The sequence below is a fragment of the Glycine max genome, chromosome 1 (genome assembly GCF_000004515.6).
Source record: "Glycine max cultivar Williams 82 chromosome 1, Glycine_max_v4.0, whole genome shotgun sequence".
Taxonomy (NCBI): domain Eukaryota; kingdom Viridiplantae; phylum Streptophyta; class Magnoliopsida; order Fabales; family Fabaceae; genus Glycine; species Glycine max.
The window spans coordinates 33,224,785-33,296,873 of record NC_016088.4 but is presented as its reverse complement, the minus strand read 5'-3'; the positions used below and the strand labels follow the sequence as shown (position 1 = coordinate 33,296,873).

The following is a 72,089-nucleotide window of genomic DNA, read 5'->3' as shown; positions in this document are numbered from 1 at the left end:
AAAGTCAAAAGGGTATATGTTTTATTGTCCTAATCATAGTATGAGAATTGTTGAAACTAGAAATGCAATGTTCATTGAAAATGGTGAAATAAGTGAGAGTACAATTTCACGAGATGTGAAAATTAAAAAAGTTAGAGTGCAAGTTCCTTTAACTTGTGTCTTTAGCAGTAAGGTGATTGCTCCTTCAGTTGTTGTTTCAAACAAAAATGAAGAAGAGCAACACAACAATGAGACCTTGATACATAATGAATTTATTGTGGAAGAACCATGAGAAGTAGCATTATGGAGGTCTTAAAGAGAAAGGAGACCAACTATTTCAAATGATTATGTGGTATACCTACATGAAACAGAAATAGACTTAAGCATTAATAATAATGATCCAGTTTCATTTTCACAGACTGTAAGCTATGATAATTCCAAGAAGTAGTTAGATGCCATGAAAGAAGAGCTAAATTCTATGGAACAAAGAGTGTCAATAGAACATACTAGCATAAACCTTATGATAGTTGGCCCTTTGACAAAGGAATTACCGTCCAAGACATTTATAGAATATGTTGAAAATATGTTCATTATTGTTATTGATGATCATCAAGTGTAATTTACCTTATGCATTTTTACTAACACTCTGAGCTCATTTATGATATGTTTCTGATTACTTATTCTCTGTGTTTGTATGCATGCTTGTATTAGAGTAATGTTAATAGGTTGTCTTGAATAAAAATATTATGTTAGACCAATTATGTATTCCTAACTAATGGTCATATTAAGGAGAAGGCTAATTTGTAGTACATGGAAGAGACTATGTTGATTAACTGATGTACAACTGTCATGACTAGAATTGATTCTTATTCTTAATCATGAAATTATGATGTAGCCAATGTATAAAATGATTTAGTCATTTTAATGCGCATTATGTTAGTTTAATCTATTTATTTATTTAGTCAATAATGTTTGGTAATGCCACATGAACCAAGTGGGAGAATGTAACAATTAATGTCTCATGTGAGAGACATGCGATTTATGTAGGGATTAATATATAAATAAATAATAATTAAGAACTAAATTGTAATTAGGTTAAATTGAAGAAGTTTCTAGAAATAATTATTATTTGATGAAAGTAGTGGTTTAAAAGAGTGTTAATCCTATTAACATGAAACAATACCTCCTTTCCAGAAAAATATTCTCTCTAACTCCTAACCATCATGTAGAGAGATATAAAGAATAGCAAATGGAACGAAATCTTATTTCTCCCATTTTTCAAAGAATCAAAATGTATTAGAAAAAAGTCTCGTTATGAAAAAGAATATACATTATTTATCTATTATTTGTAAGAATTATATATTTCAAGATGTTACTAGTTTCTTATCATTATTAATCTGAGAAAAGATTTATATACATAAGAAGCACAAGGAAACAAGCATAGATGACAACTTTGTTCTTTGTTCATTTGGATTAGATCCAAAGCGCAAGGACAGAATAGACGACCCAAACATTAACTACAACTAAATCTTTTTTCCGGTTAAAACCAAATATAGTTTTACTAGTGCTAATGTGACCAACGATATATCAATTCAACATTATAATACCAACACTGATAAAAGCAAGGCCACTAAGGAAATTTATCAAACACTTGAGTGTTCAGTAATAAAACAATAGCAGAGGAGTATAGCAAATTAAACTAAGGTGACAAACCATAGGGCGCTTACAAACAAGGTCAGGGACGGAACCACGTACACGGAGCGGGATACACAAAGTGCACTTAACATAACCATTAATATTATGTTTTCGACCCCCACACTACCGTTTCTAATTTCCTTATCCGTTTCTCAGTTTTCTTCCCCAACAAAAGTTATAATTCCCCCCTTCCACGATAATTATCATATAAAAAAATTTATCTCAAAATAATTATTATTTTACATTTTAAATCTAACATTATTTATTTTTTTATTTATATTCCTCATAATATTAATAATATGAACTAAAAACAAAAAAAATCATAATGATAAGATTAATTTTATAAAATTGTTATTCTTTTTCATCTATTTATTATTATTTTTCTTAATCTATGTAAAACAATCTAAGACATCAATCATAATGGGACAAAAAGTAATTTATTCTTTTATAATAAAATAATAAATTTTTCTATTAAAAATATTTAGGTCTATGTTGATAGTTGTTATCTTAAGTACTAAATGCGTTGTTCTCAAAATATTAAACTCTTTTTCTTTACATCTTAGGATTTAATTTTGTTTTTAATTGATTTAATAAATAATTTTTTTTATAACTATATATAGAAAGAATATGCTTTTTATTTAATTTTGGATTGATTTTAATTAGTTTTATAATTTTTTTTATTTCCGTTAAGATTATTCTATTTACATTAAGATTTTTAATTAGGCGATGTCAAGATTTCTGTGTTACATTATTTACGTTAAAGATAAGATATAGTACATTATATTTTAGATTTAAATTTGTTTTCCATCCTTATAAGAGGAATGAGTTTTGATTTTATCTTTGTAAAAAAAGTTTCTTTGATTTTCTTTCGAAACATATTTTAAGAAAAAAGAAAAATCATTGATATTTTACAAGATGACCTAAAATTTTTTATCTCAGCTTACTCCTATGTCACACACTTAAAAAGTTTCACTGCAAGCTTGCATTAAGAGTATACATTTACTTTCATATAATAATTTATTTTATTATCCTAAGTTTTAAATAATCATTAATACTATAAGTTAATTATTATTAATTTTATTTATCATGTATTAAAATTCGGTCCCCTGAATATTTTTTCAGGTTCCGTTCCTGAACAAGGTGATGACAAACCTGCTACGAAAACCATGCGAACCCAACTAAAGCAAGGTGATCACAATGCGATTTAGAAAAGATTGAATAGAATAGGAAAATCATGACATGGTTTCAGATTAAAAGAAGAGAAATAAAGAGAGAATCAGAATCGCGTGCTTGCTGTGATATACGAGCATAGAAATTGGGAAGAAGAGAGTAATTAAATTAGAGACGTGATCAAGATTTGGAATAAAATGAGTGTATTAAAAACGATTTGAACGAGAGAGACAGAGACTAAGTGAAGAGAGACAAGGAGGTTTTCTATAAAATGAGATGGATTAGGCTTTCGTATAATTTAAAGAGGGGTGTGTGGTGTTGCAATTTGCAATGAGGAAGCGCTTCACGCATCACTCTCTTGCAGGTCTGTATGGAAGTTTTTAGTGTTTTTTTTGTATTCTACCTACACTAATATGTGAGTGTCACTACAAGTGTCCGTAGGTGCATAATTAAATGTTATGTTTTATGTTCAAAAAAATACTCTTTTGGAGGTTAAACACATTTTTTTTAGAGTAAACTTAATTTTGGGATATGTTTAGTTATTGTTAAAAGTATGTTAATGTATTCAAATTTTGCCTAGAACTAAGTTTTGGGGAAATAAGACTTAAGTTTTTTTTGTTTTTGAGATTCTTATAAAATAAAATAAAATTATTTTTAATTTTTTATATTTGATTTTAGTTCTTGATAAATAAGCGAATTTTATTTTTAGTTTCTATTAATTATTGTTCATTTTGTATTAATCTCTTTAAAAAATATTTGATAGATATTAATAACAAATGAACAAAATTTATCATGAGTCCAAAAATAATTCACTATTTTTTATCCATGGGAATAAAAAATTATGCACAACAATTCACACATCTTATTTAATCAATTAAACAAAATTCTTTGACGATTCACTAATTTATTAAATATTAAAATAAAATATCAAGAACAAAAATAAAAATTTACTAATTTAGCAAGGACCTTAAACATACTTTAACCTCAATAATAATAATAATAATAATAATAATAATAATAATAATAATAATAATAATAATAATAATAATAATAATAATAATAATAATAATAATAATAATAATAATAATAATAATAATAATAATAATAATAATCAACTTACAATTAACCACTATTGAATCTTAAACTACTACCTTTATAGGTTTAATCATCAAATTGATATTAAAAAAATTAGTTATATCCTTTATTATTCATAGTGAAGTGAAAAAAAATAAAAAAAAAGAAATGAGAGAAAAATATAATTAATATGAAAAATAAGAGACATAAAGAAATTATATAAATAATTTTTAAAGATTAAAAATATTAATTATATTTATTAATTTATGTATCAAAATCTTAGATGTACAAAAGTATTATAGGGAGTTATGTTTAGTAAAAGAAAATTATTTTTTCTTAAAATAGGAAATCACAGTTTGAAGAACTTCCATAATGAAAAGTGTCAACCATTTTGAATAAGACGAAAGATATATGTGATGTGAAAAAGTAAAGCATTCTTCCTGCCATTGCATGGAAAGGGGAGAAAGGACAGACCTCGCAATTTAATTCTGACTATTTCTTGAGGATAATTGAAAATTATTTGAACCTTTCTTCTTGTTGTTTTGTGCGTTGAAATGGAAGGTTTCAATTTCTCGTTTGACATGGTTTGGCGCGTTTTGAAATGAACATCAACACATTTCAACCTTCCGAAATATATAATTAATGATAAGTGATAACTAATCAAAATATAATGAAAATTGTGACTGTTGTAATGATTATTTAAAGGTTACGCCTACTATTGATTTTTAGTTAATTAATAGTTAAAAAATCTTCACTAACTCATTTCCTAAAACCATTTTCTTTTAAATCTACATAGTACTCTTTATTTTTTGTTACTATCAGTTATGCTTTCATTATAACATTTTTTAAGGAATTCCATAATAACATGTGTTTTTGACATAAATTCCATAATAGCATTTGAAAATTGCTCTTATTAATTGTAACATTTGATGAAGTAACTTCGGAATTGAATAGAATACTATGTTACAAAAGGTAATTTCCTCTAATACCCTTTCAATTCACCTTAATTTTGCATCATCCATATGACTATTTGCTTCGTCGTACGATCCGTTATGACCAGCTGTAGTCAACTACATTAATATCTAATTACAGAAATATTTGCCCAGATTCAGAGTCATCTATGTGACTATGTCCCAATTTTCAATTTTTCTATTTAAAGTTAACTTTATATGCAGCTTTGAGTTGTCTTAAGAACCAATTTAACCATCTAAGTGTGTATTTATTTTACAATTATCACACATTTCAATGTATGTTCACTTCAAACCATTTCTCTAGTGTCATTAATTCAACCTCCCTATGTTAAAACAAACACACTCTAAGAAGTATACTTACATGATGAGCGACTAAGAATTCGGTACAAACTATGCATCAAGTTCTAAATTTCTTGAAATTGTTTGTGATATGAGACGGTGCATGCAGTAATCTATAGATGAGTATCTGCTGTTAGTTTTAATACACCATTGGCGCCCTTGCAATAGTATTGAGGTATCTCTCAGTTTTACCATTTTAATAAGAAAGAAATATTACGTACCCACATGACTGAAAAGTTGTACTAAACATTAGGCCGCATGGTCAAATTGATGAACCCTACCAAATGAATCCTATGCGTGACAAGTTGGTAACATGAAAAACCATGATCGTAGAACATAGCATGCATGATATCAATCAAACGATTAAGAAGAAATGGATTATCACTGGGGTTGGCTTCAATAATGAAAGTTCAAACATGTCAGTGAACCTGTCACTGATTAATAAAATCAGAAGAGAAGTTTGATATCCGCATTTAATTTTTACCTACCCCGTCATTTTTCTTTGTGAGAGGAATAAATTAGCTAATAAATTCTCATGTTCGTTTGCTTTAGGGTGTTAGAACAACAAGACAAAGTAGATGGAAAAAGAAAAGTCAACCAACTAATCGTCTGAATAGTCAAGTGGCTCCATTAACAAAGTGAACGAAGTTCCACTTTTTTTCCTTGTACTTTTTACTTTATGATTCGTCTATTCCTAACCATAATCATTTTAAGTTGAAAAGTTTCTTAAATCTCAGCTACTCAGTGTTCATTCACTAGCATCAGCCAAAAAGCCTAGTGCGATGTTATCTTTCTCCTGTTTGGATATTTGCTTTTGCTTTTGCATTTGGGGTTGCAAACTTTGGCTTATTCTTTACATTTTTTGAGTTTGTTTGTTTGCTTGCTTGTTCGGTTGCATCTGAAAGATATAACCCGAAAAGTATTGAGCAGATTTTTGTTGATGGGTGCTTGTTGGAGCAGTAGGATTAAGGCCGTGAGTCCTTCCAATACAGGTAAGTCACTTCTTGATTTGCATGTTACATAATTTTGTTTACTCCTAATATCTGAATGAGCTAAATTACTTGTCATGATTTAATTTTTGGAGTTGGAGTGAATATTGGGTTCGTTATCACAAAACTTAAATTTGATAACTATATGAAGATTTGTGCTGCCTAGACATGTATGCTAGTCCCTGACATCTTTGAGATCCATGCTATTTAAGGATGGTAAGCCTTATCTTATGGTGTGATCTGTGTTTCTTCATAGTTGAGTTTGGTCTTGGAGGTTCATTAAATGCCTAAATTCTAGATTTTGGGCCTTAGTGTATATTTTCAATTTTTTTAATCCCCTTTGAGAAGCCCCTTCTGATGTTGGATTTTCACTGAGGTGATTCCTGGTGGAAAAAAGTGAAATTTGAATTTGAGAGAAAATATAGTTAGCACAATAGGGATAATTTGTGGCTTTAGTTGGATTCCTTGTAAATTTGATAATGAGTGATGATGACCTTGATTATTTTGTTTGTTGTAAGGCACTACGGTGATTAAATTTTTGTGAACTTGTCTTGGTATGTATGCAGGGTTCACTTCTAGAAGTGTTAGCAGAGATGGCCATGACATCCAGTCAAGTAGCAGGAACTCATCAGCTTCCATACCCATGACCCCTCGGAGCGAGGGAGAGATCTTACAATTTTCCAATTTAAAAAGCTACAGCTACAATGAGCTAAAAATGGCCACAAAAAATTTCTGCCCAGATAGTGTCCTAGGAGAGGGTGGATTTGGTTCAGTTTTCAAGGGCTGGATTGATGAACATTCGCTTGCTGTTACCAGACCCGGAACAGGCATGGTTATTGCCGTGAAGAAACTTAACCAAGACAGTTTCCAGGGTCACAAGGAATGGTTGGTAAGTATCAATTATTTTCTGTACACTCATTCAGTTTCCTCATTTGATGTATATTAACAAGATTGTAGGCAGCTCCATGCTTTTTTGGTTACTTATTCAATTAGTATGCCTGATCCTGTTTCAGGGATTTCTGTTAAACTCTTTATTTGTTAACTTTGATTTAATTGGCATTACTGTCTTAATGATGCAAGTTAAAAAGATTACCTTTTGGATGACTAGATTAGGATGCTAAAGTTCAGCAGATGTCCATAACTTATAGCTTAGTGGTTAATATTCTTCTTGTTTTATATTGTAATTTGCAGGCTGAAATCAACTATCTTGGCCAACTGCAAAATCCTAATCTTGTGAAGTTGATAGGCTACTGCTTAGAGGATCAGCACCGGCTTCTAGTTTATGAGTATATGCCCAAAGGCAGTGTGGAGAATCATCTGTTCAGAAGTCAGTACCATCTAATTTATACGAATACTATATTTCCGCTTATTGTTCCTTCCTGATAGAGAACATTTAGGGTATCTTAGAATATAGAATATCTCAATATATTGTTGAGTCAATTAATTGTGTAATTGTGAAACTATCTTAGGAGTTGTTTGCTAATTTCATTATATTTCCTGATTTCTTTCCTTAGGCTTAGGCTTTGTACAAGTAGTGCTAGTCCTCCTTCAAAGATTGTAATATTCTCTTGTTCCTCCGAAGTTCCTATACTAATGTTGAATGAACTCATCATTGATGCAGGAGGATCTCATTTTCAGCAGCTTTCTTGGACTTTGAGATTGAAAATATCCCTTGGGGCTGCAAGGGGTCTTGCTTTTCTCCATAGCACAGAAACTAAAGTCATATACCGTGACTTTAAGACTTCCAATATCCTTCTTGATACTGTAAGTATTGGAAACTTGGCCATATCTTCATATGGTTGAATATACGATTTAGCATGCACTCACTAAGCTGCTTGATTGACTTATGTTTTGCAGAACTATAATGCCAAACTTTCTGATTTTGGGCTGGCCAGAGATGGACCAACTGGTGATAAAAGCCATGTTTCTACTAGGGTCATGGGAACCCATGGATATGCAGCACCAGAGTATCTAGCAACAGGTACAATATCTGGTGTTTGTCAAATCAGGTTCCTGACTTGCCTTTTGGCTTTCCATGCAACAGTTTTCCATATCAAAATATACTGTTTTTGTTGATGGACTATATATAAATCAATTCCAGGTCATTTTCTTTGTCTAGGACTCTTTAGACATCATTGCATAGGAATGGTTTCAAATACTCTTACATGTACAATAATAGTACCATTAAGCTGCATTACTTTCTCCAAGCTTTTGCAGAATACCAGTTAGTTTTGCTGGCACCACTTTTCATAGGATGTAATATATAATATCCTATACACTTTCTGCAAAACACTATTCTGTTTCAATCTTTATTTATAGATTTGTGAAACAACTAAATCTAAGTCACACTAAATTTTTAGCATAATATACAAACAAGGGGTTGATCCATAGAAAATTTTATGACTAACCAATTCTTTCTCCATTTTTACCAGGTCACCTCACTGCCAAGAGTGATGTCTATAGTTTTGGAGTAGTTCTTTTGGAAATGTTATCAGGAAGACGAGCCATAGACAAGAACCGACCATCTGGAGAGCAATGCCTAGTTGAATGGGCAAAGCCTTACCTTTCTAACAAACGCAGAGTTTTTCGTGTGATGGATAGTCGTCTTGAAGGACAGTATTCCCTTACCCAAGCTCAAAGGGCAGCCACCCTTGCTTTTCAATGTCTTTCTGTAGAGCCCAAATACAGGCCAAATATGGATGAGGTGGTGAAAGCATTGGAGCAGCTACGCGAATCAAATGATAAGGTGAAAAATGGTGATCATAAAAAGTGTAGAGTTAGTGGCTCTGGCCTTGGCCACCCCAATGGACTCCCTGCGTCTACCAGCAAAGGAAGTATAGATGCTGCTAAAAAGTTTAATTATCCTAGGCCCTCTGCTTCTCTCCTTTATTCTTAAGTGAAGGAGTTTTGTGATGAGGTGAGAAGAGTTATGGAACTGCTAGCAGTTCTTAGGTTTGGTATGAACCATACTTATTAAGCAATGTATAGTTTCATTTTTTTTTCTTATATTTTGGCCTAAATTTTGTCATTGTAATCCTGATTGTTAACATAGTGCCATCTAATCTGGATCCTTAAGGTTTTTGTTACTCTTGAATCCTGTATAAAAGTGCAACGAGGGACCAACAAAGTTCATCGCAATGGTTTTTTAAACATGTTGTTAGAGTGAAATTTCTAACTGCAACGGGGAAGACTTTGTTGGGATAGGCAAAATTCATTTTGGAATCTCAATCTCTTGAAAGGGGTGAATTTCTAGTCATCGGCTAGGTTATGCAAAATTGCCGATGGTCTACATGGTTTTCTGTTACGTTGAAAGATCAGTATGACAAGTTGAACTGTCCTTGAAATTAGAAAAATATTAATTCTCATACTTTTTTAATGAAAAATACATGTTTCATTGTTTCAATAATGCAAATATATAGTTCAGATTAATTTAGATACATATCCCAATCATATTCAACAATTCAAAGATCAATTCCATCAAACTTTTAACGGGCACTATGTCTCAACCAATTGAACTTCTGGCTTGTATTGTATCTTTTATCTAAAACTTGTAACCCAGTTGACAGAACCCATGGTAGCGTTAGAATTCGGAGTTACATCGTTCTTAATTTGGAGTTCAAACATTATTCTTATTATGGTTATAAACCAAAATTTGATTTTCTGAGGTGAAGATTCAAAGCAGTTGGCATTTGTCACAGCTAATATGTATTGAGGATATTTTTTCTTTTCTGAAATAAGGGAAACAATGCAAATTTCTTTTGCCTTGCCAATGACCATGGAAGGTTTTTATTTTTTCTTAGCATCAATACAAGCACTTCTTTTTGGTTACAAAATATCAATACAAGCACTTTGGCTAAGTCTTGAATACATTCTTCAGTTTAGTATACAATGGCTTCACTTCAGTTCTATGAAAGAACGAATGTGTTAAGTTTGTTTGTTACGCCTTCTCCTGGAAAATAGAAATAGGAAACACATAAAACAGATTAATTATGTATTTTAGAGACCACCAATTAATCTAAACTTGTTTGTCAGATCTTTATGATATTGAAATCTTTATGTTCTACATGTGCATATTGCTTATGCATTTTTGTCTTTATAGGTAAATAAGTATAAAATGAAATTAAGAATTACGCAGAATGCTGAGCAATTCTTTTAATTTGGTTCTTTCCAGTTTCTTCTTTAATGCAAAGAGAGAAATTTGGAATAAGATGAATGATGTGATGAAGAGTTATAGAGAGAAAAAAAGAGTTTTGTACAAGTTTTATAATTTTATTGTATGAATATGATATTTCAAAAATATGTTACAACATACAGAGTTTCTTGTTGGTAGACAGAAAATTCTTCTCCCATTTTATATTCATTAAACCATAAAGAAATGAAGATACACTGACCTCTCTTGTGATAAAGGCTTCTCCAAATAGATATCATGAAAGCGAATGAAATCATATTCCAAGTTGCTACATTTGAGGACCCTGTATTCTCTTCTTTTCATCTGAAGCATAAAAAGAGATGCATCCTTTTGGCAATTTGCCTCTTTATAGTCCTTGTGAAAGGGCTTCAATTCTTCATATATGAGATCTATTTCTCTATCAACATGTTTGATTTTGGTCTCAAGTGCATGCCTTTTCTTCCCCATCTCGATTAACTCATCATTCATAATCTAAAAAAAACAAAGATATCAGTGAGATTAATTAGTCCTTAAAAGATTAACAAGAAATGTTTTTCAACCAACATATGTATTTAATATTTTACCTTCTCTTGATTTCTGATGCTTTGTTTTAATTGTGCCGACTTTTTCCTTGTCACTTCAAAATGTTTGATTTCTTTAAGGAGTTTATGACAATTGTTCTGTTTATAGAGACGATTGTAGTAACTATATTTCATCTGTACCTGGAGTCATCATGTATATAATTCATAATATCCCAAAAAAACAGTAAATGAACAAGTAATGGTTAATGATTTAACAATAATACTATTGTATAAGATATATAATAGAAGCTTAAAATAATAGCACAAAATAAAACAAGCGGATCAAAATTCTTAATTTACATTTTTCATGATCTCTTGAAGAGATGAACTTGAAGCATCATCTGTCTTGTGGCACATATTTTTATTTCTAAATAGCTGCTTTTCCTCAGCCAAGTTTCTTCTTCCATGTAGCATCATATAATTCAACTTCTGAAGTGTCCGGACACAGCAATACAAGGAAAAAAAAAATGGTAAAAAAATTCAGAAAAATTCTCAAAGGAACTGACCAAATAGACTATTATTAATTTGGGTTCTGCTCTTACCTTGCAATCAAGCTCTTCTTCTGTTGTACATGACCTGATAGCTCTCCCCTTATGTGGTTTATTTGCAAAAGAGATATTGTCTAGTGCCTGACGCAAATGATTCAGTATATCCTTTTGCCTCACAGTACTATCATTGTGTCTATAAAGATAATAGTGCTGCAAACGAGACAACCTTCGAAGCATATTTATCCATGCTAACTGTTAAAAGGAGCTTCAATAAAATAAGATTTTTGACACCTCCCGAACTCAAACATTGTGGCTTAATTTCATAGAAACTATTAATCTTTATAGTTTATCAACATATGAAACAATTAAAATCTTGCTCGGTTTTACCAGTTGTAAGATGCCTTAATGTAAAATTCAACACACAGAAAATTATTGATCATATTAATCTTGGAACATTTACCGCTTCTTCTCTTATCATCTTCTCAGATATCTGAAATTGATCGTTATCTTCAACATTGTCCTTTGATTCCATATTGCGTGTTACACTTCTTTGACTACTAGATTATTGTGTATTATGCATCAAATGGGCTTCTTCCCTTTACTGTACAGTTCCATTTTGGTAAGAAAGTATAAATAAGCTTCGAAGGTTGTCTCGTTTCTTATTGAAGTACAAATGGGCTCAAAGTTTCTTATTGTTAAATATAGACCACAGGTCAACTCTCTTGCTGTACCCAAAAAAGTCAACTCCCTTGCACCCCACGCCAAGTTGGTCAATTTTCAAGTACTGTGGATGAACAATGGCAATGCATGATGCGTATTATAATATTCATAATTTTTCCCTTCAAGTTCAAGTTTTCATATCTATAAGAATAGTTTTTATTTGGCTAACTTACTAATTTGTTTCCTCTACTTTTTTTAATGCAATTTGATTTCACTTTTAATGAAAAGTTCAATTTCATCTCTTATTTTTCATGAACTCTTCAATGTGGTCCTTTCTGTCGGTGTCGTGCCATTAGGATGGCTAACCAAACTTATCAATGTGGTGCTAAGTTGTTTGTGTCATGTATATACAACGTTAACGTCATTCTTGGCAATATGGCGGAAAGAGCCGCATTGAAAAGTTTTGCAAGATAAAGATCAAATTTAACTTTTTATTAAAAGAGGAATTTAATTGAATTAAATAAATTAATAGAGGGACCTTTTTTTTTTAATTACTGTTGGTAACCGAAAAAATAATTTTCCGTAACTATATCTGATAGTCTATCTAAGCTTGCCGAATGAAGAAGTCCATTGGGCTAAGTATATTCCAAAGCCCACTTGTTATATTGTGGGCGTTTAGTATAGAAGAAGAGAATTACTTTGTGCACCCAGGAATTTTTTGAAATTCTGAAAATACCCCTTGCTAACTTCTTCTTCTTTTCCTTCTTCACGGACCATTCATTCTGTTGTTTTATTCTTTGCATTTATTCTTGTGAGAGGTGATCGTTCGTTATTGTGTCTGTTTTGGTTGAGGCGCATTGGTTACGGTAGTTCGTTGGCAAGTGGTAGTTGTGGTGATGGTTGGTGTGGCTATTAACGATAGATGTTAGTTGATTTTCTTTTGCAACTTTGATCTAGTTTTATACGGATTTACAATCCGTATAAAACTTATGGATTAATAATCCGTGTGATTGTTATGGATTGACAATCCATATGTTTCTTATGGATTGACAAGAACCATACAGATTGCCAATATCCGTAAGAAACATATGGATTGTGAATCCATAAGAACCTTTCTTTTAAGATTTATTTTATTGTTTTTTTTAATATGATTAGTTTTATTATTTAAAATATTTTTAAATACACATAGTTTCATAATTTATACCTTTTAGTTTTTATAATTTGAAAGTGGTATTTATTTTAAAATAATTTAGACTTTTTTTATTTTAGTCGTTTTATTTTAAATTTTTTTAGTCCTTATAATTTTATGAGTTACAATTAACTACAAAAATATTAACAACACATTTGTATGTAATTTATCGCAAAGACTAAAAGGTAAGTCCCTAAAAGAGTTGATATTTATAACTAATTTGTAGGTGATTATTTATGTATATATCTTTTTTTGTAGCAAAGACTAAAAGGTAAGTCCCTAAAAGAGTTGATATTTTTTTTATAGCTAGTACTGGATGAGTATTTAAACATTTATAATATTTGTGTAAATATTATTAAGTTAACAACTTTATGGAAGTAAAAAAGTAATTATATTGTGACATATATTAGTTCATGCAAGTCTAAATTTTAATATATATGGTTATCAATTTTAATGTATTATATTATTAAATATAGTAAAAAAAAAAAATTAAAAAATTGTATGATAGTATATGTATGATGTCGTTAGGGGTCGTTTGTTTGTCATTGAATTTTTTTCAATGTTTTATTAAGATGGACGAAGATTAGTGAATGTATGACAACATAATGTCTAAAAAAGTTGATATGAATGAAGAGGAACCTAGTGTGAATGAAGAAAATGGAGAGGAACTTGATGTGCATCAACATGTTGATTGTTATTATGCTTTCAATATTTCTCAGGTATTAATATGATTTTTTTTGTTAAAGTAAATAAATGAATGTGCCTTGAAGACTAAACATGTATTATCCCTTTATAGGTGTTTGCTACACGTGATGATGTTTTACATTGGGCTTGATTTATTGCGTATGATATTGGTTTTTTGGCGGTGATTATGAGGTTAGACATAGATATTGGAATCAGAGGAAGGACCTCATTTGTTTTAATTGGTTGTGAAATGAGTGAAAAATATAGGGTCACGAAGAAAGATTTAGTATGAACAATTACTAGCAGTAGACAAAGTGGGCGTTCCTTTAAGCTTCGAGTGAAACCAATGGTGGGAGGTGAAGGATGAATGGTGAAGTTAATACGTGAGAGTCATAATCATGCATTGGCTAAGTCATTAGTTGGACATTCATATGCTGGTCGATTGACTAAGGATGAGAAGATTATTATTTGTGATATGACTAACTCAATGATCAAACCAAGAAATATTCTTCTAACATTGAAGGAGCACATGCCAACATTTATATAACAATGAAACAAGTATACAATGCAACATATGCATATCATTCTTCCATAAGAGGTAGTAATACTGACATGAAACAACTAATGAAACTTCTTGAACGAGATCAATATATTCATTAGCATAGATTAAAGGATGAAGATGTTATACGTGATATATTTTGGAGTCATCTTGATGCAATCAAATTATCCAATGCTTATAATTTGGTATTTCTCATATGTAACACCCCAATTTTTGTAAACTAATTTAAAAATGATTTTTATTTGTAAATAAATAGAGTTTTAGAAAAAAAAATGATGAGGTTTTATAATTAAAGAAATAAGGGAAATTAACTTTAGTAATTAAAATAATAGTTTGAGAGAAAATAAAAAGAGTATTTTATTATTCATTTGATGGAGAATAAAATAGAGTTTTTTTTATAAAATAATAAAAATAAATAAATAGAGTAAATAGTAGGTCGTGAATACCCCTAGCTATAAATAGAAAAATGTTAGGTCAATTTTCAGACTGACTCCTCAGCCACCTCCTTCGTCTCTCAATTTCGTTTTCCCTTCTCAACTTCTCTTTTCCCATAGACCACCAAACATGTCTCAGAAAAACGATGATCTTGGACTCATTCATCGTTGGATCATCGTGAAATTTAAGCACCAAGTTCGCAACCCAATTCCGAGTATTCTCACTGTTGGGAATTTCAAATCATGTCTGAGCTCAGAGGAAAACCCTTCGCATTTTAGCCTTTTATTTTCCCACAGAAACCTAAAACTGTCTTGGTAAAATATGATCCTGGATTTGTTAACCGTTGGATTGTTGTTAAATTTGGATATATTGTTCGAAATTCAATTCCGAACACTTTCACCGTTGGGATTTGTGAGATAATATTTTTGGAGGGAGAAAAAGGAATCGCATGAAGATAGTACAAATGAAGGCTTCAATCCCTTCTCATTCTCTCTAACGTTTGGGAACCCTATCAGAGCAACCAGAGGAATCTCAAGAACTTATTAGAGATGTCTCTATCGTTGTCAGAAGACATGTGAGTCCGCTTAAAGTTAAGGGATGAGTCATTCACAATTGGGGGTTAGTGAGAACATGTGTAGGGATCCGTAGAGGATTAAATTGGGGTTTTATTTTGGGATGCTTATTAAATTGAAATTTTTCCTTTATGATTATAAATAAAATATTTATGTCCTGATGAGAATTGCTTGATAAATTGTGCTCTTGATATTTGTATATTTTGACCTATGATTTTGATATAATTGTGTAATATTATTTGAGGGGTTTTAGTCCTCATGTTGTGATAGTCTTTTGTATAAATTGTTATATCGAGGATATGAAATGATGATTCAAATTGTGAGTATGTGGTGAATTGAACACGTGATGAATGACAAAATACATGTATATTGAGATGCGTATTGTGTTGTGAGCTATGAATTGTGCAATCACACAACTGTAAGACCCTTTAAGGGTGACGAGTTTTGCGCGACGAGTATTGTGATGGGATCCATTGTGGGAACCCGACGAGTTTAATCATAAGCGCAACGAGTTAAAATGATTTTGAAAATAATTGAATAATTGTTTGTATTGCATAGTTCATAGGTAAAGTACATGTGATTCATGAAGTGTGATGACGTGTTAAATTGAGATTATGTCACTGTGATTGAGATCGAGTGTATGTGATAAATTGAGTATACACGTGATTGTGATTTTGTTTGCATTGATTTATGAACTATGAATTGTACAATCACACGACTTTAAGACTTCTTAAGGGTGGTGAGTTAATTATAAGGCCCTTTAAGGGCGGTGAGTTAATGCTAAGACCCTTTAAGGGCGACGAGTTAAAAATATTTGAGAACAATTGAGGAGTCTTGTGTTTTGTACAGTTCATAGATAGAGTCTGTGTGCTAAAATGTTTTTTGAGTTGGACCTGAATCAGGAGGGAGAGGCCCTGATGGACTCTTCAGAGTGTAGGCCTTGGGGGTCACCCGGTTTGAGTGCTCCTTTAAGCTTATGTTGATCCCATATGGTTGGAGCATTCTCGCAAAACACTGTGACCCTGACTGGTCTCCCTCTGATATTACCTAGTGAGAGTGACTTGACTTGCGAGTGTGTGGTTTTTCTTGTCATGTACTCCTAGGCGCTCGACAAGGTTTTTCACTGACATGGTACTACATTGCATATAGGATTGAGTCTTAGTGTATCTGCTGCGTAACGCTTGTGTATTGTTCTATATTGATTGATTTGATGACATTGTGTTTTGATTATTGAGTATGTGAATGTTGTGAAAATGAATGAGACGTGTGGTGAAATAACGTGAGTTATGCTCAAGTAAATTGTATTTTGTTATATAATATTTATACCTATATGTTATTTTATTTTTCTTTATTAGTTAGGAATGTGATAACTCACTCTCTGTGTGTTGTTTGTGTTTGGATCCTGTGATGATCTTGAATCTTGTGTTCAGGGGAGCAGATGGCTAGGTGAAGTGCTTTAAGGAACCTTGTGCTGAAGGACGTCGGGACACAATGCTCTGATAGGATGTGACAGTGAGGCATAAGTTCTCTATTAATTGCATGATGTTAGTCTATTTTATTTTATCTCACTGATTTAACAAAATATTTTTGTAAATTTTAACGGCCTTATTTTGAGCCGAATATGTTTTAATAAGTTTTAATTGATAATAGAGAAGTGAATGTGAACCTTTTACCTGTGTGAATTTGGTTATCGATATTTTCATATATTTTATTTATTTTTATATATGTCGGGGTAGAGGGTGTCACATCATAGATAGTACTGACAAACAAACAGGTATAGGTTGCCGTTACTTGACATTGTTGGTGTGACACTAATAGGGATGATATTTTTATCCTCTTTTGCCTATTTGGAGGAACAACATGTAAACAATATTGTTTAGACTCTAGAACGATTTTGAGGTATTTTTTTGAGACGTGATGCACTCCCTGGAGTCATTATTACTAATAGAGATTTAGTATTGATGAATGCTGTGAAAATTGTTTTCCCTGAGTCTACCAATTTGTTGTGTTAGTTTCACATTGATAAGAATGTGAAGGCAAAACGTAAAACCCTTGTTGCTAAAAAAAAATGCTTGTGATTATGTCATGGAAGCCGGGGGAAGTCTAGTGGATTGTCTTTCTGAGCAAGAGTTTGATGAGTACCTTATGAAGTTTGAAATGGTTTGTTCGCCATGGCCAATGTTTGTTGACTATATGAAGCAAACATGGTTGATTCCCCATAAAGAAAGATTTGTTAATGCCTTGATGAATAAGGTGATGCATTTAGGAAACACTACAACTAACAAGTATAGAAATTGTAAATATATTTTGGTGTTAGGGTTTAGGGTCTAATGGATAAAAATAAATCTTTTTGTTTACTTGTTTGTGTATTTCAAATGTAGGATTGAGTCTGCTCATTAGGCCTTAAAGAGACTATTGCAGAATAGCCTTGGAAACCTATGTAGTGTTTGGGAAGCCATGAACAACATGATCACGCTGCAACACACTAAAATTAAGGCATCTTTTGAGACAAGTACACATGTGGTTGGACATGTTTTTAAAGTTACCTTATACAAGAAACTACTTGGCATGGTATCAAGGTATGCTTTAAACCAAATTACTGCCAAGTTTGAGCGTGTACATTATGCTGGCAAAAACCCTTCTCATTGTGGATGTATAATGAGAACCACTCACGGTCTTCCATGTGCATGTGAGCTAGCTAGATATGTTGTTGGTACCATATCACTTGACATAATCCATATGTTTTGGCGGAGGCTAAGTTTTACAGACCAAGGTTTATCTGAGCTCGAATTCAGCATAACTGAAGAGATAAAAATCATATCCAAGCGGTTTGAAGAGCTTGATGTATGTGAAAAAGTTACCCTGATGTAAATTCTATGTGTGCTCCTCTATAAAAGGTGTAAACAAAAGGTGCTCAAAGAGAAACCAATGACCAAACATCAAAGATCAACAAAGCGTGATCCATCTTACTGGGAGTATGTGGATGCATTACATTCTGTGAAGAACAACAATTCTTCAATAAAACGGGCGACATCATCATGTGAACAACCAAAACCAAGAAGGAACATGCCTATGTTGGATCAATTTCATCCATGCATGCATGATTTCATTGAAAATATTGTTGATGTAAAACCTAATGGTAATAGTGGATATCTTACAATTATTGTCTTATTAGGTATGGGTGAAGGTTCATGGTCTTTGGTTCATAACCATTTTCTTAAAGAACTTGCAAAATGATCTGATGAGTATATCAACTTGCTTGGTGGCATATATAGATTTGAGGAGTTAAAGCGGTTGCTACTTGTTGATGGATTATCCTTGGTATATAAGTTTTTTTGTTATGTGATTGCATCAAGGTATAATGTCATCCTTGTTTCTCTTTCTCTCCAACAAAACATGATATTTTTTCCTCTTAGAAGTCAACCACCAAGAGATTGTTTTGTACATCACGCTATATGTATTGGTCATTTGTATGACAATCATTTTATTCAGGTAAACTCATGATCATCCTGTTTGTGTAATTTTTGTAATAAATTGTGTTGTGATGATTTGAATGTGCATGTGCCTATGTAACAAGTATTTGTAAGAGACGCTTATCCCTTACCGCCAATAGCTTTGCTATGGTCAACACATTGTCATCATCATGCAAAGCAGTGGCCTATACCTTACATTAGTAGAATGCAATAGTATACAAATTTGATGAGGTTGACAACACACTTTGTTGATTTAGGAGAAGATTGAACATTTAGTTATTATTAAGGCAATGTTTGTAACTTACATACTTGTGAAATAATTATGGGATTGTCATGTAATGTGGTAATTAATGTGTGTTTCAATGGATGCTCATATAATTATTTATTCTACGTATTCATCAACTGTGCAAATATTTAGATTAGAAAAAAGGCAAAACATAAAAGGGTTTATGGTTTATGGGGATTAGGGTTAACGTGGTTTAGGGTTTACTTATTGCTTAAAGCTTATTGTTTATGGTTTATTTATTGTTTGCTTAGTTAAGAGGTAGTTGTTAGGGTTTAAGTCGTAGATAATTGAGGGTTTATGGTTTATGGATGGTGGTCTAGGTCTTAGGGTTTAGTTAGTTTACAGAATTGGGTTTATGTTGTAGTCTTTATTTTTAGGGTTTAGGGTCTATTGATTTAGGTTTGAGGGATTAATTAATTTTGTTTAAGGTTTAACATATTCTACTTAGGTTAATAAATTAATATTCATATACTACATAAACACAAATTAAAAGCGCTTGTCGTAACATACTTGTTTATCAAATAATAGATATTTAACAGTGTTCAACCATATTACATACATAATTCCTATAATACTTAATCAATCCTAAGTTTGTTGCCTTCGTCTTGACCGAACATAAATATTCTGTTGCTCAGTGACACCCCTAGCGATTCTCAGGCACTCCTTGATCACGATGTATGCTTCAGTTCCAGCAGTAACCATCCTTATGTTGATCAAGTGTTCCAACCTTTCTTCTATCCGTTGGAAAGCTTCTTATGACATTGGCAACAAGGTAAAAAGTAATTATTGAGTGCATGACACATAAAAGTAAAAATTTATTATACCACTGCATTGTGAGGCATGTCTACATCAACATGTCAGGTGGTTTTGGCATAACTGCTGCACTGACGGGCTACTGAGGAGGATTTGGTACAATAAATGTCTCATCATGCACCACGAGTGAATGTTTAGGAGGATCCCCAAGCTGTGTCAGACTCATGAAGGGGTGAGATATCATGTAGAACCACTCCATGTAGTTTGCTGCACATTGTCTAAAAGCAACACAAATTTGACCCACCGGTGCAAGGTATTCAGAAAACCGAATCCATCTATTGTCAATCTCCTCTATAGATAAAGATGGAGCATTAGGGTGTGGATGAAAGGTCTGCAAATAACCAAATTGTTGCACTACCCTCTCTGGTCGGTGTATCACAATAAATGGGCCCCATCTGATTTGTCCGGAAAATAAGGAGATGAACTCAAATTCTTTGAATGAACGGTGGTCACCATAAGGAATCTAGGAAACAACATCTGATATCAATCTATCCAATTGCTTACGATACGTCAACACCAGTAATGCCTTCTCAGACTTCCATCGGCAAACACGTAGTTTTCTCTCATGATAATCCTCATCAACAACACATGAAGCAAGAGTAAGAAAATGCTCATAGATCCCAACACTGCACCTATTTAAAAAACAAAAAAAATTCTAATCAATAGTAAATATAAACTATAAAAATAATAATTGAAGTTAAACGAAATTATAAATACCTGTAACAATGTGATATATCCTGCAAGTTGCCTAGTGGATTTCTTTGATGCATCATTCAAATTATCATACATATGGACCAATGCAGCAGCTCCCCATGAATAGCTTCCAAATTGGCTGAAGTCACGAAATGCGTCCAAGAATACCACATGCATGTGTGTCGCACCCTTGTTAGCAAACAGTGTGCAACCAACTAGATGCAAAAAATATTCTCGAGTTGCTACGGTCCACTGTCCTATGTCACATTTGCTACGATAAATGTCTCACAGTTAGGCTAGCTGAACATATGTCCATCTGGTTTGGAATGTCTCATCTCTTTCATTTTCTGTATTCACTTCGAGCAACTCAACTAGCAGCTCCACAACATGTTCTGCGTCAGGAGCATCAAAGTTATGGAAGACGCCTATAATGGGCAGATGTAGCAAGAAGGCCACATCATCGAGGGTGATAGTGACCTTTCCTACCGGAAGATGGAAACTACTAGTTTCTTTGTGCCATCTCTTTGCAAAACCAGATATAAGTTCCCTGTCACTAGTGTCCAAGGAACATGCAATAAAAAAACTTAATCCTGTGGCAGCTATTATACCTTCAATCTTTGGTGTAGGCCTTCAAAAATTTTGCACCTTTCTCCCATGAGAGGACAACTTCAACTTAGGACACTCCTAAGAAAAAATGTAATTACTTCAGGTTAAATGAAAAATAGTTATTCAAATATTATATAATTCAAGTAATAAGTACCTCTCTTACCCAAACTATGGCTGCCACATGATATACATAATATATCAAAACTGATGTATTATGGGGCCTGCCTGGAAAACCCTGGGCATTAGCAAGTACATCATCAGTAACTGGCTCCTGAGGTTGCTTATGAACCTCGTCAGCTAGATTATCCACATGCTCAACATCCTCAGGAATAGCTACAGTTGCTCTTTGCCTATGTGCAGATGCTATCAGCCTTCAACGCTGAGAGGCTTCTTCCACATCACCACTAACTTGTGTCCTTAAGGCTCTTCCTACAACTCCGCCTAAAGCACGACACAATCCTCTGGTTCAAGCCATAATCTACAAATTTAAACAGTCATAACAATTAATTAATGTCATCATTCAAATAATAGTTGAGTTTCATAAACTAACTAAGAAATTGACTAATAAATAAATTTGATTTAAAATATTTAATAAATTACTATTTAATAATTCATAAAGAAATATTTTATTATTATTTTTTAAATAACTTTTTAATACTTTTATATATTCATAAATCAATATAGAAATTCTTTTTTAAAATTTATAAACAACACATTACTAATTCTAGTAAACTAAAATATATGATGAAAATCTAAATACAAACTTATTTTTTATTTCTAATAAATAACTATTTATTTTTTTACAAATCAGTATTTGAGTACTTTTAAATATTTATAAACAAATGAAGAAATTTTAATTTTATAATCCCAAACATTATTAGTGTACTAATATTTATACAACTATATGAATAAAAAAAGTTTGTCATATAAAATATTAGATTTTCTTGTTAAACTAAATTGTACAATATATACTTATAAAAAATTGGAATTTTTTATATTTAACAAATTTATAAAAAAACTATTTTAAATATCAAATATAATTAAATTACTTATATTTTAAAAATAAATAAATAACAATAATATTTATACATTCATTTTTAAATAAAAAATTCATAAATTAATTATTTATCGAATTAATTAATCATTAAAAACCAACTTCAAAAAAGAAATATGACTAATTAAATAATACATATTAAAAATATACAACAATATGAATTTATTAACTAAATATTATAACAACAAAAATATTAATTTATTTTAAGTAATAATAGTTTATTCAATTATTTATTTATTAATTAATAAATAAAAAAGTAATTATGTGGATTGAGAATCCATGTAATGTATACGGATTGATAATTCGTATGGATTATACGGATTATGCGTATAATGGCTATGTAATCTCATTTTCAATCAAGGAGTGGAAAAGAGGGACTTACGGTGAAGGTGAACGCGACAACAGTGTAGGAATTGACAGGAATGCGCAAACAGAGGCACAAACTGCGGCGGCGAGGTGAGAAGAAGCAAAGAATGAAGAAGAGGGAAGCACAATATATAGCACAACATAGGGAGAGGGAGAAATTTTTAAAATTTTAAGTGAAGGATAATGTTGTCACTTCACTTAAAAGACTGGATGCACGAGAAATTGTACAAGATGCACCTAACAATTCCCATGGAAAAAAGTTATTTTATCCGTTATACTGGTAACTCAAAAAAATATGAGTTTAATTTTGATGGACAGTGATTAAAAAACATTTTATGAACATTTATATAATATATGTAGATACCAATGCATTATAATTAAATTCTAAAATAAAGAGTAAAGATTCTATGTTTTTATTGGCAAAGTATAAATGAAGGCGGAAGAAAAGCTAATAAATTTTCTAATAGACCATATGCAAACAGTCCACAGGACTACACCAATTGGCAAAAGTTACGCCACTGGTAAAAGGAGTCTTATATATAAACCAGGTCCACGAGATACCTTGTGTATGCAGCAGAACTGAAGAAATATTTGGAAACAAATTTTGGAATATAACCTTATTCTTGTGTATCTAGATAAACCAACAACTAGCATGTCATAATATATTGTAGACTTTTAAGTCAAAAGATAAGATGCATTTAATGCATATGGGGAATTAAACTTTTACCACTAAGGTTTAGGTGGTTTAAATATAAAGTGGAAGATTGCATTTTACTAGATGAACCTTATTTGAAGGATGCATTGAAAGTTATTTTTATTTCAACTTCCAAAAGAATTTATTTATTATAGTTGGTAACAATCTTCACTATAAATAAAGAAAAGAATTAGCATAGAGGAAACACACGAAGAGAGAGCATGTGAGAACAGAGATTACAAAATAAAATCACTTTGTTGAGAGAAAAATGTCTTGTGTGAGAGTGTTATCATTTCTTGCAACCATTGAGTGGGGTACTCAGGTTTGTAGAGTGATACACTATTTGAGGTTAAGTTACAATCTTGTAATCATTTTATAATAGGGAAATATTTTTGAGATGGTTCCGTGAATGAAGGCAAGAGGTGCCGAATCACGTTAAATTCTTATATTTGTTATTATTTTTCCTACGGTCTAATATTTATTGTGTTTTGATGATACTTTGTAGGTGTGGGTAATTTTGTTTGTAAAAGTATTAATTACCCAACACTATTACAAAAAATGATAATGTATTCTCACTACAATATACTCTCTCACCCAAGTGGCTTTCTATTCTTGCATTAGTTAGGATGGTTCATCTTTTTCAGAAGACCCTTTTATTTAGCAAAGGTGAATGACTTCATTCATGAATGAGATTTAGTAAACCTTAATCATCTCATTTCTTCACCTATCCTCTCATTATGGTACTAGAGTTCTCTATTAGTCAACATACATTCCACTTGGAGTGTATCTCTTGACCAAGGTTCTAAATTACGGCTTGCAACCACAACTGCAGCCGCAATATTATTGTTGAATTGGTGCCTGGAACCACATCAACCTATAATTGTAGTTTGAATTTCAATCACGCGAAATGCCGCAACATAGCTGCAATGAATCACATTGAAGTCTCAACAGAACCTTTACATTGTTCTATTCCACCTTTTTTGTCAAAAAAAATAATGATTCAAACTTTAATCTTCTATTTGAACTTCTAAGTATCAATGGTTGAATGGGTATGAACTATTGGGATGTGGGATACTAAATCTTAAAATTAATGAAAAGTTATGTTATCTTATAGATAAAAGATACACCAATAATTAGAATAATTATAAAATTCATTTTTCATATTCAATCCAAACATATAATAATTTTACGTCGCAACAATTGCAATCTACATCCACAACCGCAATCACAACCACGACCTCAATTCAGAACCATGCTCTTGAATTTCGCATATTGCATTTATTTAGAAAATTTAATTTTCTCACAATAAATTATGAGTTTAAACAATTATATGTGTACGTTTGGATTTTTGTTGAGAAAATTCTATTTTATGATTCCATCAAAGGGTCTGGTTAACTAGTATTAAAGAATATTAAACATATTTTAAAATTAATTAAAAGGTTTTAAATAATTTCTCTATTTTTATATGATATTTTTTTCATTTTTATTTTTCCATTAGAATTTGTCAAATGTTTATTTTTGTAATCAAAATGAAGGACAAATAAGAAAATTTTGTATTTGATTATAGATCCACGTACGTGACAGGTGATGCGGGTTTCCTATCGGCCTATTTGACAAGGAAAAAAGAGGGAAAAATTCGACAAATTTGTAGTCAATTCTCATAATTGTTACCATGCAGGTTGCTCAAATTAAAAGAAGTATAAATAAAATCATCTTCTGGTATAACTCATCTAACACATTAGATATTTAAGCCAAGAAAGATTTGTTTAACAATAAATCAAGTATAACATACCCTTGCTTGATTAACGGAAGCGTGCGTGATTCGAGTGAACTCTTCCAACCAAACTTCCCTACATGCACAAAAGAATATATTCATCATAAAGACATTTGTATAAATTAATATTACAAAATTTAATATTAATTAAAGTAATATATATTTCTAACCACGTACTCTTTATGTTTACCTAATCCTATATTTAATAGTCATAAATAGTGTACATATAGGACCAAGGCAACAAAATAAAAAAATAGTATATCTACAGTTTATAGAGAACATCATCACATAACATTTTCCTTCAATGCTAAAATATCATTAAATTTAACATATGAAATTTGGACATTGATATCACTACTAGAATAATGCTTTTTTACGACGTACTATCTAAGTCGGTTATCCAGAACCGCCTTAGATAGTGGCGCAGTGACAAATTTGTAATTATAAAAGCTGAGAATAATTTTTTACTACGTAAATTCTAAGGCGGTTATAAATAACCGTCTTAGGAAGTTGTTGGGTGGCATTTTTGTAAATATAAGAAAAAAAATTCAACGACGGGTTTGGACCAAAGCCGCCTTTGTTTTATTTCCCTCAAATTAGGGATTATTCCTTTACATCCATCCCTTTCCACTGTTGACCCAGCGTCTAATGTCGTGTTCAAAGACAACTCCAGCATCCCCTTTGGTCTTCACCAAGTGTTGAAGGAGAACTTTGTGACCCATCATCACTAAGCCTTGTCGAAGAAAACTCTGTGACCCATCACTAAGCCCTGTTCAAGGTGTGCCGTGCCGCGGTCGTATTGTACGAACTAGTAAGTACCCATGCCCTAGTGTTGCTTGCTTGAAAATGTGTAATGAATGGCATTGCGAAGACAAGGTTTTTGTTTTGCTGGTAGGTAGGGGCTTTTATTTTGCCTTTATCGATAGCAACACACGGACGAGGGGCAGCTTGCTTGCAGCTTCAACATCTGCCAACAAAACCCTTAGTCATCTGGGATGTAAAGGTGCCGCGTGTTCTTATTTTGAACCACATGTTTATGGTTTTATATTAACATATTAATACTATTAATTAATAATAATACAATGTTTTTGTTGTATGTCCCTTTTGTTTTGTCCTTCCTCTTCAACTTCTTCAACACCGTTTGAGGATTCATTTTTCTTCTATTTTATGTTGTTTATGAGAGGAAGGGCTTCTCTAAGAGGAGAGGAACGAGTAGGGGCTGCACAAGAGGAAGAAGAGGTATCCGATTGATTGGAAAAGGTGTTGGTGTTTTAATATGAAAGAGGGTAAGAACAGAGTAGGCTTGATCACCCAATAAAAGAATTAATGAGTTTTATCATCTGGTTACATTTTATTTTCAGGGACTAAAGTGACTGCTTAAAACTTAAATATTGCTTTAGTTGGTTCAGGTTCATGAGTTACGTGAACTGAGAACACCCTTACTCTTTTAAGTTTCAAAAGTTGTATTTTGTATATTATACCCTGTCTCGTCTGTGAGTAGACATCTTTTTGGCGTATTGTATTCCTCATTACATTCTAAAATAATTAAAGACTTGGAAAGGGAGATCATAAATTTGTTGTCATAATAAACTTCTATATTTTCTTAAAGGCTTATGTTTTTTCCTACCATTTTTTGTCCAAGATCCATACAGAATATATTAAATTCGATTTAAGAGGTGGAGATTGAAAGTTGTCTATGCTTTATATATTCGAGTCATTTATATAGCTTCTTATATATGACTACTCATTAAAGAAGAATGTCCTTTGAGCACTTCTGAATTGTTTGCTTAATTAGATGCTCATTTTGTAGGATATAATTGAAGGTTTTGGGAACTAAGGCTGCAATATTGTATACATTCTACTCAAGGAATGGTATGCTATATTTCATCCTAAAATACATTTTGTTTAGAATTATCCATTGTTAATAGTGTGATATACATTCAAAATTACCTACCATAGCTGAAATAGTATCGTTGATAACTTTTGGAAATGGTATAGTGTAATAGTTTATTTATTTTTCAAATGGAGAAAATAGGTGCCTTGGATTTATCTACATGATAAATTCTTAGTCAAACAAATATCTCCTAAAATTTTACAATAAAAGGGCTTTAATCTGGTTAAAGTTGTGAATTTTCCATTCAAATGAGTGGAAGTACTATCTGAAAATTGAAAATGGAAACATCAAGTTCTATGGCATGTACTCTTTGGTAATTGGAATTTATAAAACATAATCATGTGATAAACTGGTTACTCTACTCTTTGGCCTGATGTGTCTGACTTAACAGCATGAGTTAATGGTTTTCCATATTTCTTATAATATGTTATTTTTATATAATGCATGTCTATCTCAATCCTTGTTACAATTACCCTTATTAGTCTACTATCATCAATTCCCACACCCTTCATTGACTTGCATAGAATCTACAAAATATCAAGGGTAAACATTATTTTGTGGCAAAAACTAACATATATCATAAAGCAAAGTGAAGCCATATAAGTTGCATAAGCCAGTGAAATATAGGCTTTTTTATAAACACCTCTAATTGAAATGGCTAGCCAAGCACTTTCAATTAATATTAAATTATTCAGTCCTTTGTTCTAACTTTTCCCTAATCTCTATAATTTCTTCAGGTACACAAGCTTTAATTAGGGTGTTGAAGAATATATTCAAATGAGAAATCATAAAGTCCATTTAAATGAAGAAAAAGGTACATGTATAGTTTTTCACTCTCTAGAAGCTTTATAACAGAATATAGATTTTAGGAGATGACAACTTGGGAACAAGAAATACCTTGGCAAAGTACATAGAAGGTGAATGTAGCACAAGGGTGGAAATGAGCCAAGCCAAGCCAAGCTTTACTAGGCTTGAGCTCGGCTTGAGTTGAATACGTAAGGCTTGAGCTTGGCTCATTACCTGTCATAGGCTTTTTTCTAAGGCTCGGCTCGGCTTACATAAAAGCCTGGCTTGACCCACTAGCCTATTTAAAAGCTTGCTTAAAGACATCTTTGATTAATTAATTATTTTAAAACCTAGTGAAATACTAACTAAAAAAAAGAAACTTATAAAATTTTGTATAAGTAATGTACAAATCCAAAAATAATTGATAAACAAAATCATATTGAATTCAAGTCGTTAAAGCACAAAGTATATCAAAAGAAAATAAAAAGAGCATAATATTAAAAAATGTATGGATTAGAGATTATTTACACTAATATAGCCAAACAAAAATATTTAAATTGTGTGAAAATGTATTTACAAAACATTCTTTTCCTTGGAAGTATTAATCTGGTTGCAATATCCTTTTAGCTTGAGTCTCTTTCTTTTTGAAAATTTTTCACATGCACGTGAACTCTCTAAGCACTTTATATGCCACTTCATCCTGTCATTCATAATGCCATAAAAATGGTATAGATAATCATCATTAATCTATCAATTGCTATAAAACTAGCACACAAAATATAATTCAAGATATACACCCTTAATCCAATAAATTAAAGTGCAGACTTCTACCACAAACATGATGTATTGATGTTTAACATTTTGACAGCACTAGAATTATAATAATAATTGAATTTGACATAGTTAAGTATCTATTAAAAATGTTTAAATTACTAAGCGAAAAATAACATAAGGCTGTCATTATGTGATTAAACAACACATACACCAATTAATCATGAACGAAACTGATCATTAAGCATGAACGTAAATTAAGCGCAGAGACAATTAATCAAGCACTAAGCATGCATGGATTAATAGCAACAAATACAAAGTAATTGGTGAAAAGAAGTATTCAATAGTAATAACAAAACCTCAAAGAGAGTTGTGCTTGATCCTCAAGAGAAAACAATGCTGGAGACTTAGTCTTCCATTAATCAGTAGAAACAAAACTGTTGATTGAAGCCGAAACGAAATTGCAGAAAATGAATTTTATTTTACGTGAACAGTGTGCATGAACAGTAATAAAAACTGGAATTCTAAAATCCTAGAATTATTCTCCTCTCCGAAAAAAACTCCCTAAACTAAAACCTTGGTGCTGTTATATAGGTCCTCAGCCCCAAAGCTTACAAATCTATTTTAAGTCCAAGCCCATAAACGAAATAAAATAAAATCTGAACAAGATAAGATAAGATTGGATGAAATAAAATATGGACAAAATAAAATCTACATGGAATAAAATCTGGATAAAATAAAATCTAGATGAAATAAAATCAGGATAAGATAAGATTTGATAAAATAAAGTTATTGTTATTATTATTATTATTATTATTATTATTATTATTATTATTATTATTATTATTATTGTTAGTTAAACAGGCCGGCTTGTCAAGCTTAACAAGCTTTTTTTTATAGTTTGGGCTTGGCCTTTTTATCTAAAAAGGATTTTTAAAAAGCTTGAGCTTGGCCTTTATAGTAAACAAGCCGAGCCGAGCCGAGCCTTACATAGGCCGAGCCAAAGGCCTTCGACAAGCTACTCGGCTCATTTCCACCCATGCACAACGTAGTATGGTTAAGAGGGCACTCCCAAAAGAGCAAGATGTTTCCTTCTTTATTGCCTCCATGAGAAAGATGAGTTAGAGTTTGTACACAAAATAAAGAGGGAAAAAATAGATCACTAATTGTTTGGAGACATTGTATACCTTTTCTAGTGAGTGTCCATATGAAGCTATGTAAGCAGAATTGACTGTAGCCAAATGTATGCTGCTTTTCTCACTAAAAATCTTTTCATCAGTTCATATCCTTTTCTCCCCTGATTTATAGAGTTGTTTTGCATCCTCCTGGACTATTATATGATCCAACTCTGGGCCTTCATAGCGTGGTATACTCACATACGCCAACAACAACTATATTAAAGTATTAACATGTCAATATTTTGCATTAGTTTTCATATGTGTTGCAGACTACTAAAATGCAATGTCAACAAATGCTGTAAGAATCAGATTATTCACAAGAATTAACTTCAAAAATTATAAATTTATAAGATTTCTAAAACAATTTGTAACACATTGTATTCCCAAACACACTAGTATATATTGGGAGAAATACAAGTGGATCTCACTAAATAAATATATAGTGGACCTACACATCATTTAGTCAGATTCACTTATGTTATTTTTTGGGAAATCCTCCAAAAGTTAAAAGACTAATCTCTTAAAGTCTTGATCAAACTTATTTAAGAGATAAATCTATCCCAACACATATATCAAATCTTTGATTACATGATTATTATGAGACATGTTATCTCTAAACCCTATCATACTATGCTGGTAGTGCATTTCACCCAATAATAAAGTTCTAGGAGTGGAATATAAGGAGATGAAAATTGTTACTCCAGGAGTGCATTTCACCTAATACATTCAACTTCATAACTAGAAAAGACTATAAATGAGTGATTGCAACCAAGAAGAATCGAGCCAATCAAAGATGAATCTCTTACTTCTGAAGATATAAAGTGAGTTAGATGGTTAAGGAAGAAAAAAATGAGAGACATATCATGGATTCAATCTCCTCTGCTAACAAAATTAACAACTAACATTGTCGATAAAAACAGGTGTAATCCAAGCTATCAATCAGTCATAACTTGCTATATTATGACGTTGAAATGTTGATTTATTGTTGTGTTAAAAGTTTAATGTTATGCAAATATGTCATTAATAGGTTTTTTTATATTAGGTAAAACTTTTATGACTTTACGAATCGAGTCTACAAATGTTGCTCGGGTTACGTAGACTCTTGAGTTTGACAAACTTGGGTTTAGGTATCTGGATGGTTTATTATGTGAACAAGTTCATTTTCTCTTTGGCTTTAAACTTGGATATGCTGGATTAGGATAAAACTATATGTTTCCTTGGTGCTGGATGTCGATTTGTCATGATTATGCTATTTACTAGTATTATGCAATTACTTTTACATACTGTCACCATTTTTTTTGGGGGGGGGGGGGTTGATGAATAGTTTTTTCTACTTTATAATTCATGTGATAATATTTTTTTCATTTCTGCAATCAGGCACTGGATACTTTTAATATGGAAGTGGTATCTCCCATATATTATGTTATGTTCACAACATTTACCATTGTGGCTAGTGTTATTATGTTTAAGGTAAGTTTTGTTACCTAACTGGTATATTTACACACTGCTTCATTACTCTAACTTTAAGATTGTATAAATTGTGTTAAAATAATCCAGATTGATTGTATATTATATAATCTGTGTTTGTTAAGGCAATGCTTAATATCATTTTGTTTTGGTTTTGCCACAAGATCTTCAATGATACTTGTATGCTGGTTGTTGCCTATAACTATGTGAACCTAATTTTATTTGGTAGTCAAGATTCTCTTGGTAGGTCCTTGCATATACCTGTGTAATGAACTGCTTGCAAATGAAGTGTGAGAGGTGAATGCTTTTATGAATAAACGAGTGTCTGCTGAGGCATTTACGTCTTGATGTGAAAATTGTTTTGTCGTACATTTCAATAGGGTGTGAAACTTCTTTTGCTCTTTCCCTTAACAAGCATATGGAGATGCAAATCTTTAATTTTTGTCTCACTATTTGTCTTGAATCTGATTTGCAAATGATCAGTTTAATTATTGCTGTTAAAAAAAATCAGTTTAATTGTTACTTTCACATTCAATGTCTGTCCCCTCTTTGCCATATCTTAAGGTTGACCTTTGATTGAGAATTGATTTTGATGTCAGGACTGGGATAGACAAAGTCCAACACAAGTTATCACAGAAATATGTGGGTTTGTGACAATTCTATCAGGAACTTTTCTTCTTCACAAAACTAAGGATATGGCTGATGGTATGATCTAGTGATCCTACAGTAGCAATTTCATGTAACTTTAGATTGCACCAATGATTTTATACTTTTATATGGCTGACCATCAGAATCATCTAACTTGAAATACCTAACAATACAGCAGTGTAAATAAAAATTTACTAAAAAAATAGCCAGGCTGAAAAAATGAGGGTGTTTTTATTTGAGGCATGAAAGGAATGCAAGTCTTGTTTGTTCTAGCATTTTAGAACTAAGTGATCTTTATTTTACTTTTATCTGATAAACACTCGATGATCCTTATATCAACTTGTAATCAATTTCCTTGTTTGTTCAGGGATTTACTGCATCTGCCCTTAATTATGGGCTCATTACATGTTGAGGGAGGTTTCGACACTGCTTTATGAAAGTTGTGTTGTCAAAGTTTGTAATTTGTGGACAACTTACAACTGAAGTTAGCAATGTTAGATATTGCATAATAATTTTAAATTCTTGCAAAACTATAGACTATCATTAATTATGTAAATTCTTTTATTATGTGATTAAACGATTTTACAATTGTTAAAAATGATGTAAATTCTTTTATTAATTATGTAAATTCTTTTGCTTCAAATGAATGTATAGAAAAATTAAAACACCAGTTAAAAAAGTAGAGCCGCACCAAATTTTTTTTTTAAAAAAATCTATTCTAAGACGGTTGTTGGAAAACCGTCTTAGTATGTCTCACTTTCTAAGACGGTTTTGTGAATAACTGTCTTAGAAAACCTTACAAACAAATGACATACTAAGATGGTTTTTGCTGTAACCATCTTAGTATGTCTCACTTTCTAAGACGGTTTTAGTAATAACCGTCGTAGAAAGTTGGCCTATTATTACGGTTAAGAACTGATAACCGTCTTGAATAAGCAATACATTTTAAGACGGTTATTCATAAAATCGTCTTAAAAACATTAATCTTAAAAGACGGTTCCAAAATCGTCGTTGTAGAGGTTAACTTATTTTACGACACTGCGTGCTATGATGGTTCAAAATCGTCGTAAAATGGTCTGCAGAACCGACTTAAAAAGCTTTGTTTGTAGTAGTGTATTCATTTATCCCATGTTGGGATGGATTGGGGTGGAAATAAAAGAGAGATAAAAAATAGATGGAGAAATTTATAGAAATGATAAGTGATAAGATTGAAAATGAAGATAAAGATAAAAAAAGAAAAATTAGATGAAAACGAGATGGAAAACCATATGTATGTATGATATTCATAAAATTTACTTAAACACTGGTAATAATATATAACTATCATAAATAAGCAGCTATATTAAATAATAAGACAATTACTGAAGGACTAAAAGATGCAATTTTTTAATTTAACCATTAAAACCAAAAGTGCCTCAAATTTGAAGAACTAATTAAACCATATTTAAAACTTGTTTGTTATAGGTAATTTCAAATAGGGCTTCAATCCAGGAATTAGCTAGGAAGTCATTTTGCATTTTGTAACAAGTAAATTGACATGTATGTATGCAGTTAAATTAGTACATATAAAGGACACTTTACCAATAAATAAATGCATATAAAAACAAGGATATACATACTACCTAATTGGGTTTTAGAAATGGAAAATGACTCCTTTTAATTTCTACTTTTAAAATGATCCCTTTTGGTCTCTATTATTACACACACTTTATTTTTATTCCTTGTCACTTTGCAACAACAAAGACCAAAAGGGGTCCAAAAGTGTTTGCATAGGAACTAAAATGGATGATTTTTAAGTGTAGGGACTATAAGAATCAAATAAGTAATTTTAGTTTCTTTTGAAAGGAAATTTCCATAAAATATATTATTTTGCTCATTTATCAAATAATAAGACATGTTAGTTTACCTCCCAAGCATGCGTGATTTTGGGGAATCTAGGAGAGTTAAGGGGGTTTGACCATCAATGTCCCTGATTATACCGATGCATCATTGTAGGTATACCTTGTGGATCGATCCCAATCATTTGGAATAGAAGGTACCTTGTTAATATTAATGTCAATTTTTGTAAAATTTGATGTTGCTTTTACTTTTATTGAATTTGTCTTCCCGTCTTCTCTGACCCACTGTTCATACTTCCATGGTAAGGACAATGTAGAGGCTAACTTAGATTGGGAAATAAGGGTAGAGCAACAACTTAAAAAGAAGTCTACTTCAAAATCTTATGGCTCTCACTCTTATCCAAAGAAAGACCAAGGTCAAGGCATCTTAGGGGTGACACCTTCTAAGCCCAAAGATGATAAGGGGAAGACAATAGAAAAGCAAGCCCCTAAGGCTAGTATGGAAGAGAAAACTAGCTCTATAAAGTGCTTTAAATGTCTTGGAAGAGGACACATTACTTCTCAATGCCCGACCACAAAAACCATGATTATGAGGGGCCCTGACATTTATAGTAGCCAAGATGAGGCTACTACTTCACCTTCCTCTAGTGAAAGGGATGAAGAAAAATGGGAAGAATCTAGTGAAGAAATTTACCCCCAAGAAGAAGGACAACCATTAGTGGTTAAAGAGAAGTGTAAGGAGGTAAGTGTCTCCTCCAAGAGTTTAGCTAAGAAGGAAACTCATTTTACAATAAAGACAAACATTAAAGAAATTTTCCCTCTTAGACAACCTCCACATTTTCTCTTTTGTAAAAAGACACTTGTTAGCACTGCCACACCTTTTGGGCTTGAGGTTAAATCCTTGTGCTTTGTTGGTGCCCAAAATAGGTATTATTTGGAACCAAATCCCTACAATAAGTGATATGATGAATTTGTTGAGTGTTGCAACCTTCTTTTGTAAAATCAGTCATGCACCCAACGTCTTCATGATTCATGTACATAGGGACTCATTAGGTAGGTTTGTTCTTATTTTTGGTTTCAATACAAACTTAGGTGCTCATATGGGACACCTTAGGTTTGTCATATTTTTTTTTTGTAGGAATAATCAACATAAAAATATAGAAAAAGGTACGCTTTATTGCATTACTTTCCTTAATTTTTTAAATAGTGATCAAGGGGTTCCCAAGGACCCTAAGAGAATAAAGATCATTCTTGATTGGCCCACTCCACCAAGTATAAGGGAAATCTGGGGCTGCCATGACTTAACAAACTTTTACAAAAGGTTTGCCCCATATTTTTCTATACTTGTAGCACCACTCATTGAGTTGGTGAGGAACCATGTTCCCTCATGGGAAGATGTCCATGAAAGGAGTTTTCAGACCTTACCCTACTCTAACATACCCAACACCACTAATACATATGTTTTTATTCTTTTTACAGGTGTCAAGGGAAGGAGCCAGAGTATGAAGAACCTCAGGATTTGAGGTCAAATCCTTTCCAAGGTGGAAGGGATGATGCAATCCTACCCCCCAAGGGTATTGGATAGAAGACTCCAAGAGGCTTGGGCTAGAGCTACTAAAGAAGGCCCTAGGATTCTCATGAACCTTAGGGTAGATTTTTGAGCCCATGGGTCAAGGTTGGATCCACTCTTCTTTGTAAATATTATAATAGGTTTTTCCTTCTTCTGGGCCTTGTATTTTGACCATTCTAGTAGTATAGGATTTTAGCCTTGTATTTCAGGGCATTTTGAGTAGTCTTTGTAGTAGGTACTTTTTTTTTGTTTTGAGCCCATGGGTCAAGGTTGGATCCACTCTTCTTTGTAAATATTATAATAGGTTTTTCCTTCTTTTGGGCCTTGTATTTTGACCATTTTAGTAGTATAGGATTTTAGCCTTGTATTTCAGGGCATTTTGAGTAGTCTTTGTAGTAGGGACTTTTTTTTTTGTTTTGAGCCCATGGGTCAAGGTTGGATCCACTCTTCTTTGTAAATATTATAATAGGTTTTTCCTTCTTTTGGGCCTTGTATTTTGACCATTCTAGTAGTATAGTATTTTAGCCTTGTATTTCAGGGCATTTTGAGTAGTCTTTGTAGTAGGGACTTTTTTTTTGTTTTTTCATGTATTTTGTCAAGGAGGTGAGCTTAGTTTTTAGATGGGTGTGTGTAGCTAAGCTCTTGCTTCTCAAGGAAGCTTCTCAAGGAGGTGAGCTTAGTTTTTAGATGGGTGTGTAGCTAAGCTCTATCTTCTCAAGGAAGTTTTCTCAAAGAAGCTTCTCAAGGAAGTTTTCTTAAGAAAGCTTCTCAAGGAAGCTACTTAGTCTATAAATAGAAGCATGTGTAACACTTGTTGTAACTTTGATGAATGAGAGTCTTGTGAGACACAACTCAAAGTTCAACTTCTCTCCCTTTTTCTTCCTTCAATTTCGTGCTCCCCCCTCTCTCTTTCTCTCCCTCTTTCTTTGGCTAGAAGCTTATAAGAACAAAATTGCCTAAATCATTTCCAAATATGCATGTGAATTAGGAAGCATCAACAAGAATCAAGCCAAGGCTATTGTGCAAGCAATCAATGGGGCAAAACACACCAAAAGATTATGATGATGGATGGCTCAAATTCTCACAAAGGTAAACTTATCACTTTCAAATTGAGCTTTCAAAACTATCATGACATATAGAGGAAAAACAAGGATTTCAAATCACAAAATGTCAAGATTTGACCTAAAATGTCCTATAATTACCCATTTCTTGAACATATCCTATAATTCAAAGAAAAATATGCAAATTTGTACTTGCAAACAGAATTGACCTGAAATATTAAACTAGAAACCCAACAAACTAACAAAATTAACAAAACTAACAAAACTAGCAAAACCAAAACCAAAGAACTCCCCCCTATACTTAAACAACATATTGTCCTCAATGTAGCACAATTAAAAGATTAAAAGCAATTAGACCATCAAATAGAATCGGACAAATGTAATAAAAGTAAAGAAGGAGATAGGAAAGAAAAACCCCCTAAGTCATGGTGGAGGAAGAGTAGGGTGGAGTAAGGAAGTCTCTTCCACCACTACGTCCACTAAAGAAGGGTTTCTGAGGAATGGCTTAAGTCGGTGTCCATTGACCTTGAAGCTCTTGTTTGCGGAGTCGCTTTTGATCTCAACTGTACCATAAGGAAAAATATTAGTAACAACAAAAGGACCAATCCACTTAGACCTCAACTTACCACTCATGAGTCCAAGCTTAGAATTATACAATAACACTTTTTGCCCGACCATGAAGTCCTTCTTAATTATCATGCTATCATGGAACTTCTTGGTCTTTTCTTTGTAGAACTTGGCATTCTCGTAGGCTTCTAGGCGGATCTCATCTAACTCACTCAGTTGCAACTTTCTTTCCTCACCAACTTGATCCATAGAGAAGTTGTAAGTCTTCACTGCCCAGTATGCTTTGTGCTCAATCTCCACTGGGAGATGACATGCCTTTCCAAAGACAACCCGATAAGGAGACATTACTATGGGTACTTCGTAGGCAGTCCTATGTGCCCAAAGAGCATCATCAAGCCTGGTACTCCAATCTTTTCTGCTTGGCTGCACAATCTTCTCTAAAATTCTCTTGATCTCCCTGTTAGAGATTTATGCCTGTCCATTAGTTTGGGGGTGGTATGGTGTGGATACCCTGTGTACAACCCCGTACTTTTTAAGCAAGGCATGCATTGATTTGTTGCAAAAATGGGTTCCTTGATCACTAACAATTGCTTTAGGTACTCCAAACCTGCAAAAAGATTAGATCTGACAAAATGTACAACAACCTTAGCATCATTGGTTCTAGTGGGCTTGGCTTCCACCCATTTTGAAACATAATCAACTGCAAGGAGAATGTAAACATAACCAAAAGATATAGGAAAAGGGCCCATGAAATCTATACCCCAGACATCAAACACCTCACAGAATAGCATAGGTTGTTGAGGCATTTGTTGTCCCCATGTAAGTGCACTTCCTGCTCTCTGACACTGCTCACAAGTGCTACAAATCTTCCACGCATCTTTAAAGATGGTGGGCCAATAAAAGCCACAGTCAAGCACTTTGTGAGCTGTCCTTTGAACACCCAGATGACCTCCCGATGCGGAAGAATGATAGAATTGCAGGACTGAGTCAGTCTCATGATCCGGAATGCATCGTCTAATGACCTGATCATTGCACAATTTCCACAAGTAGGGGTCATCCCAAATAAAATGCTTAGCATCACTTTTAATTTTATCTTTTTGAACCTTAGATGCTAAGGGAGGAAAAACAGAAGCAACTAAATAATTGACAATGTTAGCAAACCAGGGAGTAGAAAGAGAATTAGAAATACTATACAATATATATAAATGATCATCCGGGAAATCATCCCGAATGGGTGAGTCCTCATCAGACACATGTTCGATCCGACTCAAATGATCAGCAACTAAATTTTGTGCTCCGCTCCTATCACGGATCTCCAAGTCAAATTTTTGGAGCCAAAGCATCCATCGGATCAACCTAGGCTTTGAATCAGCCTTCTACAACAAGTACTTTAAAGCTGCATGGTCAATATAAACAATAATGTGAGTACTAAGCAAATAAGAATGAATTTTTTCAAGAGCAAAAACTATGGCTAGTAGCTCTTTCTCAATAGTAGTATAATTCGCTTGGGCAGCATCTAAAGTCCTAGAAGCATAATATATCACCCTAGGCAATTTATCAATTTTCTGAGCAAGGACAGCCCCCAATGCATAATTGGATGCATCACACATAAGCTCAAAAGGGACTGTCCAGTCGGATGCCTAGATGATGGGGGTGGTAGTCAGTGCTCTTTTCATGCAATCAAAAGCCTCTTTGCATTTATCATTAAAGTCAAACTCTACCTCATTTTGCAACAAGTTGGATAGTGGAAGGGCTACTTTGCTAAAATCTCTTATAAAGCGCCTGTAGAATCCTGCATGACCAAGAAAAGGTCGCACCTCTCGCACGCAAGAGGGGTAAGGCAATTGTGAAATAACATAAATTTTTGCAAGATCTACTTCAATGCCCTTATTGGAAATAATGTGGCCCAAAACTATACCTTGCTCAACCATAAAATGACATTTTTCAAAATTTAGAACAAGGTTAGTTTCAGTGCATCTATTCAAAACCTTTTCCAGAATATCCAAACAATTATCAAAAGAGGATCCATATACAATGAAATCATCCATAAACACCTCTATGCAATTTTCTAACAAATCACTAAAAATACTAATCATGCACCGCTGGAAGGTACCCGGGGCATTGCATAGGCCGAAAGGCATCCTCCTATAAGCAAAAGTGTCGAAGGGCAGGTGAATATGGTCTTTTCCTGATCCTCAGGAGCAATAGTGATTTGCATATAACCAGAAAAACCATCAAGGAAACAGTAGTGAGATTTACCTGCCAGGCGTTCAAGCATCTGGTCAATGAATGGCAGGGGAAAATGGTCCCTTTTGGTAACCTGGTTCAGCCTCCTATAGTTGATGCAGACTCTCCAATTGTTCTGCACCCGAGTAGGAATCAACTCCTCCTTCTCATTTTTTATCATGGTGAGGCCGGTTTTCTTCGGGACTACCTGGACAGGACTCACCCATTGGCTTTCAGAGATAGGATAAATGATTCTTGCTTGCAAAAGCTTGGTTACCTCCTTCTTCACTACATCAAGAATCACCGGGTTGAGTCTTCTCTGTGGCTGTCTTACTAGTTTAGCTCCATCTTCTAAATTTATTCGATGCATACATGTGGATGGGCTAATACCAGGAATGTCCGCAGGGTCCAGCCTATAGCCTTCTTATGCTTCTTAAGGACTGACAACAGCTTCTCCTCTTGCTCATCAGCAAGGGGGGTAGATATAATTACTGGAAAACTTTTGCTATCATCCAAGTAAGCATATTTTAAATTTGATGGCAGAGGCTTCAATTCTGGTGTGGGTGGCTGGATAATGGTAGAAGGAGATGGTTTCTCAACCTGTACCTCATAAAGAAAGTCAAAGGTATATGTACTTCTTGAAACATGGTTAGTTCTATCTGACTCTATAAAATCAATCTCAAGAGGTAAAACATCACCGGACATGTAATCAATATCAAATTTAGATTCACTCTCAACATCAAATTCATACATATGATCAAGTACAAATTCATATTCAATGCATGAAGAGTGACAGGCATGCAGATTAGAATGAAGATCGGTCATGTATTCATCAACAATATGGTCAATTATTTCAACACGAAATATAGAAAGATCTTCAGATGGGTGTTTCATAGCATCAAGAATATTAAAATGAACAGTTATATCACCAAACTCCATAGATAGTGTGCCTGTATATACATCTATCTTAGTTCTAGCAGTTTTCATAAATGGCCTGCCTAGAATGATGGGAATTGATCCTTTAGAAAATCCCTCCTCCATATTCAAAATATAAAAATCAACAGGGAAAATCAGTTCACCAACTCTAACTAAGGCATCCTCTATGAAACTAGCAGGATAGGCAACACTTCTATTAGCTAAATGAATTACCACATCAGTTGACTACAAGGGACCAAGAGATAGAGAATTAAAAATAGACAGAGGCATCACACTAACAGAAGCTCCTAAATCTAGCATGGCATTTGTTAGATCAAGTGGCCTCAGAATAATTAAGAAGGGGGGGTTGAATTAATTATTCCTAAACCTTTACTAATTAAAAAATTACTCTTCTAAGGCTTTTACTAAGTTGTTAAGAGAATAAGGAGTAGAAAAGAAACTTAACAGAAAGTAAAAGCGGAAATTAAAAGAGTAGGGAAGAAGGAGACAAACACACAAGAGTTTTTATACTAGTTCGGCAATAACTCGTGCCTACATTCAGTCCCCAAGCGACCTGTAGTCCTTGAGATTTCTTTCAACCTTGTAAAAATCCTTTTACAAGACTGAAAGAAATCTCAAGGATCGTAGGTCACTTGGTGGTACAAGTAGAGGGTGCATCTACTTGGGTACTGATCCACAAGAGATGTACCCTCTCTTGTTCTCAGTCAAACCCAAGTAGATGTACCCTCTACTTGTACCACAAAGGATGTACCCTCCAATGTAAGACAAAGATCTCAGGTGGTTAAACCTTCGATACTTTGTGAATGGGGATACAAAAGAATTCTCAGGCGGTTAGTCCTTTGAATACTTTTGTATAAGGGAAAGGGAAGAATCAAAAGAATTCTTAAACTGTGTCGTTTTGAATTCTTTGGCAAGGGAGAAGGGAGACACAAAAGAATTCAGGCGGTTAGTCCTTCGTTCTTTTGGAAAAGGGAGAAGAGAGACACAAAAAGAATTCAGGCAATTAGTCTTTGGCAAATTCTTTTTGGCAAAGGGAGAAGAGATGAAAAGAATGAATAGCACAAGCTTTCAAGGTTCAGAAAACCAGAAAACTTTGGAAAGCTTTTGGTAGAAAGAAGAAGAAGAAGTTCAAAGAGATTAAAGGCTTGTAAAGGATTGTATAAGATTGATTGGAAAAGTATATCGAAAAGCAAATCAAAGCCTTGCTTTTATAGACTCTTCATGTCTGGCCAAGAGGACCATTTAGAAGAGTTATAACTTTTAGAAAAACTTAAAACCAATTTGAAAAATTCAAAAACCTTTTGAAGAGTTACATCTTTTGATTTATTCAGAAACAATCACTGGTAATCGATTACCAAATCAGTGTAATCGATTACACAAGGCTTTTATGTGAAAGGATGTGACTCTTCACATTTGAATTTTAATTTCAACGTTCAAAGACACTGGTAATCGATTACCAAAACATTGTAATTGATTACAGCTTTTTGAAATTAATTGGAACGTTGTAAATTCAATTTGAAAACTTTTTCAAATCCATTTTGCTACTGGTAATCGATTACCAGAGAGTAAAAACTCTTTGGTAAACATGTTTTGAGAAAAATCCATGTGCTTCTCAGTTTTTGAAAAAACCTTTTCATACTTATCTTGATTAAGCTTTTTCTTGATTCTTGAATCTTGAGTCTTGAACCTTGATCTCTTCAATCTTGATTCTTGATTCTTGAATTCAACTTTCCTCTTGAACCTTGAAGTGTTCTTGTTTCATTCTTGAACTCGTTCTTTGATTCTTGAGATCATCATCTTTGTTATTTGTCATCACCTTTGTCATCATCTTTTGTTGTCATCTTTGTTATCATCAAAACATCTTTGAATCACTCTTGATTCACCATGAAGCTTTGCTTCTACAGCATTGTCAAACTTACTGTTCCCTATAATACAAGGTATGCTGAATGTACCTGGATCTTTACATTTTTCAGGGATTTGGGGAACAGATTTACCAATCAATGCGGAGACATTTCTGCCCATACTAATTCTTTCACTTCCTTTAAGCTTCCACTTATTAGTGCATAGCTCCTTCAAGAATTTAGCATATCTTGGAATTTGCTCTATTGCATCCAGTAGAGGTATGTTTACCTCTACTTTTCTAAATGTTTCCAAGATCTCCTTCTCTGCCTCTTCCATTTTTTTGTTGGAAATTGCTCTTGGAGGGAATGGAAGAGGGATATGCTGCTTCTGTAAATCATAATTACCAGTGGAAGGTTCACCTACATAGAAATTGTTAGGTAACTTACTCTTTAAATTTTTGTCATCATCTTTTTCTGGAGTAGAGTGAAGTTGGGCAGGTTCATTTGTGGATGAAGAAGATGTTGCTAGTTGAGGTCCTTGACAATGCTTTCCCAACCTCAATGTAATGGCACTCACATTTTTGGGATTCTGGACAGATTGAGAAGGTAATCTGTCAGAATTTTGGGACTGTTGTTGATTTAACTGTGTAGCCAATTGTCCTATCTGATTAGTTAAGCTCTGAATGGAGGCTCTGGTCTCTTGTTGAAACTGCATGTTTTGCATAGTCATTTGCCTCACAAGTTCTTCAAGGGAAGATTGCGGAGGAGCCTCAACTGTTTGTTGTTTCTGGGGCTGTTGTTGTTGTTGCTGCTGGATTGGTGGAGGAACGTATGGTCTGCTTGGCCCAGCAGCATTCTGAAAATAAGGTTTTTGTTGTTGTTGCTGTTGTTGTGAAGGATTCGACCATCTAAGGTTGGGATGATTCCTCCACCCAAGATTGTACCTGTTGTTGGAGAGGTCATAATTGTTCTGTTGTGGCTGATTTTGCTACTGAGGTTGAGGAGGTGTGTTGTAGATATTTGCAGCATAAGCTTCAGGCTGTTCAATTGCTTCAGATTATTGCACAGAAGGGCAAAGGTCTGTGTAGTGGTCGGCAGAGGAGCATAAACCACAGAGTCTGGCGACAGGTGAAGATTTTTTATTCATGGCCAGTTGGGTTACCAGGTTAACCAAGGCATCTAGTTTACCTTCAAGCTTCTTAGTCTTGGCTGATGAAGATGAATTCGTGGCTACTTCATGCACTCCTCTAATGACAATAGCATCACTTCTGGCACTAAATTGCTGGGAGTTTGAAGCCATCTTCTCAATTAAATTTCTGGCTTCAGCAGGGGTCATGTCTCCAAAGGCTCCACCACTGGCAGCATCTATTATACTTTTCTCCATGTTATTGAGTCCTTCCTTAAAATATTGGAGGAGAAGCTGCTCAGAAATCTGGTGGTGAGGGCAATTGGCACATAGTTTCTTAAATCTCTCCCATTATTCATATAAGCTCTCTCCACTGAGTTGTCTAATGCCTGAAATATCCTTTCTGATGGTCGTGGTCTTGGAAGCAGGGAAAAAATTTTCTAAAAATACTCTCTTGAGGTCATCCCAGCTTGTCATGGACCGTGGAGCAAGGTAATAAAGCCAGTCCTTCGCCACTCCCTCTAAAGAATGAGGAAAGGCCTTCAGAAATATGTGATTCTCCTGAACATTTGGGGGTTTCATGGTGGAGCAGACAATATGGAATTCTTTCAGATGTTTGTGCGGGTCTTCAGCTGCAAGGCCATGAAACTTTGGAAGCAAATGGATCAGTCCAGTTTTAAAAACATATGGGACATCCTCATCAGGGTATTGGATGCACAAGCTTTCGTAGGTGAAATCAAGTGCAGCCATTTCCCTTAGAGTCCTCTCATAGGGTGGAGGCTGTGCCATGTTCTCAGAATGTTCAAAATCAGAATGTTCAAAACTATAATGCTCAAAATCACCAATAACAGAATGCTCAGGATGCTCAAAAGGTACTAAATGATGTCTAACTAATCTATGAAATGTCTTATCTATCTCAGGATCAAAGGGTTGTAAGTCAGATGGATTTCCTTTAGTCATACATTATATTCAACATGCACAACTAGTTGCCTTCTTATGCAAGTAACAGTGCAGGTTTGAACTACAGCTACCATTAAATGATATCCAAATGACTTGAAATTTTGTGAGCAACCTTATGAAATGATGAGAAGATAGCACAAAAAATTTCAAACGAAAATTCAAAGTCTAACAATAGAATCTAAAAATGATAAGTTAAGAAAAATAAGAGAATAATACTTGGAAAATAAAAAACTTTTGACAGAATCGCAATTTTTGGAAGAAAGAGACCTCAGCCGGCCTATGGCAGGCTGCTATAGCATGGGAAATTTTTTTCTATCCCAAATACATATATAATAATTGCGATTCTGATAACCAGAGCAAAAAATTATGGTCGTTTGAAGTTTTGACAAAAATAAAATTTGCTACTTTTTTGGAACTTTCAAATCTGACCAAACTAAAAACTCTAGCTATTTTTCCCACAAAATATGGATTAAAAGAAGTTACCACAAAAAAGTTCAGCCAAAAATAACAACTCTAGCTACTAAAACAAAAAATTCCAAATAATTCAGCAAGGGTGGTCGCTAAAATCCGTCGCTACATGATTTCCACTATTACTCTGTTTTTCCGCAAGCAAAAGTGGTCATTAAATCCATCGCAAAATACTATTCACGGCAAAACACCCTAAACTGAAACAGGGGAAACACTTAACAAAAAAACTAAAACAGAACACACACTAAACAAAATACCAAGACACTAAACAACACTAACACAAACACTAACACAATACTAACAATTAAACATAAAACACAAAAGAATTAAACACTCACACGGCACTAGCTATTATGAACCTTTGGACACTACTCCTCGGCAACAGCGCCAAATTTGATCGACACCGTACCCGAATCAAATAAACATTAAAATGCAGTAACTTGGAAGTGATCCTAGGTCGTCTCCCAATGAGCAATGATCAACCAAACGTTCATAACAGATAGTAGGAAAATAGTAACGAATTGGGGGGTTGTTTTTTTTTTTTTGTAAATTAAACAAAGAGTAAAATTGAATTAGAAAATATCAGAATTAAAAACGCATTGCTTCCCCTTGATTCACAAGCAAGTCTCTTATCCTAGGTTACGAGAGTTTATCCTTTATCAGTTCAACCACTTAATCCAACCCTAAATTAAATTACTAAGCGAAATTTAACATAAGGCATTCATTATGTGATTAAGCAACACATACACCAATTAATCATAAACGATCATTAAGCACGAACGTAATTAAGCGTAGAGACAATTAATCAAGCACTAAGCATGCATGAATTAATAGCAACAAATTCAGAGTAATTAGTGAAGAGGAAAAACTGAACAGAATTTAACAGTAATAATAGAACCTCAAAGAGAACTGTGCTTGATCCTCAAGAGAAAGCAACGCTGGAGACTTAGCCTTCCATTAATCAATAGAGAACGAAATTATAGATTGAAGAACGGAATTTTATTGCTAAAACAAAAAGTCAAAACTGGAATTGCAAAACGAAAAAGTGTCTAAGAAAAGCCTAAAACTAAAAAACAAAAACAGGAGAGAGAGAGAGAGAGAGAGAGAGAGAGAGAGAGAAAAGAGAGTCTAAACTAGAACCTTGGTGTTGTTATATAGTTTTTCTAGTCCCAAAGGTTACAAATTTATTTTAAATCCAAGCCCATAAATAAAATAAAATAAAATCTAGATAAGATAAGATAAGATAAGATAAGATCTAGATGAAATAATATCTAGATGAGATCAAATCTAAATAATATCTATATAAGATAAAGTCTAGATAAGATAAAATTTTGTAGAATAAAATAGTCTGTCATCTTCAAGTCCAAGCCCAATTCTAGATTCAAGCCCAATGCTTCATTAATTCCTGAAATTAGATTAAAAACATCAAATTAGCTTAATGGGCCCAAATAATAAAATTGCCTAATTAATTTGACAATTAAGACTAATCAGTACTTAAAATGGTGCAAAAAGGGTTAAGAAATAGGAGAAAATAATGGCACATCAATCACCTTATTCTTCACCACATCAAGAATGGTGGGATTCAACCTTCTCTATGGATTCCTTACAAGCCTGGAATCATCCTCCAAAAGTATTCGATGGATGCATATGGAAGGATTTATTCTAGGAAGGTTAGCAAGTGTCCACCCAATGGCCTTTTTGTGGCCTTTAAAAACATGCAGCAACTTATCCTCATGCTCAAGTGAAAGGCTACTAGATATAATGACTGGGAGCTTTTGGGCATCATCTAAATATGCATACTTAAGGTGCTCAGGTAGTGGTTTCAGCTCCAAGGAAGGTGGTTGAATCGTGGAAGGCAAGGGAAGGTTGATAGCTGGTGGAAGAGAAATAAGAGGATCAAAACCTATACCTGCATCACAATCAGAATGAATTGTAGAAGAGATCTCTGCATAAATACTACATATAGTAGTACACTCATCAGAATCATCACAGATACAATCAAAAGAACCAAGATTAAAGTCATAAAAATCAGAAAAATCAAGAAGTAAATATGTACTAATATTTACACTATCTAATTCATCATCAATGATATCTACTAGGAAAACAAAATGCTCCTCTGTCGGATGTCTCATGGCCTAAAAAATGTTGAAATGCATAACATCTTCCCCAAACTCCATGGAAAGAGTCCCTACATGGACATTGATTTTGGTCCTGGTGTCATAAAAATGGTCTCCCTAGGCATCAATATGGACCCATGGCTGGAAGACTCATTCTCCATATCCAAAATATAAAAATCTGCTAGAAAAATCAAATCCTTAACTCGCACCAGCACGCCTTCAATGACTCCAAGTGGAATCATAGCTCTACGGTTGGCTAGATGGATGACAACATCAATGGGTTTTAAATCACCTAGATGTAATGATCTGTAAACTGATGTGGGCATGACATTAATTGAGGCTCCAAGGTCAAGCATGACATCTATAAAAGTGCATTCTCCAATGGTACAATGGATAGTAAAAGTTCTAGGATCATTGCACTTATGTGCCAAGGTGGATGGTGGAATGGCAGCAACATTTTTGCTCTGTATAAGTACAAAAACATTTCTGCCCAACTTCACTTGCTCATTTCCCTTCAATTTCCTCTTATGAGTGCATAAATCCTTCAAGAACTTTGCATTCTTTGGAATTTGTTTGATGGCATACAAGAGGGGAATATTGACTTCCACCCTCTTGAAAGTCTCAAGAAGATCAAAATCAAGCTCCACTTTCTTTGCATGAATGGATCTAGAAGGAAAAGGTAGAGGAATTTGTTTTGGTGCATAATCAGTTTTGGCACTATCATCAATTTTGGCACCAATATATGTTGGCTTTGGAAGCTCTTTGCCATTGCTCAAGGTGATAGCACTCACATTCTCCTTTGGATTAATAATTGGTTGTGCAAGAATATTGCCAGAACCTTGTTGCTACAACTGGTTGATAGTTGTAGCTAATTGTCCAATCTGAGTCTGCAAGTCTTGGATAATGGCACTCATATTTTGTTAAAACTGAATATTGTTGGTGGCCATTTAATTCATCAAATCCTCCAAGGAAGGTCCAACACTGCTATTCTGCACAGGTTGTGCAGGTGGAGGTGTAGAATACTAGAATTGTTGTTGTTGTTGTCTAAAAGGAGGAGTTTGATATTTGCTAGTGGAGGGTTGGAACTGTTGTCTGAATGGATGTTATTATGTGTGCTGCTATTGTTGCTGCTGTTATGGACCAAGACCATACCTCAAGTTTGGATTATCTCTCCAACCAGGATTGTAGGTGTTGGAGTAAGGATTATATTGTTGTTGTTAAGGTCTGAATAGCTGTCCAGGTTGCATGGTGGAACACACTACATGAAACTCCTTTAGATGCTTATGTTGATCTTCACCTACAACACCATGATACTTTGGCAGCAAATGGGTTAGTCCAGACTTTAGCTCATAACTAACCTCACTCTCAGGATATTGAATACAACAAGGTTGATACACAACATCTAGTGTAGCCAATTCCTTAAGAGTTCGGTTGTTATCAACCATTATATCAACACTAGAATCAAAAGCAATAAAAATAGGCTTAGAAACAAAATTAGAAATATAGTCAGCAATTAATTCAGTATGCACTACACTATCATCAAAAACTACATTATCATGCACAACTACACTATGATGCAAAACTACACTTCTACTCCTATTATTTCTACTCAACCTATGAAATGCCTTATCTATCTTTGGATCATATGGATGCAAGTCACCTGATTTGGACCTAGTCATGCAAAGATAAGTTCATTAATGACAGCACAGACATAAATACAAACAACTACACTACATAGAACACTATTCACAATATATGCTAAAATACTACAAAAAAATGAAAAACTGCCTCAAAAACATTTTTAAAAAAATTCTGAAACACCACGATATATGTTTAAAAATCATTTGTTATTTTTTGTAATTTTTTTATGAATTTTAAAAATCATGAAAATAGAAAAAAAAATCCAAAAGTGGTCTAAATCAATGAATTTGGCCAAAATGACCCCTAATGCTTGTGTTTGTCCCTCAGAGGGGCACCTTGATGTATGAATTTTTTTCTACATTCTGGCAAAGTTTCAACCCAACAAGTAACTAATTCTGATTTTTTGCAAAATGAACTAACTAACTAACTTCCACTAACATATAGAGTGACTACTCAGAAGGAATGGATGGGCCTTGATTTGGCCCATCTAATCTACCTAATTAAACTAATCACATAAAACAAAAGCCCAACTTGCAGCCCAATTATTTAAGGGCAGAAACTCTTACTTCCAAGCTTAATTTAACCCTCGAATTAGCATAATTGCCAAAGCGCATTTGTAACAAAATTAAAGATCTTTTTCTTAGCTTTCCAAAGACTACTCACACATTTCATTTGAAATTCTGTAGTATCCTCTAGGCCCTGCACAAGGAAAATAGGTCAAGTAAACATAAAATCTAAAATTTAACTACAATTCTCAATTAAGTTCAATCATTTGCCTTATACCAAAACTGAGTTAAGGTAAAAAAAAATAAGAGTCAAAGGGATGCTAATTAAATTAAAAAAATAAAAAAAAATATTAAACTACAAATATTCAATCAGTGGAAAAAACTGGAATAACAACATCACGAATCCTATTCACCACTTATGGGAAAAGAGCAACAAATGAGCTTTGAACATTCCAGTAATTATGAGAGGATTCATTTAACTGCTAGTAGTTCTTAGGTTCGGTATGAGCCATACTTGTTAAGCAATGTATAGTTTTCTTTCTTTTTTTCTTGTATTTTGGCTTACATTTTGTCGTTGTAATCCTGATTGTTAACATAGTGCCATCTAATCTGGATCCTTAAGGTTTTTCTTACTCTTTAATCCTTTATATAAGTCCAACGTGGGACCGATAAAGTTCATCACAATGGTCCTTTAAACATGCTGATAGGAGTGAAATTTGTAGCTGCTATGGGAAAAAACTCACTTTGAAAATCTCAACCTCTTGAAAGGGGTGAATTTCTAATCATCTGCTAGGTTATGCAGAATTGTAGATGGTGCTCTACATTGTTTTATGTTATGTTGAAAGATCAGTATCACAAGTTGAACTGTCCTTGAAGTTATAAAAATATTAATTCCCATACTTTTAAATTTTTATATATGTTGCAATAAGTTTAGATTAATTTAGATACATATCCGAGTCATATTCAACACTTCAAAAATCAATTCCATCAAACTTTTAATGCGTACAATGCCTCAACCAGTTGAACTTTAAGGCTTGTATTGTATTTTTTATCTCGACCTTGAAACCCAGTTGACTGCATCCATGGTAGCATTAGAATAAGGGAAGTTACATCATTCTTAATATTGGAGTTCAAAATTTGATTTTCTGTGGTGAAGATTAAAAGCAGTAGGCATTTTTCACAACTAACTGGATTTTTTTCTTTTTCTGAAATAAACGAAACTATGCAAATTTCTTTTGCCTTGCAACATGGAAGATTTTATTTTCCTCTTAAATTCCCTTAAAATATCAATACAAGCACTTTTTTGCTTACAAAATATCAATATAAGCACTTTAAAGGCTTGTATGCATTCTAAAGTTTAATGTACAACGACTTCAGTTGAGTTCTTTTCGAGAACGAATGTATGTTTGTTACGCCTTCTCCTGGAACAAAGAAATACAAAAACACATACAACAGATAAATTATTTAAGAAACAACACCAGTTAATCTTAAATTATTTGTCAGATCTTTATGATATAGAAAATATTTTTGTTATACATGTGCATGTGCATATTGCTTATTTATTTTGTCATTTTTGGTAAAGAGGAGTATAAAATGAAATTAACAGGTACGCATAATGCTGAGCAATTCTTATAATTTGGTTCTTTCTAGTTACTTCTTTATTGGACAAAGAGAAAAATATAGAATAAAATGAATGGTGTGATGGAGACAGATAGAGAGAAAAAAATAATTTTGTATAAATTGTATAATATGATATTTCAAAAATATATTATAACATACAGAGTTTCGGAAAACCTATCGATAACTTCATATTTCTGACACCTATTTGGAGAAGTCTTTATTACAAGACAGGTCATCGTCATTCAAAGTGCTTATATTATAACATAAAAACTTCTTCGAATAGATGTCACGAAAGCCAAAGGCCTGATCATATCCCAAGTCAATAGAATTGAGGACCCAGTATCCTTTATTTTTCATCTCCTGAAGCATAAAAAGATATGCATCATTTCTGCAAAATCTACCTTTCAAGTGCTTCTGAAAGGACCTTATAATTTCTTCATTTATGACCTCTATTTCTCTATTAACATGCTTAATTTTGGTCTCAAGTGCATGCTTTTTCTTCCTCATCTCCATCAACTCATCACTCATAATCTAACAGAAGCAAAGAAGATATCAGTGAGATTAGTCTAAAAGAGTTATGAGAAATATTTTTCAACTAAGAACCAATTTTTATTTAACATTTTACCTTCACATGATTTCTGATGCCTTGCTTTAATTGTGCTGACTTTTTCCTTGTCACTTCAAAACGTTTGATTTCTTTATGGAGTTTATCACAATTTTTTTGTTTACAGTGATGATTGTAAGAACTATATTTCATCTGTACCTAGAGTTACCATGTATATATATAAGTCATAATTCAAATAACCCCAAAAAGAATTAAATGAACGACTTTAATGTTAATAATTTAACATCAATATATACCATTTTATAAGATAACAAAAGTTAAAATAATAGCACAAAATAAAAGGCACGGATCAAAATTCTTAATTTACATTCTTCATGAGCTCTAGAAGACGTGAACTTGAAGCATCATCTGTCTTGTGGCACATATTTTTATTTCTTAATAGCTTCTTTTCCTCAATCAAGTTTCTAGTCCCATGTAGCATCATATAATTCAACTTCTGACGTATTGTGACACAACAAGGGAAAAAAACGGTCAAATAATAAAACAAATTATCTACGGATCTAACCAAATAGACTATTAATTTTGGTTTTACTCTTACCTTATTGTCTAGCTCTTCTGTTGTGCATGACTTGATAGCTCTCCCTTTATGTGGTTTATTTGCACAAGAGAAATTGTCTAGTGCCAGATGCAAATGCCTCAGGATGTCCATTTTCCTAGCAATACCATAATTGCGTCTATAAAGATTGTAGTTCTCCAAATCATTCAGCCTAAAAACCATCCTTGCCCGTTCAATCTGTTTAGAGAAGTTTCCATAAAATATGATTTTTGACACCACCCAAACTCAAACATAGATTAATTTCTAAGAAACTACTAATTTTTATAGTATATCAAAATACAAAAATATTAAAATATGGCTCGTTTTTACCAGTTGTTCATGTCTTATAATGTAATATACTCAACACAGAGGAAAATAGTCAACCATATTAAACTTGGCACATACCACTTTTTCTCGTATCTGAAATTTTAGTTGATCGCTATCTGCAACATTGTCCTTCGGTCCCATATTGTGTGTATGATTCTGTATTATGCATCAACCTTATTATCAACTGTTCCATTTCGGTTAGAAAGTACAAATAAGTAAATATAAAGACATCGAAGAAATTATATGGATACATAGTATGAGATTAATAAAAGATCATTGTTTTCCAACTTACATGAAAATAGTTAAAGTAGATATTGTTAAAATATGATATAAATTTTTAGAATAGAAAATAAAGATCCTAGAAATTTATGATTTATCTAGAAGTAATGTAGCAGAAAAGTATAAGAGAATTATTAGGAACAATCAAAAAAGATTTAGGATATGGTCCAAATAGATGTTAGTATTTCAGACTATTATATAAAGTCTAGAAAAATCTATCTCTAGAAGTATGATGTTTTAAACCTTACTTTCCTATAAATAGACTTACAACACTTTAATATAATGAGTTTTAGGAATCAATATAAACTCCTTCTTCCATTGTCTAAGAGCTACCCGATTATAAAATCATTTACTACTTCTAATTAATATTTCCAACTACATCTCCATCCTAAATCCAACTATCAATCATCGTTCAATAACTAACTTTCTATTCCCTTAAAATAGTAACAGATACTAACCGCAAGTGATGAAGTTGTCTATTTCTTCCAAGCACTTCTCCGAGAGTTCAGACTAAGGATTAAATCTTGAGATAGAAAGCAAAGTTTAATTTCTTATTGTTAAATATAGGCCACACAGTCAACTCTCTTGCCGTGATAAAAAAAGTCAACTCGCTTGCACCCCACGCCAAGTTGGTCAATTTGCTAGTATTGTGGATAAGCAACAGCGATTCATAATGCATATTATAATATTGGTGATTTGGCCCTTCAAGTTAAAAGCTTTCAGATCGGTAGGAATAGTTTGTATTTTAATTATTCTTATGTCTAATAAGAATTAGTTTGTTTTATTTTTTTAAAATTGCCTTTATTTTAAAAATTAGTTATTTAAAATAAAAATCAAACTATTGATTGTCTTAAGAAATTAAATTGTTTCCGGAAATAAAAATAGAAATTATAACTATCTTTAAAAATAAAGTGTTTTTTTTATAATTATAATAACTGCATAAAAAAGAATTTTTGTTATTTATACATATTTTTTTTTATAACAATAAGGTACTTTTTCTATGTATTATTTAAACTACTTTTTTTACAAGCATAAATTAACATAACGTTTAGGTAGGATTAAAGACAAATTTGAGATTATAATGACTTGATAATGATTTTTATTGGAAGTGTTATACCCAACTTTTCAAAAAATAAACGTTGTTTTCTCTTATTTTCCAAAATTTATACTAAAAAATCTAGAGGGAATATAAAAATTCTATTCCCCACTGTTGCCATCAAAGTTTTGAGTTCTACTTAATAATGAGTTTTAATAATTCTTCATGCCAAATCCCGGAGAGAATTGTAAAAATGACAATTTACATCCCGAGGATGACATTAGGAAGTGACTCAAATGACTGTAGCACGACAATCTGAGCTTGAAATCATGTTTTATATATTTTAATATATAGTTCTGAGATTTTTTTCTTACATTTTGTCTTTTGTCTATGGCAAGCGGATATGGTTCACCCATAAACATAATGAAATCAATAAAGTCGATTCAGTTTTAGGTGAAATACATATAATTACACTTTTTATAAAAAAAATGAATAATTGTTTAGTTAAAATGGATTTAATATAAAGTTTAGACTAAAAATACTTAAATAATTATTAAAAATAGAAAAATAACTATCTAAAACTAATTTTACTTCATGATAGTTATCAAGGTTTATGCTTTCAGTTGTAACATCCCAATTTTTCATATGTGGTAGACAATGTTATTGTTTTGTTATGCGACTGAATAGTGTTTTTAGACTACTGAAATACAAAAATGAGATGTTATCATAATATACCTAGGTGTGGTTAAATTCTGAAGTTTTTAAGTTAAAGTCTAGAAAGAATAAGGATAATTCAAAGAGAAATCTCTAGTTAAATAATGGTCAACTTATTAATGACCTAGATGCTAATAATTAGATTTTGGTCTAAAAATAGAAATTAGAAGCTTGAAAGAAAATTAGTAATTAATGTAAGTAAAAATAGAAATTAAGTGGAGATAATTAAGGTTGATTAATGGTGATTTAGATTTCATAGAATTAGAAAAGAGGCAATTAAGTCATAATAGTTTAAAGTGGAGGGAATTTTCATAAATGACTATATAACTAATTACAGCTCATGATGATAGAGGAAACTTTGTGTTGTGTAATTTGTGCATATATGAATTTATTGTGTGTGTGTGATTAGGCCTTGCAATTCCATTGGTCCAAGCTTCTCACCTACAATTGTTTTTTTTTTTTTAAAGCCAAAGCCTAGGCCAATTCTCCCATTTTGATGAAGCTTTTGGAGAAAGAAGAAAACATATTTTTCCTCTTCTTCCAAGTTTTACCAAGTGTTCCTGAGCACTTCTTCCATCAAGCTTAGGTAAGTGATCTCTATTTTCAACTCTAAGCTTGATTTTCACTTCATTTCTTGCTCTATTCTCACTAGTAGTTTCAAAACCTTATTTTGCACTCTTGAAGGTTGGAAACATGAATCTAAACTCCCTCATTCTTCCTTCTAAATATTTTGGAGCCTGCAAGAGGTAAGGGGGTCTCTCCAACTCTTGAACCATGTGCTTGTTGTTGAACTTCCTTGAACATGTTGTTGCTTTGAAATTTTCAAGCTTTCTGTCATGTCCTGAATTTGTGTGCTAAGTTATTTTCCTTAAGTTTTTTATGCCAAAAATGAGTTCTTTGCATGTTAAAGCATAGAGTTTTCCTTAAATTTCACTTAAATAGGAGTTTCCTAGAAAAAGTTACTAATAAAACAAGTTTAAGGACCTTTAGCAAAATGAAAATTTTGTCACAAATTTGGATTGAGAATTACAAGACTGTTATTATTAAAGTTTTTTACCTCAAAAATGAGTTTTTTAGGTTTGAAAATGTAGGGTAGCATATAAGATTTATGAAAATCCGACTCCCGAAGCACCGAGAGAGCTAAAAATAAGCTAGGAGCAAAACTATGAAAAGTCAAGTGACAGAGTGATTTTAGATAGTAGATTACCTAACTTTAGAATCTGTGCCTCCATATAAATTATCTTAAAATTATTTATTTTCTGGAACTGCAGATTTATTTACTATTATATTGCTGAAAAAATGCAAGATCTGATGATTGATGCATGTTCTAAAATTGTGATAATTCTCTGCTGATAAGACCGACAGAGTGTGAACTCCAACAATTATATATGTGGCATGCAAATTTAATTCTAGTCTATATATATATATGTTTGCATATTGTCATTTATATATATATATATATATATATATATATATATGTTTGCATATTGTCATTTTTATCTATACGCGTTGTGGTTTGGGTCCAGGGGTGTTCAACCCTCAACAAATTGTTTGTTATGATTGATTAGATAGCTATCATTACAAGCATTATGTTGTCTATATGTTTGTATGACAAGTGGTTTCTACCGCTTAAGGGATCATGAATGGTTCCCTAAGAGTAGTACGTAGGCCTGACCCTCGTCTCTCTTTCTTGTTTGTTTATTTGTACGTGTTCCTTGATGTAATTGGCACGAGGACTGGACAAAGAGTAGAAGAACCAATGGTTCTATTTCCTTCTATGAGAAGGTGACATTGCATTGAGAAAGTGGATTATGGACAGAGATACCCTAAGGTGTAGTGGGCGGAGAGGTTCGAAGAACCTAGGAGAATTAGCGAGTGGTGACTACTCGGCATTTGGTGCACTCATTTAGCGTAGTTAACTTGTAGACCTCACTTTGCTACTCCTAGCCTACTCAATGTATCTGTACGTAGTGATCACTTGTAGACCTCACTTTGCTACTCCTAACTTCCTCACATGATTTTATAAGACCATCAAGATCTGGGAGAATTGGTGGCAGTGATTGAGCCTAATGGTGAATTAAGTGTGATAGTTACGCGCTTAGGATATGAGAGTGTCGTTTATTTTGATAACCACACACAATGGTTATGTAGATTGCATGTTTTAATTTTGTTTTACTATTGTTTGTTGTTTATGGCATTTAAGGAACGGAGGACTCACCCTTACAAGCAACAAATTTTAAGTACTGATGATGCTGAGTACACCGAGAGTACCGTAACACGGACTACACATCATCACACTTACCATACTCAAGTCCACGTAGTGCCAGCTCATAGACCAGATACAACATGCATCAAGTACACCTAATGGAGGTTACAGAGGACCGAGGTGACCATTTGGACAAGTCGTTCGAGGAGATGGAGGAGTACCAAGAACTACTGAGACAGTTGGAACTGATGTCTGAGGAAGAGAATGATGATTCTTCCAAGGACGCGTCTTAGTTAGTTCTATACTTCTAGTGTGATAAGTGGTCTGCTCTGGTCCTAATTTCTTCATTGTTTTGATGTGTTTTGAGAGATATTTTCTCCACAGACATGTATTTTGTTGTAGCAGGGATGAAAAATGTATTTTGTTTATCATCACACTATTATTGGTTGTATCCGTATATTTGTTTGGAACACTACAAGTTTTATTATATTTATGTATGAAAACTAAATTTCTCTATATTTGCATTTATTCTAATTCAATGCAACTATTTAGCATTTTCTAACTATCGCGTTTTGTTTTAAAAAAATAGTATGAAGATGTTTTTATTATTTATAAGTAGCGGTAAAAAAAGTGACACATATTTCTAAAATAAATTAAATTAAAGCATTTTCAAGCAGTACTTTCAGTTTAAAATTTAAGGTGTTACATTAGTCTCATCTGAAATAAGACATAAGGATCCATACAAAGTTAAGGATAATTGCTATAATAGACATGTGGCTAGAATAAGTGATTTCTCAAATCCACCCTCTCCATGTATCGGAAAAACCAAGATGCTCCATCTATATTGTCTATTTTGAAAAGAAAACATCCTTTGTTAAATCTCTTTGCATAGTCCACAATCTCATTGTTGGAGCAATCTTCATTGGCTAGTACTCCAACCTAAAGATTGTTGGTGCGAATTGGTGATGTTGACTCCACAACAATGAAGAAATACCAAAGAAGAAACCATTGATGGTGATGATCATTCAAGAAATCATCAACAACAAAGAAAAGCACAATTCTCCTAGGCATGTGTAAACACTAACATTTATGTTCTATTTGCCCCCAACAATCTCTATATAAATTGGATGCAATCGGTGTCTTGGAGAATCTCCTTGAAGATACAATGAGAGTTTGTAACATATTGTCAATGACAAAATAATAGCTTCCTTAATTCTCTCCGTGCACAATGGAAGAAAGGAAATTATTTGGATACAAAAGAATGTAATGATTTCTCCTTTTGTTGTTCCTTGTGTACTCTAGTCATTTTTTCTGTATGTAGATTGGTTCTATTTATAGACCATCTCATGTGTGTTTCGTGAAGTGATTTAACCTTTCAAAGAGACACATCTGTTGATTTAGTGGAGAGTCACATCTAACTACCCTTGGTGAGGAGTCACATCTCACAACCCTTTGTGAGTAGTTACATCACATGATTTTAATGAAAAGTCACAACCTTTAATTTTGAAAACCTCTCCCAATCCCCACCATTTTCAAAATATATCCAAATCCCATTACTCTGAAAATCACATGGTTTTAGATAAAGGTATCTCGCAATTTGAACCTTTACTTAGTAAGTTATGGATTTCACTTATCCCAAGTATTACGGTAAACAAGCTTTGAACCAAATAATCATTAGAACAAGCTTGCATAACTTACACATGCAATCTTAGAACCATTGAACGAATTGCTAAAGTGGCACATTTAATAAGGCCTTGTGTCGTGTATCATTTTCATGAGAGCTTTAAGAGTTATGCCCTTAACTCCAAGAAGCAGCCTCACTTCACTCCTATATAGGTAGACCTTATCAAAGGTGATCCATAATTAACACTTTAGCATATGTGCTATACAACCATTAAGAACAAATGTTTGAGCTTCCCCTTTTATTTTCTTTGTGGTCCAAGTACTTTTAAATTAAACTCTTGGGATGTATCTATTATTGTTAAGTACTTGCAATTACTCTAACATTTGAAATCCTACCTACTTGGTATAGTAAATCATGCACATATATATCACGAGACATAAATAGATAAATTTGCATCAAGATAAGAAGACCAAGATGACATAGCTCTATGTGGAGCTTGTAGGGCTTGGATCTTCTTCCTCAAGGGAGTCCTTTGCTTCTTAAAGTTCAATGGCAACAGAATGGAGAAGGAGGAAAGATGATTGGAGACGTCACTTCAAGGAGAAGATGAGTCAAGAACAAGCTCATCACCATAGGAAACCATGGATAAAAGCTTGAAGGTAGGAGAAGATGAGTGGAGGGAGAGGGAGAGAAGGAGTACGAAATTTTGTGCCTCAAATGAGGTCTGAACTTTGAAGTGTAATTCTCAAATGATCAAAGTTGAAAAAATGCACACACATGGCCTCTATTTATAGCCTAAGTGCCACACAAAATTGGAGGGAAATTTGAATTTCAATTCAAATTTCACTTGAATTTGAAATTGAATTTGTGGAGCCAAAATTTCACTAACTATGATTAGTGAATTTTAGCTATGGCTCAGCCCACTAATCCAAGATCAAGTCCAAGATTCTCCACTAAGGGTGCTTAGGTGTCATGAGACATGTAGAGCATGAAGGACATGCACAAAGTGTGACTATATGATGTGGCAATGGGGTGTAGCAAGCAAATGCTCACCTCCCCTTATAAAATTTAATTGGATTGGGCTTCTCCCAATTCAATTAAATTTATTTCCCAACACACACATCAAATATTCACTTAATGCGTGTGAAATTACAAAACTACTCATAATACAAAAACTAGTCTAGGTGCCCTAAAATACAAGGGTTGAAAAATCTTACATTTTTAGGGTACCCTACCTACATTATGGAGCCCTAAATACAAGGCCCAAAAATAATAACATCCTAATCTATGTACAAAGATAAGTGGACCCAACCTTGGCCCATGGGCTCATAAATCTACCTTGAGGTTCATGAGAACCCTAGGGCATTCTCTTGCATCTCTGACCCAATCTTCTTGGAATCTTCTATCTAATGCCCTTCGAGGGTAGGATTGCATCATTCTCTCCCTCTTGAAAAGGATTTGAGCTCAAATCCAGAGGTTCTTGAAACTCTGGGCTTCTTCCCTCAACACCTATAAAAAGAATAAAAACATATATATTAGTGGTGTTTGGTATGTTAGAGTAAGGTAAGGTCTAAAAACCCTTTTCTTCGGCATCTTCCCATGAGGGAACATGGTTCCTCACCAACTCAATGAGTGGTTCTACAAGTATAGAAAAATATAGGACAAACCTTTTGTAAAAGTTTGTTAAGTCATAGAAGCCTCAAATTTTCCTTATACTTGGTGGAGTGGGTCACTCAGGAATGACCTTTATTCTCTTAGGGTTCGTGGGATCCCCTTGATCACTATTAAAAAAATTAAGGAAAGTAATGCAATAAAACATAACTTTTTTTGTATTTTCATGTTGATTATTCCTATCAAAAAGTGCGACAAACCTAAGGTGTCCCATATGAGCACCTAAGTTTGTATTGAAATTAAAAACAAGTATAAACCTACCTAATGAGTCCCTATGTGTGTGAATCATGAAGATGTTGGATGCATGGGTGATTTTACAAAAGAGGGTTGCACCACTCAACACATTCATCATACCACCTATCACAGGGATTTGGTGCCTCATAATACCTATTTTGGGCACCAACAACGCACAAGGAGTTAAGCTCTTACGAATCAAACCCTCATCCAAAAACTCCTTTACTTGAGGAATAACCTCAAGCTCAAGAGGTATGGTAGTGCTAAGGGATGTTTCCCTTGATAAGAGAAGGTAGAAAGATTGTTTAAGAAGGAGTGCTCTTTTGATATCACCTTTTGTTGCAAAATGATTATCCTTCTTAACAATCTTCTTAGAGGAATCATTTTCCTTTTTTCCCTTCCCATTGGCCTTTGAAGACAAGGCCTTACGATTCTTATTTTTCTTTTGTTTTTCTAGTTTTTCTTCATCATCCCTCTTATCTTTCATAGTTAGTTGATCTTTGGCCACCTGTGAAGGTGTTTGAGGATGCAACACAAATTTAGTTCCAAGATGGGTGAGAGTAATCTCATTAGTTAAGCCATTGTAAATGATCTTCCTATAAAATTTCCATGGCCTTCCTAAAAGAATATGCCCTGCTTCCATGGGCACTATATCATAATTAACTTCATCCTTATATGTCCCAATGGAGAAAGGTACCTTCACTTGTTTGTTAACTATCATTTCCCCTTGCTCATTAAGCCATTCAAGTTTATAAGGTTTTGGGTGGGAAATGATAGTGAGGTTCAAATTGGAAACTAATCTTGTGCCACAACTATTGCAACAAGATCCAGTATCCACAATGAGAGAATAAGTTTTATCTAAAATTTTGCATCTTGTATGAAAGATATTCTCTCTTTGGGATTGAGATAGATCACAAGATTGACCTCCAAGGAGCCTTCTAACCATTAGGAGGTCACCTTCTTCATGGGGGTAGACTTCCTCACTAGACTCTTCACCCCTTACTTCATCTTCACTTTCACTAGAGGAAGGGGAAGAAGTAGTCTCCTCTTGACTACTATAAATGTCTTGACCCCTCATTATCATGGTTTTCTTTGTGGGTCATTGAGAGGCAATGTGACCTCTCCCAAGACATTTGAAACGTTTAATGTTGCTAGTCCTTTCTTGGGAACTAGGCTTAGGGGTGGATTTCTCTATGGTCTTACCCTTATCTTCCTTGGGTTTGGAAGGTGCAGCCCACAAAATTCCTTGGGCTTAGTCCTTCCATGGATAAGAGTGAAAGCCATAAGATTTTGAAGAAGACTTTCTTTTAATTTGTTGTTCCACTCTTATACAAAGTTGGACTAGCTCATCTAGGTCCTTATATGGAAGGAGTTCAACCTTGTCGCTTACTTCCATATTAATCCCATTAAGGAACCTAGCTATGCTTCTTCTTTCCTCCTCCCTAAGTCCAGCTCTTAAAAGGAGTAGTTCCATTTGTTTTCTATATTCTTCAACACTCATACTCCCTTGTCTAAGCCTTTGGAGCTTGTCCATAAGCTCCCTTTCATAGTAGGAGGGAATGTGCCTCTTCCTAAGGACACTCTTAAGATCATTCCAATACTCTACTGGAGGATCCCCATGAATCCTTTGTTTCCAAACAAGGTAAGTCCATCAATAGAGGGCATACCCTTAAAAGCTAATGGTAGCCAATGGAACTTTTTTCTCTTCGCTAATATGATGGCAAGCAAAGAGTTGTTGAACCTTCATTTCCCAATCTAACTAGGCCTCAACATTATCTTTTCCATGGAAATATGGGAAGCTAATGTTAACCTCTTAAGGCCTTCTATCCTTTTCTCTTCTTTGGGAATGGTTTTTAGTATGGAACTATGACACCCTCTATAATAGCCGCTAAGTTCTTCACTTAAACTCTTGCAAGAGTCATGACTACTATAGGAGACATGTTTTTCTATTTTCATTTCTTTCATTATTTTTCTTCTTTCTTCCTCTCTTATTTGTTCTCTCTCATCTTGATTTATTTATACCCTCTCTTTTCCTTTTTCTTTACTTTATAGTTTTTATTTTCATAACTTGAGGGAACTCAACTCATCTAAGATTCTAGATAGAGGATCCTTATGACTAGTACCCTCACCATTAACACTAGATGGATGATGACTCATGTTGGTTCCTAAGTCGTGGTTCTTTCTTGTTAGGGATTTCTAAAAGGTAAAAGCTAGGGTTCAAAAGAACTCAAGATAAGTGTGATAACCAAGAAGAAAGTATTATTTAATTACAAGATAAATTAGGTGTGACTAGTAAAGAAAATAAGCTATGAAAGTAAGTAAGAAATTAAAATGCAAGAAATGTAAACTAGGCAGATCCTAAGAGTGTATAGATGACCACATTTAATGTTCCCAACAAAACACTCACTATCCTCAGGGAAAATTGCCTGAAATTATTACACATAAATGGAAGTTTCGTAACCTATTGAAGGCTCCCAACACACTTCCAATGAAAGGCTTTTTAATTACAAAACTTAAAAGCAATGAAGGTAAGTAAATTGTCAATTACAAAATTACAAGATGGTCCTCACTTTTTGTGGTTGTTCTCTCTTTGGTGATTCACTCAATTTGGAGTGTTTCTTAGTCGAATAGCTATTAAGGTGGTTGGCCCCTTTCTGCTTGACTCAAGTTCTTCAAGGGATGGCACAAATCCTCATTTCCAATTCTCTATATGGCAACTCACAAACAAGGAAACAAAAAGGCAAGCAATAACCAAAGACCAAAAAGTGAAATGAAAGTTAAACCAATAGAGTTTTAACAAGACAAATTTTCAAGGATTATTCAACAATTAAAGCAATGAAAAGCACATAAAAGAAAGCTAGGACTCAAAGAGAAACCTAGAATGGCTCTAGAGTAGAGTAGAAAAACTAAAAAAAAAAACTCAAGAAACCTCTAGTTTTGGCACTTGTCTTCACACTAATTTTCATTTTAAATTTCATAAGATTGGTATAAAATATGCACCAATTATAGAACAAATTTTGAGCCAAACAACAAACACACTTCCCTTTCACTTTCTTTTTCTGGACACTGATTTTCCTACCAACGTGTATGATTTTTATTATTTTTTCCATTTATCCAAATGACTTGGTTCCTTTTTTCCAATTTTGGTACAAATCTCTAGAAAATTCAGTAATCATTTCAGCTAAAAATTCGTAGTGATCAATTCCCAGTAATTTTTACAAGTTCGTGTGTCCAAGCTGCCACCACCAGTAATTTCAACCTAGAAATCAAGAGTAGTGTTTATGTTGCTTAAGACTTAGATAGTTATAATTTGTGTTTGCTTATGCTAAATTGTCTGGAATAACATAGTTCAAGAGAGCTTAAGACTTATTTTTATTCACAAATCCAACCACAACTCAGCACCACAACTCAACTTCTTCATAGGCATCATGTAGGAAACTTAGAAAACAAAAAAAAAAAAGTTCAACAAGATTGCTTCTAGGAATTGATTTAGAACATGTTATGAACTAAATAACATGCATGAATTAGACTCAAAATTCAAAAGATAGGCTAAGAGTGACAAGAATACATGAACAAATGTATCTAGAATTCAATCAACAAAATCAAAATTCAACACAAACTTAGAACATAATGTGACAATTATTATAACTAAACATGACTCTAAGACAACATGGATTAAGTGATTTACACTTAGATTTTTGTATTTTTATTCTAATCAATATTTTGGAAGAAAATTTAGATCTAAAGGTTCAGTACAAGAAGAATATGACTGAAAAATGATAGAACCTAAAATCAACACAAAAACATGATTCAAGAGTAGATCTATAAAATTTGAACCATAGAAATGCAAGAACAAGTGTAGATCTAAGATTTAATCAGTTTATTTTTTTTAATCTACTCTAAACAGCACCAAAACACAGGACAATGGAGGATATACATGGATAATAAGATGAAGAAAAAGGAATTAAAGTGAATTGACCGAACAAAAAGATAGAGGAAGCAAAAGAATATCACCTAGATGAAGATGCTCTTGATACCACATGACGTAGCTCCATGTTGAGCTTTTAGGCCTTGGATCTTCTTCATTAATGGAGTGCTTAGCTTCTTTAAGTTCAATGGAAGAGGAATGGAGAAGGAGGAAAGATGATTGGAGACACCACTTTAAGGAGAAGATTAGTCAAGAACAAGCTCACCACCATAGGAAGCCATGGATAAGAGCTTGAAGGTAAGAGAAAATGATGGGAGGGAGAGGGAGAGAAGGAGCACGAAATTTTGTGCCTCAAATGAGGTCTGAACTTTGAAGTGTAATTCTCAAATGATCAAAGTTGAAAAAATGCACACACATGGCCTCTATTTATAGCCTAAGTGTCACACAAAATTGGAGGGAAATTTGAATTTCTATTCAAATTTCACTTAAATGTGAATTGAATTTGCGGAGCCAAATTTTGGAGCCAAAAGTTCACTAATTATGATTAGTGAATTCTAGCTATGGCTCGGCACACTAATCCAAGATCAAGTCCAAGATTCTCCACTAAGTGTGCTTAGGTGTCATGAGGCATGTAAAGCATGAAGGGCATGCACAAAGTGTGACTATATGATGTGGCAATGGGGTGTAGCAAGCAAATGCTCACCTTCCCCTCTAAAATTTAATTGGATTGGGCTTCTCCCAATTCAATTAAATTTATTTCCCAACACACACATCAAATATTCACTTAATGCGTGTGAAATTAAAAAACTACCCATAATACAAAAACTAGTATAGGTGTCCTAAAATTCAAAGGCTGAAAAATCCTACATTTCTAGGGTACCCTACCTACATTATGGAGCCCTAAATACAAGGCCCAAAAATAATGAAACCTTAATCTAATATATACAAAGATACATGGGCTCATACTTAGCCCATGAGCCCAAAATCTACCCTAAGGCTCATGAGAACCCTCGGACCTTCTCTTGCATCTCTGGCTCAATCTTCTTGGAGTCTTCTATCCAATACCCTTGGAGGGTAGGATTGCATCACAAGAAGAAAACCAACCAAATAGGTATACCATTGAGGGCTAAACAAAGCTTTAAGTTTACACTCACTCAATAATGAGTACACAATCTCATGGTTATGAATTGTATATGTAAGATAGATGACAAATTACACCAACATTTGCAATACACTCCATTTCATAATAATGTACTAATAACTATTATTTATTGGCAGCTCCAATTATTCACAGTAATTCAAAAATAAATAAAACATTCTTAGTGCAAAAAATTAAAAATTAAAATATGTACAAACATTATTATTGATGTCTTCATACAATTGTTTTACCTCAATGCTTAGAGAAGTTGTGGGCACATAGCCATCAACAACATTCCCCTCTTTTTGAAAAAGGAACTTGAAAAGTTTCCATTAGATATAATTGTTGAAGAGTGCACATTTGCTTGATTTTGGATACTTGAAGAGTGGAACATCATTTTCACATCACCCAAAATTAAATGCAAATTAGTAAACATTGTCAGAATAAATACTTAAGACACAAAGGGAATTAAAATACTTATATTCTAACTCGACCATCATCAAACCAAAATTAGTTTCCACTAGTCTAAAATTTATCTTATTTTCTTAGTACTTGAAATAGGCCAACTCAACAAAATATTCCTACTGACCTAAAGAATCACTGTAAAATTCAAATTAATAGTATAGTAAATACTTACCTTTGGAATTGATGGATCTCAACCACTTAGACTCTAACTCCATTCGACTAACTTGGGAGTTTTTCTTTTCTCCTTTAGATCTTTGAGTAAGGTACATTTTTTCTGATAGTGAAAGTGATTTTTGCTTCACTTCTTTTTCATTTAATAATTAGGTTGACCTTTCTCATGCTTTTTGATAGTACTATGTGTAAAAAAAAATAGATAAGCAATAAAACATATTAATGAGGTACTGGATGTACCAAAGCTAAATACATGAGCGTTAAAGTATAATCCTTGGTTAATCCCTATTTGCATCTTTGAAAACATAAATAACCATTAACCATGGAGAACAAAAATTGTTAGGAAGAAGGCAAAACATGACGGCTGAGGGAGAAGAGCATAAACTAGGGTTACCAAAATAGAAAACTATTTAAGGAAAATAACATAATTTCATTCATTTCTCAGTCATTACAATTGAGTTGTAATATAAGGACAACACAATAGACCTGAATAAGTGACTTCATTATTTAATTAATAACTTGAAACTGGATTCCAAAATAGTCCTTAAACCTAGCTAGTGCTTTAGTTTGGCATTTAGGCATTTAGGCTTGGCATTTATGCAACAAATACACTAGACTCAAGCTTGCATGCAATGTGGTACCATTTTCAATGTAAAATCTCATCGAGCGCCTAGGATTTTAGCATGTTATTTCTCTAAAAAAATTGCATTATCATTCATGATAATCGATTAAGAGACTTTGTAATCGATTAATTCAAGCAGAGGTTGCTATCTTAGTGTCTTTGGGGCAGCCAGTAATCGATTACACCATATGGTAATTGATTACCACTTATGCAGAAGCCTAAAACCCTTTTTGGGTAAGACAGTAATTGATTATAACAATTGGTAATCAATTATGCAAGGTCTAAAACATTTTTTAAAAATGAAAAGACATTTTCTCTGTTTTAAATACACCTTACCCAAACCTAAATCATCACTTCTCTCTCACTCAGCCTCTTTTTTTGAAACCTTAAGAGGTCATGTCCACATCGTTTCGTTTTCCCTAACCCTCATGACCTTCCTTTCTTCCTTTACCCTCAACCTCCATCAATGGTTGAAACCAAGAATAAGAGGATAAAGAGCATTGGGCATAGACTAACTGCCACCAAAACAAAATCTAAGAAGGAGAAGGAGTCTGCAAATGGTGGCTCTTCAAACAATGGTAAACTGAAAGCACGTTCTCCCTCACCACCATCCTTTCTAAAGGCCACTCCTTAGTTTTCAAAAAAGCACTATGAGGCATCCTACAATAACGCCTATGCAAAGGAGTTGATTCAACCTAAGTTTATGAACTTGGAATGGCTAAATACTCAAGGGTTTATCCTTCTTGAACTTCTTGAGTGCCATAGGTTGAAGAAGTTAGTAGAGATGAAGGACACATTCTACCTAGAGTTGGTAAAAGTTTTCTACAGTATTTCCCATATTGATGGTGAGAGTGGATATATATTTGTGTGTTGAAATCAATTGTGATGACCTCTAAGGTTTGGGAAGACATTGTTGGTTTGTCTTTAAAATGGATGATGGTCAATGATAAAGGTCTCCAAGATGCTAGTGTGAAATTCAACAAGGTCACCAAATACAATGCCTTGATGAAGGATTCCTCTACATTCATTGTTATTGTTTCCAAAGGCAAGGGAAAGGAAATATTTGGCATAAGCCCCTTGTTACTGGAACATAGACTTTTGGTTTATGTGATTGCCTGAATCCTTACTCTCAGGGGGAGTAATGATGCACAACTGATAGATGAGGATCTTCTTGTCATTTGCCTAATGCAAGGGAAGATGAAGCTTAACTGGGTCAACATTGTGGTGGACAACATGTTGAAGGCCAAGAGAATTGTATCCTTTAAGTGTTCTTAGGCAGTGTTGACTTCTAGTATCCTTGATCATTTCAAGGTGGATACCTAGGATGAGATATTTGAGATTGTGGAGCCAGAGTTTGAGGTGAAGTCCAAGGTTCTCAAGTAGATGGGTTACATTGAAGCAGGTGAAAAAGAAGTAGGTTGGATTAAGAAGCCTGCGGAAGGAGGAAGTGCATCAAAGGCAACGCAAGAAAAATAGATGAGTCCTTCTGAGCTGATGATGATGGCAAAGATGGATGAGCTCATGAGGATACACAAGGGAGACTATTTAGAGCCAAATGAGTGTTTTAAAAAATATATCAAAGAGGCTGGATGCTTTGGGATCACAACATGTGGATGATCTATGATTGTTCCCCTAGCTATCCCCCCCTAGGACATCCTTAGAGCCTAGGACAGTTAGCCTCTAAGTTCTCTAGGACATAGTCTAGTCTTAATTTGTTATAAATGCTATGTTGCATTCTTTAGTTACTTTGTCTTTTGATTAATCAAGTATGTAATATCTTGTGTTTAATTGAATAACATTTTCTTATCTTTACATTGTGTGTTATGCTTACATTTGTGACTTTATTTTCTTAATCACTTTTTGTCTTTGTGATGCCAAAAAGGTGGGGGGAAGATATGATTGATTTGTGTATGTACCTAGATGCTATGTTTTGAATAAATGTTGCATATATGTTTGTTAAGCATGGTGTAGAATTGGTATAAGGACAAAGAAAACATCAATACACATCTTTTAGTTTGGAATGATCAAAACCAAAAAGGGGGAGCTTTTTAATCAAAAAGATTAAACACTTGAAGACTAGTCTTAGGATCTTTTGGTTTTGATAATTTTACAATTCCAAACAAGTTTGTTAAGATGTGGTATTTGTATTCGATGTTTTTAGACTAGGAATATTGAGTGTTTTAGACTTAGTTCTCCTATCCATTCTTAGTAGAAATCAAACATGATAAGATAAATGTATTGATATTAATATCTCTTAGAAGGAATGAGTTCAACACTATGTAATTGATTACCAATTTTAGTAATCAATTACAAAGTGTTGAAACAAGCATCATAACTCACTTCTCTTGAAATTGGGCAGTTATCATTGAATTAATTGGTTACCATGTACAGTAATCAATTACCCACACTAGTTTTGGTGTTGAGAATGCACATTTAGTAATTGATTAGATTGTGTTTGGAAACTTTAGGAGCTCTTTGTATGTCGAAATAACCAACTACCAAATTTGATAATCAATTATTCCAAAACCATAGAAGCTTGAAAAGCTCTATGTGAAATGAGATAATCAATTACCATGTTTCTTGAAATTCATAACAGGAGGGATTTGAATGAATTAATCGATTACCACATTTGATAATCGATTAAATCAATTTTATTTATTAAAATTATAGATACTTTCACTTGTTCTTTCTAATTAGTGACTCTTGATTCGATCTTACTATTTGAAAACACTTTTCGTGTTTCATCTAAGGGAACCACTCTACATTTCAATAGGAGGTTCATGTTGATCAAGATTAATTCAATCTTTATCATGGTTTGATAATCAAAGGAAGATCTTGAAGATGTTGTGATCTACACATCAAGGTGTATTCTATCTAATTTTGAATTCTTTACAGATTTTGACCTTGATTAGGGTTATCAAGGGTTTGTGTGAGTAGATAGGGCTTCAACTCTTAATCCTTCTCTTGTAGGGATCAAGGAAATTACATGTGCATAGTGTTTGTACTTGGTTCTCTATTAGTGAAAGTTCTAAGGGGTCTTAGAACAACTAGATGTAGATCTTCTTTAGGACTAAACCAATATAAATTATGAGTGTGATTCTCTGTTTTCTAAGCCTTTGTTTTGTTAATCAATCTTGGTAACAGAACTTATGTGAAAAGGCCATAAAACTCTATTTCATAAGGTTTTTGAATATATTAGTTGTATTGTTGATCTATCTTCAACAAATTGTTTGAGAAAACTTGGTTTTTTAAGGGGTTTTGTTTTTAATGGAAAAAAAAAATTAACCAGAAAATTTTTGGAAGAAATTTTTTCAACCCCCCCCCCCCCCCTCCTTTTAGCTTCCTGATTATTCCAACATAAAGAATTCCAAGATCAAAATTGAAATTAATAAAATCAAAACCTATACAAAAATTAACAAAATATAAAATTAAACTTTGAAAAAAGATGAGTAACAAATCTATAATCAATCAACTTGAGAGAGTGTGTATTTTGGACAGAGAAAGAGAATGAACAGAGCGCGCACGCGAGAAAGAAAGATCAAAGAGAATGTGCAAAGCAAGCTAGGGTTGCGACTATGAGGGAGCGAGACTGAAGGTGGAGTTAAGCATATTGTAGGGTCGAAAGCAGAGTGTGATCGAGGAATATATGTAAATTTTTGGGTTTAGGGTTTAGTGTTGAGAATGCACATAATATAAGTGTTTAAGTGTGCGCCAAGAAATTTGCAAGTTTGAGTAAGATTTTGACCATTTGGGCTAATGGGACTAATTTTAGGTACAATTAATACTAGAGCAAATCATAAAATGGAGAAATAAGGTAGGAGACTAACAGGTGGAGCAAAGAAACAAAATGAATACAAACAGCAAGAATGAATTTGAAACGAATGACGTACTGGAGAAACAAAAATGAATGGAGAATTAACGATAGTTTGATTTTCTTGATAAAATAAAATAGAAAGTAAATGAAAGATAAAAGAAGAAAAAAGAATGAAGAACAGATAAAAAATGAAAGAAAGGTAAAAAAAAATGGAGCCAACACTTTCAGCACAAAAGTAGAACAATTTGATTGAAGCGACACTTAGTTTCTAGAATATAATATACAAACAAGGAGGTTGTCCATAGCAATTTTTTATGAGTAACTGATTCTTTTTCCATTTTTACTAGGTCACCTCACTACCAAGAGTGATGTTTATAGTTTTGGAGTAGCTCTTTCTAACACAAAGCTTTTCACGTAATGGATAGTCGTATTGAAGAACAGTATTCCCTTAACCAAGCTCAAAGAGCAGTCACCCTAACTTTTCAATGTCTTGTTGTAGAGTCCAAATACAGGTGAAATATGGATGAGGTGGTGAGAGAATTGGAGCAGCTATGTGAATCAAATGATCCTAAAAAGCTACGTGAAAAATGGTGATTGTAAAAACCGTTGAGTAAGTGGCTCTGGCCTTGTCTATCACAATGAATTCCATGCAAAGTGAAGATGATCTTAAAAAGTTTGCTTATCCCAGCGCCCTCGACCCTGCGAAGGAATTTGGGAGACGAGAGAGTTATGTAACTGCTAGCAATTCTTAGGTGTGGCATGAATCATAATTATTAAGCAATATATAGTTCCTTTTCTCTCTTTTTTCATATTGTATTTTGGCCTACATTGTCATTGTAATACTGATGGTTAAAATAGTGCCATCTAATATGCTTCCTTAAGGTTTTTGTTACTCTTGAATCCTGTATAAAAGTGGAACCAACAAAGTTCATCACGGTGGTCCTTTAAACATGCTGATTGGAGTGAAATTTCTAGCAGCAATCTGAAATACTTTGTTGGTATAGGCTTCACTTTGGAAATTTCAATCTTTTGAAAGAGGTCAATTTCTAGTCATTGGCAACGTTATGCAAAATTGCAGATGCTGCTATACATTTTTTCTGATACATTGAAAGATCAGCATTTCAAGTTGAACTGTCCTTGATGTTAGAAATATATTAATTATCATACCTTTTAATGAAAACACAATTTACAACCGCTTTTTAAATCATTATATGAGATCCGTTTAAAAAAAAAGTGATTGTTAGAAATTTTATAATTCCTAATTAATTAATATGAACTACATATTATATTATAACATTTATATTAGTTATTTACATTTAAATGGATTCAATATAAAGTGATCTATTTAAGTGAGTCTATTAGACTGTCAAAAAAATTGATATGGACGGGGATAATGAGAACTCTAATAGGTTTAAAACATAAGACATGGTTATGGTTCCCAATACACCAAATCAATAAACAATTTCTTCTCTCCCCGTCTGAAGAGAAAACGAAGGTCCCATAAGGAATAAGGTGATTTGGTTTAGGAAGGTCATTAAACCAATTGTTTGTGACCGTTGTAAGATTTCACTGCGTGTTAATCAAACTCTATGGATCCAGGTATTCCTTGAAACCTCTCTCTTGATGATCTAACGTAATGTAATGTGTTATGGTGCTCATTTGATATTTTATAAGATTTATTGAAAATTCCTAACACCCACCCTACCGCCACCCTCCCACACCAAAAGGCACAGCTCCACCCTAACACCCCAAAATTGGCACCGCAAATCACTCTGTTGCCGCCGTTTGTGAAGGGTTCGCAGCGCTGTGGTTTTATTTATTCATGTGCAAATGGCCGCAAGGACCATATCAACGAGACAAACCTCATCTCCCACAAACGGCTGCTTGGTTGTGTCATGGGATTTTCTGGTTTAAAGAGTTTATTACTTTTAAGTAGATGTTATTTAGGATTCATGTACACTTGAAGATTGTCACTAAACTGAAGCTTCCTGTAAGAATTTGGATGCTTTATATGCAGATTCTCTATGTTGGGGATCACATTTATGCATATATATGATGCAGCAAAAAAAGGTTATTGGTATTAATCCTTTTAACTATTCTGATAAATGGATTTTGCATTTGTGTTCAATCTACCTATAAATTTTGGTGATAAAATGTAGTTATGATT

At 33.4% G+C, this 72,089-nt stretch overlaps 3 protein-coding genes and 1 non-coding gene across 9 annotated transcripts; 2 read left to right on the top strand and 2 right to left on the bottom strand.

Annotated features, from left to right (window-relative positions):
- Positions 1–5,769: 5,769 nt before the first annotated feature.
- On the top strand, positions 5,770–9,303 carry LOC100795058 (probable serine/threonine-protein kinase PBL10). 3 transcript variants are annotated; one of them, XM_006573242.4, is made up of 7 exons: positions 5,770–5,866; positions 6,159–6,220; positions 6,784–7,106; positions 7,409–7,544; positions 7,839–7,981; positions 8,075–8,198; positions 8,650–9,303. In XM_006573242.4, the coding sequence occupies exons 2-7, from the start codon at positions 6,169–6,171 to the stop codon at positions 9,111–9,113; spliced, it is 1,242 nt and encodes a 413-aa protein (XP_006573305.1). In that variant the 5' UTR covers positions 5,770–5,866; positions 6,159–6,168; the 3' UTR covers positions 9,114–9,303. The 3 variants fall into 3 exon arrangements, with proteins under 3 accessions (XP_006573305.1, XP_025983900.1, XP_014629845.1); XM_026128115.2 differs by having other exon boundaries at positions 5,784–5,866; positions 6,134–6,220; XM_014774359.3 differs by having other exon boundaries at positions 5,792–6,220; positions 8,075–8,226.
- A 601-nt stretch (positions 9,304–9,904) lies between these two features.
- Positions 9,905–12,102, bottom strand: LOC102669590 (uncharacterized). Its single transcript, XM_006573241.4, has 6 exons — positions 11,915–12,102; positions 11,509–11,706; positions 11,267–11,395; positions 10,970–11,107; positions 10,609–10,877; positions 9,905–10,166 (listed from the first exon to the last, which is right to left on the bottom strand). Exons 1-6 carry the CDS (start codon positions 11,984–11,986, stop codon positions 10,142–10,144), a joined length of 831 nt encoding a protein of 276 aa, XP_006573304.1. The 5' UTR covers positions 11,987–12,102; the 3' UTR covers positions 9,905–10,141.
- A 31,423-nt stretch (positions 12,103–43,525) lies between these two features.
- LOC112997876 (small nucleolar RNA R71) lies at positions 43,526–43,632 on the top strand. The gene has a single exon (XR_003262934.1). It is a non-coding gene; the product is annotated as a small nucleolar RNA R71 (small nucleolar RNA).
- Positions 43,633–50,631: 6,999 nt separating this feature from the next.
- Positions 50,632–52,832, bottom strand: LOC102669268 (uncharacterized). 4 transcript variants are annotated; one of them, XM_006573238.3, is made up of 6 exons: positions 52,758–52,832; positions 52,099–52,176; positions 51,697–51,891; positions 51,466–51,594; positions 51,159–51,296; positions 50,632–51,064 (listed from the first exon to the last, which is right to left on the bottom strand). In XM_006573238.3, exons 2-6 carry the CDS (start codon positions 52,159–52,161, stop codon positions 50,735–50,737), a joined length of 855 nt encoding a protein of 284 aa, XP_006573301.1. In that variant the 5' UTR covers positions 52,162–52,176; positions 52,758–52,832; the 3' UTR covers positions 50,632–50,734. The 4 variants fall into 4 exon arrangements, with proteins under 4 accessions (XP_006573301.1, XP_014617776.1, XP_006573303.1 ...); XM_014762290.2 differs by having other exon boundaries at positions 51,159–51,290; XM_006573240.3 differs by having other exon boundaries at positions 51,466–51,591.
- Between the last annotated feature and the right edge of the window lie 19,257 nt (positions 52,833–72,089).

Excerpts from the sequence above, each read along its gene's own strand:
- LOC102669268 (XM_006573238.3), bottom strand. The coding sequence starts at position 52,161 with ATGGGACCGAAGGACAATGTTGCAGATAGCGATCAACTAAAATTTCAG. Across the intron at positions 51,595-51,696 it reads CAGAAGAGCTAGACAATAAG|AAGTTGAATTATATGATGCT; the intron begins GTAAGAGTAAAA and ends ACAATACGTCAG. Across the intron at positions 51,297-51,465 it reads TTCTAGAGCTCATGAAGAAT|GTACAGATGAAATATAGTTC; the intron begins GTAAATTAAGAA and ends TGGTAACTCTAG.
- LOC100795058 (XM_006573242.4), top strand. The coding sequence starts at position 6,169 with ATGGGTGCTTGTTGGAGCAGTAGGATTAAGGCCGTGAGTCCTTCCAAT. Across the intron at positions 7,107-7,408 it reads AGGGTCACAAGGAATGGTTG|GCTGAAATCAACTATCTTGG; the intron begins GTAAGTATCAAT and ends TGTAATTTGCAG. Across the intron at positions 7,545-7,838 it reads GGAGAATCATCTGTTCAGAA|GAGGATCTCATTTTCAGCAG; the intron begins GTCAGTACCATC and ends TCATTGATGCAG.
- LOC102669590 (XM_006573241.4), bottom strand. The coding sequence starts at position 11,986 with ATGGAATCAAAGGACAATGTTGAAGATAACGATCAATTTCAGATATCT. Across the intron at positions 11,707-11,914 it reads AGATGATAAGAGAAGAAGCG|TTAGCATGGATAAATATGCT; the intron begins GTAAATGTTCCA and ends TCCTTTTAACAG. Across the intron at positions 11,108-11,266 it reads TTCAAGAGATCATGAAAAAT|GTACAGATGAAATATAGTTA; the intron begins GTAAATTAAGAA and ends TGATGACTCCAG.